Source organism: Grammomys surdaster, unplaced genomic scaffold (genome assembly GCF_004785775.1).
Source record: "Grammomys surdaster isolate TR1022 unplaced genomic scaffold, NIH_TR_1.0 125750, whole genome shotgun sequence".
In the NCBI taxonomy this organism is placed as follows: Eukaryota; Metazoa; Chordata; class Mammalia; order Rodentia; family Muridae; genus Grammomys; species Grammomys surdaster.
The window spans coordinates 2430886-2501560 of NW_021620582.1; the positions used below are offsets into that span (position 1 = coordinate 2430886).

General features: G+C 45.6%; 3 protein-coding genes, 1 non-coding gene and 1 pseudogene across 4 annotated transcripts in view; 3 read left to right on the forward strand and 2 right to left on the reverse strand.

Moving 5' to 3' along the window:
* Window positions 1-2948: 2948 nt before the first annotated feature.
* Rem2 (RRAD and GEM like GTPase 2) lies at window positions 2949-7509 on the forward strand. The gene is made up of 5 exons (XM_028788542.1): window positions 2949-3223; window positions 4309-4653; window positions 4868-4941; window positions 6005-6212; window positions 6516-7509. Exons 1-5 carry the CDS (start codon window positions 3121-3123, stop codon window positions 6809-6811), a joined length of 1026 nt encoding a protein of 341 aa, XP_028644375.1. The 5' UTR covers window positions 2949-3120; the 3' UTR covers window positions 6812-7509.
* A 17267-nt stretch (window positions 7510-24776) lies between these two features.
* On the forward strand, window positions 24777-25337 carry LOC114639787 (annotated as a pseudogene).
* Window positions 25338-37910: 12573 nt separating this feature from the next.
* On the reverse strand, window positions 37911-47740 carry Prmt5 (protein arginine methyltransferase 5). The gene is made up of 17 exons (XM_028788465.1): window positions 47523-47740; window positions 46794-46912; window positions 46396-46481; window positions 45700-45834; window positions 44971-45083; window positions 44792-44841; window positions 43343-43506; window positions 42138-42299; window positions 41673-41750; window positions 41531-41589; window positions 41325-41447; window positions 41064-41239; window positions 40373-40482; window positions 40081-40174; window positions 39816-39932; window positions 39466-39530; window positions 37911-38685 (listed from the first exon to the last, which is right to left on the reverse strand). The coding sequence occupies exons 1-17, from the start codon at window positions 47630-47632 to the stop codon at window positions 38533-38535; spliced, it is 1914 nt and encodes a 637-aa protein (XP_028644298.1). The 5' UTR covers window positions 47633-47740; the 3' UTR covers window positions 37911-38532.
* Window positions 47741-47978: 238 nt separating this feature from the next.
* Trnar-acg lies at window positions 47979-48051 on the forward strand. Its single transcript has one exon. It is a non-coding gene; the product is annotated as a tRNA-Arg (tRNA).
* A 15098-nt stretch (window positions 48052-63149) lies between these two features.
* Window positions 63150-70675, reverse strand: part of Haus4 (HAUS augmin like complex subunit 4) — an 11781-nt gene continuing 4255 nt past the window's right edge. Inside the window, exons 3-10 of the mRNA XM_028788487.1 lie at window position 70675; window positions 70459-70590; window positions 69644-69778; window positions 66726-66822; window positions 65413-65558; window positions 65181-65311; window positions 63706-63774; window positions 63150-63600 (exon numbers count right to left, since the gene is read on the reverse strand). The exon at window position 70675 is cut by the window's right edge and continues 142 nt beyond it. Coding sequence (XP_028644320.1) covers window positions 63417-63600; window positions 63706-63774; window positions 65181-65311; window positions 65413-65558; window positions 66726-66822; window positions 69644-69778; window positions 70459-70590; window position 70675 — 895 coding nt within the window. The 3' untranslated portion in view covers window positions 63150-63416. The remainder of the gene's footprint in view (window positions 63601-63705; window positions 63775-65180; window positions 65312-65412; window positions 65559-66725; window positions 66823-69643; window positions 69779-70458; window positions 70591-70674) is intronic.

The window sequence follows — 70675 nt, forward strand, 5'->3', positions numbered from 1 at the left end:
ACAGGATCTTACTTGATAGGCCAGGCTTGGTCTCTGGACTCCATACTCTGCCTCAGCCTCTAGAACAGCAGTTCTCTGCTGATTGGTTGAGTCCGTGTTTACCACTGAGCTATATTCCCAATCCTGCCTTCCAAATATTTCTAAACAGATTTCAGCTAGTCTCTTTAGGGTGAGTCTTCTGAGATTAGTTATGAGACAGGCTCTTACTAGATAGGGCAGGCCTCCTATCCAGTTCAAACCCTTTGGGGTTCGAACAACCCCTTTCATAGGGGTTACCTAAGACCATAGGAAAATACAGACATTTACATTACAATTAATTCATAACAGCAGCAAAATTACAGGTAAGATGAAGCAGCAATGAAAGTAATTTTATGGTTGGAGGTCAGCACACCATGAGGAACTGTATAAAGCGTTGCAGCATTAGGAAGGTTGAGAACCACTGACCTAGAGTAGAGAGATTACAGATGTGTTACCATCCATGCCTAACTAGGGTTTAAACTTCAAAAACAGAGCTGGAGAAGTATCTCAGTGGTATCAGGCTTATTTCACACGCATAATGTCCTGGATTTGACACCCCTCCCCCAGAACTTTAAAAAATAATAAAATCATAAAAGCTAAAACAGGGCTGGTGAGATGGCTCACTGGGTAAAGGCACTTGTCTGAGTTCAATCGCCACACCCCGTAGAGTGGAAGGAGAGGGGAGCTCCCAAGTTGTCCTCTGACCTCTCTCCACATGAGTGCAGCTGCATGTGTGTGTCCACACACATACACAACAAATAAAGGCAAAAAATAAAAAATCCAAATGTGTCAAACCCCAGAATTCATGAGACTGAGGCAAAAGGATCACCCTGAGTTCAAGGACAGCCTGAGGAACAGAATTGCTAAGGTAAGATTCAGTCACACACACACTCACACATTGAGAGGGGGATGCTGAGAGGTACCTCAGAGGTTAGGAGTCTGGAAAAGTTGCTGCTTTTCCAGAGGACCTGAGTGTGCACTCAGATCCCAACTGCCAATAGCGTAAGATCCACAGGATTTGACACCGTCTCCTGGCCTATGTAGGCACCTACATACATGTGGCTTACACACATGACATACATACAAACCTGAAATATAAAATGTTCCAAATGGTGCTGGGTGGTAATGGCCATGGGGGTGCACATCCTTTAATCTCGGCACTCGGGAGGCAGAGGCAGGCAGCCTGGTCTACAGAGTTCCAGGACAGCCAGGGATTTGCGAAGAAATCCTGTCATGGGGAGGATGGGTGGGGAGAGATGTTCCAAAAGGCTAAGGAATAATCATAGAAACCATGGCTACCAAGTATACATCTATTACAGAATATACTTTGTGTAGCAAACTTATAAATAAAATAAGTATTACATTAGTTTCAGTTGTCAAAGTGACACCCGGGAAGAGGAAACTTGAATCGAGGAATGACTCTGCCAGATTAGTCTACAGCCATGTCTGTGGGGCATTTTCTTGATTGTTAGTTGGTATGAGGTCCTGGCCCAGCATAGGCAGTGCTAGCCTGGGCAAGGGCCCTGAACTACATAAGAAAGTTAGCTGAATAATCCAGAACTCAGCATGAGCCGGGCGGTGGTGGCGCACGCCTTTAATCCCAGCACTTGGGAGGCAGAGGCAGGTGGATTTCTGAGTTCGAGGCCAGCCTGGTCTACAGAGTGAGTTCCAGGAAAGCCAGGGCTACACAGAGAAACCCTGTCTCGAAAAACCAAAAAAAAAAAAAAACAAAAACAGAACTCAGCATGATTTCTGGCCAAGCTCCTTTCTTGTGTTCCTGCCTTGGCTTCCCCTGATGATGCACTGTAACCTGTTAGCCAAAAAATCCTTTTCCTTCCAAGGTTGTTTCTGGGTTTTCTCACAGCAATAGAGAAGCAAAGCAGAAAAATAGACTATGAGTGGAAACTGAGGGGTCTGCAGAGTTAGGTGCATGAGTTCTGTTGGCCCCTTCGGATCCTGCTCAGGGGCTGATCTCCAGATTAAGAGGAACTACACATATTCCCGGGATTACTTGTCGTTCCTTCCATGGGAGAAGTTTGCTGAGAATGGTAAAATATATCACCAATAAAAGAAGGTTTCGGATATCTAAAAGAAAGTGGGCAACTTTGTTTAGAAATGGTGGGTTGTCTTGGCATTGAGGATATAAAGGTGGGAATCATACAAGGCGACACTTTACAGGAGTGCTTTGGGGACAGGCCACCCACCAACCCTTCTAAACCTTAGTCATGAAAAGGAAGAGAGTTAACAGAGGCAGGTACTTGACAAAATAGGGTGAAGCAGAGAGGCACGGGGTATGTAGAAGGAGGCTGATGTGAATGGGAACCTGAGAGAAAAGGAAGCTGGGCAGACAAGGAACAGTCAAAGAGTTGCCGGTCCTGGCTGCCCATAGATTAACGCTGGCTGTGCCCACCCAGCGGAGAGAGCCGGTGACAGCAAATGATGCTGTACGGAGGCTTCCTTCCTCAGACCTCTAAGCCGCTTGCGGACTTTTGTAGCTCTTACTCCAGAAGAGGGAGAGTGACTGACCTAGACAGTAGAGTGGCCATTCCCCAGCTTCGCCATCCCTTGATTCAGTTCTGTCTTTCCAGTCAGCCTTTCGTTAGTCTGTCACACTCTTTAGCCACTGAGCACCCACCCTGAGCTGGACAGTGGGGTGGAGACTGGAAACAACACACAAGGCTTATAGTCTTGGACCCTGGAGCAAAAGTCCTCTGGCTCTCGGGGTCCCTGCCTCCTGCCGCTCTCAACTCCTTTATGCCCAGCCCCCTGCCTCCACACTGCCCTCTGAAACCTTCTCCTCCGTCCCTCTGACTGCTCTGTTCTGCCTGTGTGCCAAGCTGTCCCTATGCAGGGAGTATGCTCCCAGAGGGAAGTGACACAAAGAAAAAGGAGGGAGACAGAAGGAGGGAATCCCGCTTACATCACTGCTCATTAGCATATGTGACCTCATCAGGAGGCGGGACAATTTCCCCAGGTGTCTAGAGCGGGGATGGGGTGGGGGGAGTTGGATGGGGGGGAGTATTTAAAGGGAAAAGCTGACAGTGCTTCTGAGTGAGGAACCGGTGCTCTGAGCTGCCGGGCTGCACTCGCACATGCACGCCGATGCACACGGACCTTGACACCGACATGGACACGGACACAGAAACCGTAGCACTTTGTTCTTCCAGCAGCCGCCAGGCCTCCCCACTAGGGACACCCACACCAGGTGAGGGCTAAGGGGAGTAGGATGTGGCTGAATCTATGGGTGGGGGAGCTGAAGCTTTGGTGGAAAGGTCTGGGCAGGGTCCAACGAAGGGAAGAGCAAATGCGGCAAAAGAGACCCCTGCACTTTTAAGGTCCGGACAGCCAAGGGGGAGGGGGAAAGCTGCCCAGGTGCCCCTCCCCCAACGCTCCTAGGTCTTTGCCAGAGAAACTGGCATTTGGCCCCTAGGTTAACCTCGTTCCTGTTAGGCAGAGAGAGTCAGGAGGGAAGGGGAAAGAAAAGAAGCAGCCCACAAACCAAGGAAACCCCAGCGAGGGGGCTTCCCTGGGGACCTGTTGTAAGGGCTTCTTCTAGCTCCATCTTTGGCTGCCTGCCAAATATTGATCCTGTGCTATTTATAGCCTCGCTCCATCCCCTTTGTTGTGTCTGTTGTTGTTCCTCTAGTTACCCCAACCCTTGAATTGTCCTCCTCCTCACACACACACTCTCCACGGCTACCTCCCCACAAACACAACATTCTCTCCCACTCGCCAGGACAGGCAAGGATCCAGGAGGATTCTCTCTCACACACAAACACACGCCCATGCGATGCTCACCTACCTACAGGGACACAGGAAACAGTGCACTCCCCTTCTCTAGCCCTCCTCCCCCAGACCTAGGAATAAGGCCCCTGTGAAGTTTCTGATTCTGCCCACACCTGCCAGTCTGGGGACTGAAGTGCAATAAGAAATAGGAGGCAGGGCCCATTAGTGGAAAGATATAGCTTCCCAACCCACTAGGCCTAGTATAGGGGTGTGCCTATGACAGTGTGAGGTGTGAGTGGTGTGTAACCCTGTGCACAGGACCTCCCTCAGTGACACAAGTTTTGAACATGTTGTGGCTAGGATCAACATGGGAAACTATCATGTCAGCTCCTTGAAAGTTCATCGCTTTGAGTTTCAGGGGAATTTTAGTACATGAGGCTGGACTAATGATTCTCAGTTCTTTTGGGGTCATGGTCTTTAGCTGGGTATAGCAGCAGCCTGAATTAACTCCTCCTTGGATGTCTGGATATACTTCACCCACGGCTTCCTTTTCTCCCTTTCTAGAAGCAGACACTACACTTCTGAAACAGAAGCCAGAGAAATTGTTGGCAGAGTTGGACCGGAGTGGTCCACCTCCTGCTCCTGGGGTCCCCAGACGGAGAGGAAGTATGCCCGTGCCCTACAAACACCAGCTTCGGCGGGCCCAAGCTGTAGATGAGCTTGACTGGCCACCTCAGGCCTCCTCCTCTGGCTCCTCTGACTCGCTGGGCTCAGGGGAGGCAGCCCTTGCCCAAAAAGATGGCGTCTTTAAGGTCATGCTCGTGGGGGAGAGCGGCGTGGGCAAGAGCACTCTAGCGGGCACTTTCGGAGGTCTCCAGGGAGACAGTGCTCATGAGATGGAGAACTCAGGTATTTGGGGGCACCCTGGAGGGCTCTAGTCAGGTATGAAAGTGTTTGTGTGGTGAACAGTCCCTGGAGGACAGAATCTAAGAGAAACGTCTCCAATGCTTTCTATGAAGTATCAGGCCTGGAGGAGATCCCTAATGTTGGGAGGTGTTCCTGGATACCTGGTCTCACACGTGTTGGGGAACCGCCTCATGTTTTATTCCTTCTTTCCCAACAGAGGACACCTATGAGAGACGGATCATGGTGGACAAAGAAGAAGTGACTTTAATTGTCTATGACATCTGGGAACAGGTGAGGACTAAGATGTGCTGTGACTCTGCAGGGACTGGGGAAGAGCAGTCTGGCTGGAGCTGCTGGCATTACCCATCCTGGCTCCAACCATGGCTAGCAATGACTCTGCAGTACCGAATCTCACCTTGGCATGCCTATCCTGACTCACGGCTGTGAAACCCACCATTTCCCTAGGACCTTTTGGCTCAGACAAAAGTTAGAATCCGAATTTGACAAACCCTTCAGCTTCAAGCCAGGCTAAATACACAGAAACCGACCCATTTATAAATACTTTAGCCTGAAAGTCTGATGTGACAGGACCAGAGGTCTCTATGGTACCAGTGAAGGGAGGAGAGTGAAGGACTTCTGAATGCTTGGACATAATAGAACTATGTAGAAAGAAGAGGCTAAATCCTGTTACTCTTTATTTATATATATCTTTTAGTTCTTTATTTAGGGGAACAGGGCTTCACACTGTAGCCCACAGTGACTTGGAACTCACAACACTCCTCTTTTTTTTGCGGGGGGGGGGGTTGTTTCGAGACAGGGTTTCTCAGTGTAGCCCTGGCTGTCCTGGAACTCACTCTGTAGACCAGGCTGGCCTCGAACTCAGAAATCCACCTGCCTCTGCCTCCCAAGTGCTGGGATTAAAGGCGTGCGCCACCACCACTGCCCGGCACAACACTTCTCTTGCCTTAGCTTGCTGTGTGGGGGATTACAGGCTTACAACATGCTGGGGACAGAACTCAGGCCTTTGTACATACTAGTCAAGTGTTCTACCAATTGTGCTACATCCCCAGCCCCTCCATAGTCCTAACAGCCTTCTAAGTCTAAGAAAGTAGATGGTTAACCTACTATGAGATCCTATTTCTCCAGTTCTCCCACGCAGGATTCACATCACTAACTCCTCCATCCTCCACAAGACCCCTGAGCATTGAAATTCTGCCATTAACTAGCTCCTAGTCCTGAGCAAGTGGCCTCTCTCACACAGTCAGTTCCTGGTCCCTGGTCGGTTGAGATACAGGTTCTAGGCCGTCTCAATGCCTCTAGCCCTAGCATTTCATGGCTCTCTGCTCATCTGCAGGAAGACGCGGGAGGATGGCTACAGGACCACTGCCTTCAGACGGGGGATGCCTTTCTCATCGTCTTCTCAGTCACAGATCGACGAAGCTTCTCCAAAGTTCCAGAGACCCTTCTTCGGCTCCGGGCTGGGAGACCCCACCACGACCTACCTGTCATCCTTGTTGGAAATAAGAGTGACCTGGCCCGCTCCCGGGAAGTATCACTAGAGGGTGTGTATTCTGAACTTATTCTTACTTGAAATCTCCAGGAGGCCTTTTACCTCGACTGGTGCGTGAGTCACTGGTGGGTCAGGAAAGAACCCCACAACCCAGCTTCTGAGGTCCTTCACTAGCTTCACTGTTCCTCCTGGGCACCTTGTCCACCCTTTCGCATCTCTGCCCTAGGATCCCAGCCCAGTTCTGAGTTGGTATTCGGTGGTCCCTTCCCCATTTCCCGCCCCACCTGTGCGAGCCCACCCTAGTCACGGGCAAAGCTGCCCAGCAGGCGCCTGAGCTGCTGCTCCCTTCCTGCAGAGGGTCGCCATCTGGCCGGGACGCTGAGCTGCAAGCACATCGAGACGTCGGCCGCTCTCCACCACAACACTCGAGAGCTCTTCGAGGGCGCTGTGCGTCAGATCAGGCTGCGGCGGGGCCGGGGTCATGCCGGGGGCCAGCGACCCGAACCCAGCACCCCCGACGGCCCCGCGCCACCCACGCGCCGCGAGAGCCTCACCAAGAAAGCTAAGCGCTTCCTCGCCAACCTGGTGCCGCGCAACGCCAAGTTCTTCAAGCAACGCTCCAGGTCGTGTCACGACCTCTCTGTGCTCTGAGCCACGGTCGCCATGGTCACTGCAGTCGCCATGGTCACCGTGCCCTCCGCTCGCCCCCTCACCCCACTCCTGTCCGTCTAGGAAACCAAAAATACCCAGGATGCCCTGGTGTGAGCGGGAGGCGGGGCCGGGTAGCTGGTAGGTACACCACCACCACCTCTCCTGGTCTGAACAGCCGACCACTCACAGCGCCTCAAGACCTGCAAGTCAGGGAAGAAATCCGTGCTGCAAGGTATTTTTTTATTGTTATTATTAACTTGCAAGAAGCCACCTCTCCCGGAAAGAGACTCCAAAAGCTAGAACCGGAAAAGTGCTTTGTAGCCTCCTGGATGGAGTTGACCTCCTTGATACTCTGAACATGCCTTACCTTTAAGCAAGTTTTAAAGGTAAAAACCCAGAGATGACTCTTCCAGAGATAACTGAAAATGTTCTCTTATCCTCTGTCCTGGTCCACTTCGCCCTTAAGAAGTTCTTTTAAAAAAAGGGCTGGAAGTCATTCTTGAAATTGGACTCTGACTTACCATTCTAGTATGGCACGTTTCCTTTAAGGTTATTGAAGTGAAGATGTGGGCAGACTCTCTGCATTTAAGATGCCCTAAGATTGAGCTGAGTGCTGGCGACCCCTTTGGCCAGGGACTAGGAGGTACCAGCAAGGGCCACCCATTCTTTCCAATAAATTTTTTTTCTATTGCACTATGTTTATTTTGGCTTTCTGTTCTGGTGGTGCCCAGAGGAGACGTGAAGGAAAGCTTCTGTTACAGACAGGAGAACTTGGGAGAGCCTGGAAGCAAGGACTGGAAATCTTTAGGAAAGGTCTGGAGCTGGCTTGGTCCTGAAACAGGCCCCTAACAATAGTAAGACAACAGATCTGGAAAGAAACGGACCCAGAGGTGATCTGGCAGAGTCCCAGGCTCCGGGTCCAGGTCTCAACTCTCTATCCTCCTCATCCTGCAGGGACCAGGTGGAGAGTTCCAGGGTCACTCCACTTTGACTTGGGCTAGTTCAAGGTGGAGACTGTGTCCCCCAGGGATGCCCATTAGCTGGGGCATGTTAGGGTGGGCTCTTGCCTTCCCTGGCAGGGCCCCACAGCTCCAGCTGTCACCTGCAAAGCCTGTGTGAGAACTGAAGCTGTCATTGCCTCCCCTGGGGACACCCACGCCTGCTGCTGCCTGAGCCATGAGTTTGAACAAAGAGAGCAGAGGCAGCAGCTCTCCTCACCTCTAGACATTTAGTTCAGCTCCCTGAGTGCTGGAGAGCCAGGCCTTCAACCAACCACATGCAGCGTCCTACAACCTGGTAAAGAGAGGTGAGGTACTTCCTAAGTCCCTGTAGCTAGGGAGTAGGGCTGCCCAGCAGAGGATGGGGTGGGAATGCAAATAAGGGAGTTATCCTTAAGAATAGATTTAACTTTGTTAGTTGCTTAAAGACCTTATAAGGCATTGCTTTCTGCTTTACAGTGGAGGAAACCTTTGCTGTAGCTTGCCTGCAGTTACCCAGTAAACAGCAAGACAGAGATTCTATGCATCACATGCTTTGGTTCTAGCTTTAAACCTGCAATTCAGCACAGAAGAGAGAGAACCATAGCAGAGAAGATGTAGGGATACAGCGGACGGAGCCATGTGCGACGAAAGGCAGGGATGTCACTTGGCAGGAGTCAGTAAGAAGGCCTGTGACTCCTGTGCATACAGCAGTTCAGATTTAAACATGCAGGAAACCACACAGGGCCAGTAAGGGACCAGATGGTTGTGCATTTGGATGGAAACCTCAGGGACACTAAGAGGAGGGTAAGAGAGGAGCACAGGAAAGATTTGGAGCCCAACCACAAAGGACCTTAAATGTCAGCAAAGGAGTTTGTGCCCAACTGCAGGAAGTGAGTCACTGAAGGCCTCTGAATGTGTAACACGTTAGCAATGGTCCTCTGAGACTAGGAGGCTGGTAGAGCTGTCCCTGGACCCGGACAGCAGTGAGTGGTAAGAACCATGGAACTGTGTTTCAGGAGCTAGAAACAGTGACTCACATGGAGGTGATGCTGGGTCACCCTAAGAGGTGGCATTGGAAAGCACAGGAAGCATGGGCTGGAAGGTCAGAACTCATGGACTTGATCCAGCACTCAGGAGACTGAACAGAAGGCTCGTGAGTTCAAACCCAGCCTGAGCTACACGGAGCCAAGGGTTGTCTAGTAACTTAATCTCCTTGCCCCCATCTCTCAAGTGTTTCAATTACAGGTGTTGACCACCGTGCCTAGCTTCATGGGTACTGTGGACTGAACCTAAGGCTTCATGTATGCTAGGCATACCCAGACTTGGTTTTTTGTTTTGTTTTCAATTATGTTTTAAAATTGGAACAGGAGAAATGACTGAGTAGTTAAGAGCACTAGTTGTTCTTCCAGAGGACTTAGGTTTGATTCCTGGGACCCACATGGCAGCTCAAAACTGTAACCAGTTCCAGGGGATTTGACACTTTTGTCTGGTCTCTACGGGCACCAGGCATGTAAGTAGAACACAGATGTGCATGTAGGGAAAAACATCCATACACATAAAATAATAAGTTACTAAAATTTATTTCATTTACTTGTGTGTTGGGTATAAGCAAGCCATGGTGTGCATGTGGAGATAAGAGGACAGCTTGCAGGAGCTGGTTTTCTCCTTCCACCATAAGGGTCTTAGGGATTGTAGCATGTGCCTTTACCCACTGAGCTGTCTCACTCTAGTTTTGCTTTTGGAGACAAGGTCTCCCACTGTACCCCAGGCTGCCCTGTACTGTACTTCCGACAATCCTCTTGTCTCAGTCTCCTAGGACTACAGGTATAAACCACCACATCTGCTTTTTAATATTTTATTCTTATTTTCTGTGTATGGGTGTTTTGCCCAAATATATGTCAGTACATTGTGTGCATGCAATGCTGTGGAGTCCACAAGAGGGCATTGGATGCCCTGGAACTGGAGTCAGAGACCGTTGTAAGCTGCCATGTGGGTGCTAATGACTGGGTGCTCTGCAAGTGTAGCCAGTGCTTTTAACTAGTGAGCTATCTCACCACCCTCCCAGGTTTGGATTCCAACCATGGAAGTTACTGCTTGTTCAGAGACCAAATAAGAATAACACCAGTCATGAAATTACATGCCTGCAGTCTCCGAACTTGAAAGGTATCCCTGTCTCAACAACAACAAATAATAATAATTACGATTTAAAATAAACTGTTAGGTTGGGTATTGTAGTGCATATGTTTAATGCCAGCACTCAGGAAGCAGAGACAGGTGTATTTCTTTAAGTTCAAGTCTAGCCTGCTCTGTGTAGTAAGTTCCAGGTCAGCTAGGGCTACATAGTAAGATCCTGTCTCGGGACTGCAGAAATGACTCAGAGGTTAAGAGGCACAAAAGTGTCTATAACTCAAGTTCCAGGGGCTCTGAGACCCTCATGTAGACATATATGCAGGCAAACACCAGTGCACATGAATAAATAGATAATTTTAAAAAAATCCAGGTGGTGGTGGCACATGCCTTTAATTCCAGGACTCAGGAGGCAGAGGCAGGTAGATCTCTGAGCTCAGGGCTAGCCTGATCTACAGAGCTAGTTCTAGGACAGCCACAGCTACATAGAGACAAAGGAAACACTGTCTAAAAAATGTTTTTTAAATTATTAACTCATATAAAAATTAAATCAATGTTACAGAGAAAGGAGGACCAAGGCGAACCCTGGGCACAGATAGATGAGGAAGTCAGAGAAGCTGTTGCCACAGAGCTAGGACCAACCAAGCTCACAGGGTCAGCACAACAGTAGCTAGAAGTTAAGAAGGATAAGAATCTAGGGTACCATTCAAGCCTTGATGCCCCAAGCATGAACATCACATATTGAAGACGATGGCAGGACCTCCCCCAGGGAGAGAGCCACATTGTACAAACCTCCCTCCCTCCAACTCAGCCAGGCCCATCTGTGTTCCTTTAGCCGCCTACAGGAAAGAGCTCAGAACAGACAGAAGCTAAAGCCAGGCTCCCACCAGACTTGAGAGAGATAAGGTCTTCTTACCTCTGAGAGTCTGACCATCTACCCTCTGCCCAAGGGAAAGTAGAGTTGTTGGCCTGGGCTGAGGTGAGCTGTCAGCAACTAGTCTTAGGGCCTAAGTTACTTGTGGCTCAGTCAGATGCCCACAGAACTCTTAACCACTGTAGTTATGTCTTGAAGTCCATGCTCCCTCAACATCTCCTACCATTCCTGTAACTGTCTACAAGGCTTCCTCAATACCCAGACCTTGTATGCTTTCCCTGAAGGGCCAAAGAAAGAAGACAATTCTTGGTCAAGAATGGTATCTTTCCATTTCAGGCCTTTGCTACAGTTGTGACTTTGGGCTCTGTTATATCTAACCCCCTCTAGAGACTAGAATAGGGGCTCTCCTCTCTGAAAGGGTGCCAGCCTGGTGGGTAGAAGTCCTTTAGGAATTCTAGGAAGCCCACACATGTCTTCTTTGTTAATCTAGCAGTTTTGATCCACACCGATCTTAAGTATATTTTTCTGGGAATTTAATATTTCTACCACAAATATCTGAAGACATTTTGTTCCCTTCTACTAGTAAGCATATGCAGTATGCCAGGCACTGGGCTGGGAAGACAGAGCCATGCGTGACAGAGTCTCAGAACCTCAAGGAACTTCCAATTAAAGCTAGAAAGATGGGTGGGATGGTGACAGTACTGATACAGGTCAAAACCAGCAGCACCAGATCACGGGCTGTGGGCTGTACTTTAGGTATTATTCCAGGCTTAGGCACTGGACCTAAAGGGACCTGCAAGATGTGGGTCTGCATACTGAGTTCCAGGACAACGAGAGCTACATAGTAAGAGCCTGTCTCGAACACACACACACACACACACACACACACACGCACCCAGGCATGCACGCACACAAGAATACAGACATACACATACATACATACATACATACATACATACATACATACATACACCAGATAGATAGATAGATAGATAGATAGATAGATAGATAGATAGATAGTCAAAAGATGGGAAAACATTGGTTGTAAAACAACTTAAGAAAGTGCATGGCAGGCCGGGTGGTGGTGGCGCACGCCTTTAATCCCAGCACTTGGGAGGCAGAGGCAGGTGGATCTCTGAGTTTGAGGCCAGCCTGGTCTACAGAGTGAGTTCCAGGATAGCCAGGGCTACACAGAGAAACCCTGTCTCAAAAAACCAAAAAAAAAAAAAAAAAAAAAAAAGAAAGGGCATGGAGGAGTTCACTTCATCCCTGTGCAGAAGGCAATAACATTTAGGTAGATGGTGGTGCCAGGTTGTCTGGAACCCCAAAATGCAGACAGAGATATCCTCCTTCTCATTTCTTTCTTCCTGACTCACTGATGGATAGTCTCAAGGCCCTTTCCACCTATTTGATTTTTTTTCTTTTGAACATAAGGTCTGAAACATGCCAGGCAAGTACTCTACCACTAATCTGGGCCTCCCTTTTTGTTATTAAAAAAAATAGTTAGGTCGGGTGGTGGTGGCACACGCCTTTAATCCCAGCACTTGGGAGGCAGAGGCAGGAGGATTTCTGAGTTTGAGGCCAGCCTGGTCTACAGAGTGAGTGCCAGGACAGCCAGGGCTACACAGAGAAAACCTGTCTCAAAAAAACGAAAACAAAAAAAAAGTTAAATAATAAAGTTTATTTCTATAATACCAAGGTTTATTTTTAATCACATTGGTTTGTGTGTGTGTGTGTGTGTGTGTGTGTGCATGTATGCATACATGTATCCCACCAGTACATGTGGAAGTCAGAGGATACAGAGGATAACTTGTGAGAGTCTGTTCTCTGTTTTTACCATGTGGTTCCCTGGGATGGAACTCCAGTCATAGGCTTGGCAGCCAATGCCTTACCCACTGGGCCATTTTGCTACCCTCTATGTGTGGGCCTAACTAAATAGCCCAGGGTGGCTTTTCACTCACACTGAAGTCCAGGCAAATGTTGACTTTACAATCATTCTGTCTCATCCTACAATCACGGGGATTATGGGCCTGTACCATCGGGCCTGACTTCATGTATTGGAATCCAGATGTCAAGCATTCATAGCTTGCTGGCTTTGTAAAATTTATGTAAATATGAATTCAGTACTGCCTTGGTGTGCTTTTTGATTAGCACTCAAAGCCTTATACTGGACTTATTCAGAAATATTCAGAAACATTTTATATTGTTATAAGTATGAAATGGTAGTCATGAGAACTATATACACACAGGCAGCTGGGGGAGGTATAGGGAGAGGCAAGGCAAAGGCAGTGGGATTTGCTTGCCACCCTAACCTAACTGGTGAGCTTCAGGCCAGTGAGCAGCCCTGACTCAAAGGTCAAGATGGGGAGACCTGAGAAACAACACCTGAGGTTGACCTCTGACCTCCACATATGTGCACACACATGTGCACGCACACATGTACACACATACACTTGCGCATGTGTGTATACACAGAGAGAGAGAGAGAGAGAGAGAGAGAGAGCTGGGGATATAGCTCAGCTGGTAGAGCACTTATCTAGCATGCATAGGACTGAGCTCCACCCCAGCACTGGGAGGGTAAAAATAAATAAATAAATAATAAATAAATAAATAAAGTACAAGAGTGGAGATCTTTAAAAATCTGTCCAGTGATTCACGGTGGAAGTCCCGACCCCTTCTCTAGGAGCCAAGACACATAAAAGCATAGGACTCCTCTGGAGATACAAATGTGCTTCCCAGCACACACTCCTGGGGGACACATAGGCAACCCAGTAGTGGGGTTGGTGGCTTGAGGGAGTTGCAGGGAAAGGACTAGCAATTGAAGCTTCCGTTTTATTGTTTAAATCATAACTTGTATTTAGACAGAGGACCTGTGTTGGTTTAAAATACTTATTAAAAAGAAATTTGTCAGTGTGGGACCAGGCTCTGGGAAACCACAGGCAGCTGCTATATGATTGTGAGAGGTATAGAGTCTACTAAGAAAAGGATTGTAGCCAAGAGGTGGTGGCACACACCTTTGATCCCAGCACTCGGGAGGAAGAGGCAGGTGAGTTTGAGGCCAGCCTGGTCTATAGAGTAAGTTCCAAGACAGCCAGGGCTACATAGAGAAACTCTGTCTTAGGAAAAAAAAGGGGGGGGGGCTTTATCAGTAACTAGGCTTCTTTCTTCAAGACCAAGCAAAGCTCAGCCACTAGTTGCCTAGGTGGGGCACGCCTTCAATTTTCAAAGCCATCTTTATTGTGATTTGACTGTGCAGGCCTTCAGTCATAGGATGGTCAGGTTAGTGGGATTTGTTTTCCTACCTATGAGGCTGACTGTACACATATAGAACTTGAGGCTTTAACCAGGAACTCATTAATCTTGCATTTCCCGCCCACCCTTCTCCCCTTGTAGTTTTGAACACGTTTAGAAAATGAGAATGAGGCTAGGTGGGAAGTCCACTGAGTAAGCATCCAGAGGAGAGGCAACGACAGGGACAGACTCACAGATTCTAAACTCTTCATTCTTGGCATCTCATTTAACCCTCAGAATACACCGATAAAATAGGGGATACCACCATTTCCTTGTACAGATGGGGAGTTGGAGGTGAATGAAAGGCCTGAGCTTAGTCAGCTACTCGTGATAGCAGGAAGCTGAACCATGTAGTTCCCTGTGCCTGAGGAGCTCCCAAATGCTTAAGCAATGACTTATACTCAGCCTTTCTAGAACACTGGCAAACACTGGACAAGTGTCTGATTTCCAAGGTCATGGTTTCCCCTTTCTAAGCCCAGCACTGACTGGCTCCTTTCCAGACTTCAGGCAGACCCATCCATCTACCCATTGCTCTAAAAACAAACGTGGCTAATGGCTCTGCAGAACCTCAGCCAAGAACAGATCATCTGGAACAGTCTGCAGAGCACCCAACTTCAAAAGTGGTCTTAGATGCCAGGTGGTGGTGATACATGCCTTCAGTCCCAGCACTTGGGAGGCAGAGGCAGGTAGATCTCTGAGTTTGAGGCCAGCCTGGTCTACAGAGTGAGTGCCAGGACAGCCAGGGCTATACAGAGAAACCCTGTCTCGAAAAACCAAAAAAAAAAAAAAAAAGAAAAAAAAGAAAAACCAACAAACAAACAAACAAGTGGTCTTGGAGCTTGTAGCAGATCTTCCTTCACATCCACTTTCCCACATGATGTAAGTCTGCAGTCACCTTCACCTCACAGACTCACAGATTCCTCAGTCAGGAAAAGTCTCAAAAGCAAACCAGCTCTGGATACTCGGTACAAACGCTGCAAGTGAAGAGAAAGGAAGATTGGAGCTAGAAGATCCAGACACACAACTCAGACCAAAATTCCTTCTTGTACCCAGCTCATCCAGCAAGTGCCTTCACCTGGTTGCTATGGAAACATCAGTCTCTGATGGATGGCAAGCAGCACTTTAGAAGTTATCATAGGCTACCATGGTAACACCAAAAACCAGAGATGTATCCTTTCTCCTAGAGGAGAAAGGAATGGTTGAAGCTGCTGGGGGAAGCTAAGCTAGAAGAGAGTTTTTAGAAAGCCTGCCTCTGACTTTAAAGAAGGAATTAATTCAGTAAGCTTCTCCTGTGCGCATGGCAAAAGGCAGAATGAAAAAGATTTGTATGGCTTCACCAGACTAAAAGCATTGAAAAATAATTTGCAAAGAACTCTAAGTGCAGAATCAGCCATGTAATCCCAACACTCAGAGGCTGAGGCAGGACTCCTGCTGCGTGATGGAGGCCAGTCTGGGTTACAGTAAAATCCTACCTTAAAAATCCAAAAGCATCCAGTGAGGCGGCTCAGTGGGAGAAGTCATTTGCCACCACGCCTGACAGAGTTCGATGCCCAGTATTGACATACTGAAAAGAAAGAACTCTCATAAGTTGTATTCTGACTTCCACACATGTGCCTCCTCAACACACAACACCACACAACACACACACACCTCATTACACGCAAACACAAACCGTTGGCTACCAGCCTAGCTCCATGCTCAGTCAGAGATCATATCTCTCTAGAATAAGGTATAGGATGATAGAACAGGACACCCAATGTCATCTTCCAGTACACACACACACACACACACTCACAAAAGAAAAAAACACCAAAAAGGGCTCATGAGGGGAGCTGTAGGTGGTTAATAGTTGCTGGGGAAGGGACAATCTCCTTAGAGGTGTAGCCAATGGTAAGGTACTCATGTTTCTGTAAATAACTCTTCACCCACTCTCTTTTAAGTAACCCTCATTAAACTCATTGGTTCACAAACGAAAACAACAAAACCTACCACCAACAAAATACAGAATGAGACCCATGATTGGACAATACTAGGAAGGAGTATTAACTCCACCTAGGAAAATTATGTTCTCACAAGACTGGGTTTTTGACCAGCAGAAGGAAGAAGGCTCAGAGCTGGGTACAGTTTAGTGGGTATAGTGGCTTGAATAGGTTTGGTCTCCATAGACTCCATGACCATGACCACGACCATGAGCATGACTATGGAAACTCCTATAAAGGACAACATTTAATTGGGACTGGCTTACAGCTTCAGAGGTTCAGTCCATTATGATCATGGCGGGAAGCAGGGCAGTGTCCACACAGACATGGTGCTAGAGGAGGAACTGACATTTCTACATCTTGATCCAAAGGCAGCAGGAGGAGACTGTGTGCCACTGGGTGTAGCTTGAGCATAGGAGACCTCAAAGCCCACTCCCACAGTGGCATAGTTCCTCCAGTAAGTCCACACCTACTTCATCAAGGCTACACTTCCTCAAAGTGCCACCACTCTCCATGGGCCAAGCACTCAACACATGAGGGGCCACACCTATTCAAACCACCAAAATAGCAGATGTAGAATAAGGTGGCACTTTCCCAGGAACTCTAAGGCACCCATAGTGGTGTTGATAGGCAGGTGAGAGTTAATAGAGGATCTTGAAGACAGACAAATTATATTGGAATCAAATTTGCCAACAGATTGTGGGGCAAGTCTCTGTCTGTCTGTCTGTCTCTGTTGATAGATAGATAGATAGATAGATAGATAGATAGATAGATAGATAGATAGATAGAGTGATATATTTAGATAGAGTTATAGATATATGTCTTACTGGTGAAGTTTTTATTAAATCCACAGAATTTTTATTTATTTATTTATTTATTTATTTAATGTACATGAGTTCACTGTAGCTATTTTCAGACACACCATAAGGGGACATCAGATCCCATTACAGATGGTTGTGAGCCACCATGTGGTTGCTGGGAATTGAACTCAGGACCTCTGGAAGAGCAACCAGTGCTCTCAACCATTGAGCCATCTCTCCAGCCCCCAACAGAATTTTTTTAAGTTAATCTCCTCAAATCTGTTTCCTTGTTTACAATGTAGAAAAGACAATTTACCTTACCCAATTTTGTGAAGATTAAACGAATAGACACAGTGATTAGAATTATTCCTTTTAGCAGTGCAAGATGGTGCATATCTTTAATCCCAACACTTGGGAGGCAGAAGCAACTATACTATACCTCTGTAGTTTAAGGCTACCCTGGTCTACGCAGTGAGTGTACATAGGGCAACCTAGACTCAAAAGAAACAAAAAAACATAGCAAGCTGCAAGCCAGATGTGGCAGCAAACAACGGTAATCTCAGCATTTGGGAACTAGCACAGGTCAGTTGCCGCAGATTTAAGGCTAGCCTAAGCTACACAGTGAGTTCTATGCAAGCTAAGGCTACAGTGTGAGGCCCTGTTTACACACACACACACACACACACACACACACACACACACACAAAGTAGAAGCTTGACCTGGTGAACCATACCTGTAATCCCAGAACTCAAGAGGCTGGCTCAGTCATCAAGAGATGACTCAGCAGTTAGGACCACTTGCTGCTCTTGCAAAGGACCCAGGTTTGGTTCCTAACACCCACATGCTGTCTTACAATCACATTTAACTCCAGTTCCAGGGGATCAAATGCCCCCCTCTTCTGACCTGTTCAGGTGCCAGGCTCACACATGGTGCACAGACATACATACACATAAAATAAAAATTTTTAAAAAAATCTATGTGTAAGGCTGAAGCAGAACTAATTGCTATGAGTTTGAGGCTAGCCAAGCTACATAACAAAACAGTGTCTCAAACAAAAGAACATAGCTATTTAAAGATTTAACTTGTGTGTGCGTGTGTGAGCGTGTATGTGTGTGTGCGTGTATGTGTGTGTGCGTGTATGTGTGTGTGTGTGTATTCGTGTGTGTATGTGTGTGTTTGAATGCTATGTGTGTGGGTACCATAGGAGGCCAAAAAAGGGCATCAGATCCCTCGGAACTGGAGTTACAAACACTTGTGAGCTATGAAACATGGTGAGGTATCAAACTCAGGTGCCAGAAAGAACTGAAATTGTTCCTAACCACTCAGTCAACTCTCCAGCTCAGGAAAACAGCAAATCAAAGGAAGGTCTTGTCACTTAGAAAAGACACAAGTATACAGTATGAGACTTCTCTGCTTACTTAGTTTTGTGATCACTTTTCTTCACACCTAGGAAGAGAGAACCTCAACTGAAAAATTTCGTGGAGCACACTGGCCTTTAGTTACATGTCTGTGAAGCATTTTTCTCAGTTGCTAATTTATGTAGGAGCTCAGCCCAATGTAGGTGGTGTCTTCCCTAGGCAAGTGGGCCTGGGCTGTCTAAGAAAGGTTGCTGAGCAAACCTTGGGAAGCAATCCAGTAAGCCGTTCCTCTGTGGTTTCTGTTTCAAGTGCCCACCTTGAATCCCCTCGGTGGTGGGGGACATCACAGATGAAATAAAGCCTTTCCTCCCCAACTTGTTTTTGGATAATGTTTAATCAAAACAATAGGAAACCAACCTACAACAGAGACCAACTCAAGCAAGAAGTCTATTTAGAGCCAAGGGTTAGTTGGATAACGCTAGCTGTGCCGGGAAAGGATTTGGGTCATAGTCTCACCGAATCCCTCCCACCCGTGCTCAGGTGGGAGAACTGGAGGGAGGTTTCTTCTATCTTAGCCTGGACAGAGACTGTTCACTGCCTGCTTCTCTCTACTCTAACCGCCCCCTACGGAGGGATGAGTAACAGCACTGAGTCACACACAGTGACACCAGCTGTTACGTACTAGACACTGCCACCTTATATGGGGTAAAAGTACCACAAAAGTTGTCCTAAATGTTTCCTTACTCCTGTGTTGTCTTTCTCTCCAGTGAAGTAAGAACAGAGTAAGAGGCCGGGCAGTGGTGGCTAATGCTTTTAATCCCAGATTTGGGAGGCAGAGGCAGGCAGATCTCTGAGTTTAAGACCATCCTGGTCTACAGAGTGAGTTCTAGGACAGCCAGGGCTTCACAGACAAAACCTTGTGTTGAAAAATAAAAACAAACAAACAAACAGAATAGAGTAAGAAAAGGCTGAGGTAAAAGACCCAATGTTCAGAAAGGCTAGTTAGTTGGGGATGGGACTATTGAGGAAATCAAACAGAAATAGGGGCCCATCTGAGAAGGGAAGGGAAACATTCTCTGTGAGTATAAAATTTCGAAAGATTCTAAGCCAATGGTGAGGTCGGGTTCACAGCCTCAGGATGACTAAAGAAAAATAGTCCCCCACACCACTCAGATACATTAGCAGCCAAATCAATAACTATAGGGGACTGGGTCATAGCCAGCGGCTCCTGCCTAAAAATAGAGTATCATTCTTTTGTTCCCTTCCCATAGGCCCAAAGAGTAAAGTAAGATAGGACCAAGGGGTGGAAGGGCTGGGGCAGGTAAAATTCTGGCCAAGAGTCAGGAACTAGCCAAGTCCAGTGGCCACCTATGTCACCAGCCAGCCTCCAGTACTTGATTCGGTGTAGAAAGTAAATCCAGAGGCTAACATCCCACAAAACCATCACCCCCACCTAGAAGCCTGAGAGCTGACAAATTAAAACCTAAGGGCAATTATCCATATTTTTAGCATGATAAAGTCTTAGCATTCTGTTGCCATAGAGATCAGTAAAGAATGGAGGATCTCCACAGAGCCCTGCTCCTGAATTCAGGTCCTCTCCTTTAGGTTGGCTTCTAGGCCTGGAGCCACATCTGGCATAGCATAACCCCTGCTGTGCCAAGCATGCAGAAAACAGTGCCCCTCAACAGATCTACTCTTGGAATACTTGATTCTCTGGAATTTACTGGTCTGAAATCTGTTAACTCAAGCAGAGCTATATAAAGTAAGGGTAAAGGGAGCTGGTTAGTAAACAGTTGTAGGGGGCTGGAAAGATAACTAAGAGATTAAGGGCACTTACTGCTCTCCCAGAGGACACACACACACACACACGCACACACACCTTTTTTAAAAGAGAAAAAGTTGTAGACATCAAGTGTGAAGAGCCCTGATGTTCAATGCCCATGCCTTTTGAACTGGGATATTGAACTGGGATTCCCACAATCCCATAGGTCAAAAGCTGGGCCTAAAGGCCGACTGAGTCTCCTCTGGATCACAGAACATCAGATGGCAGTGCTGTCACAGCGCCATCTGGTGGAAAGAAGAGGTTTGTCCTTAGGCACTGAGGAAGACAAAGTGGCCAGAAGGTTCAGAGACAGCTAAGACAATGGAGGGAGCCAGGTGGTTGAGAATGTAACCCAGATACCTATGGGAATTCCCACGAGGGTGTGAGACATTTTCCCACTTTTCCTCCTGAACACAACAAAGAGGATGAAACGACATTACCAAACTTTGAGAGCCCTAAACCATCAAGGTTTTGGCTCAGAAGTTAACATCAGATAGATGTCCCAACTGAGGCCACACACAGGTGAACAACCATCTCAACAGGAGCTTGCCTTTTGTAGAAGCGTATGTATGTATGTATGTATGTATGTATGTATGTATGTATGTATGCACATATCCAGTATAAAATCCAGTGAGATGAGCTCACAGAGAAGAGAGGAGCAGTTTTAACTATGAGGATTGAGACCATAGGAGATGCACACAGCAAGTAATGGAGAGCGGCCCCAACTCGAGGTCAGAGAGCTGGTGAAGAAGGGCAAGTACTCACAGGAAGGGTGATGGGATCCCACCTTCCACCAACTCTGGAAAGTCCCTAAGGCATCCCAACTGCTTGACAGAAAAGACAGCTCTCACACATCCCAGCAAGAAGCTGAGCCTACATCAGGTTTTTCAATACACAAGTTCATGGTGTCTCTCCTGCAGAGAAGGTCTGAATGCACCCCCCATGTTCCCATGTCCTTTCCACTCGGATGTCCTACAGGTTCCTCTTGGGGACTTATAGGATAAAGATTAATTTCTTTAGCGCTGCTCACAGCCTTGCCAATGGGGGAAGAATGGAGCACTCACGAGAGGGTTGGGGAAGGGCAATGACAACTTTGAAGATACATGTAGAGGGACAAACATGTCCAGTGTAGGTATAGATCTCATGCACCTCATACGGACGCTTTGCCAGAGTCCATTCCCAGAGGGCAAGGCAAAAGCTCTTCTTGGTGTCTAAAAGTGGTCCTATGGGACTGGGAGAGATGGCTCAGCAAATAAGACCACAGACTTCTCCTCCAGAGGACATGGGTTCAATTTTCAGCACCACATGGCAGCTTACAACTATCTGTAACTCCAGTCCCCAGAGAGCCAAGGCCCCTTTATAGCCTCTGTGGGTTCTGTGCACATGTGGCATACAGACATATATGTAGGCAAAATACCTATATACATAAAATTAAAATAAACCTAAACACTAAATACATAAAAGTGGCCCCGTTTTTCAGAGTCACCGTCCTTGCACAAGAATGGAAGGAAAGGCAGCAGAAAACAATAAGGAAAGGCCTTGGAGAAACCCAATGGGTCCTTAGAAGGTAGCGTGCTGTGCCCATTTTACCTGTGTTACGGAAAACAGCTAGAAGGGAAATGGAGGGAGAGAGAGAGAGAGACAGAGAGAGACAGAGAGAGAGAGAGGCAGAGAGAGAGAGAGAGAGAGAGAGAGAGAGAGAGAGAGAGAGAGAGAGAGAGAGAGAGAATGAGGACATATGTATGCCACGGCTCATATGTAGAGGTCAGAGAACAACCCTTGGGAGTTAGCTGCACTGTGAGACAGGAATCAGATCATCAATCAGGCTTGTGTGCCAAGTGCTTTTATTGGCTGTGCTATCCTGCTGGCCCTTTTAAAAAGATTGCTTTATGTTATTGTTCACAAATGTGGTGTGTATGAGTGCACATGCATGTATGCATGTGTACATGCATGCACAGTGCTCAGGAAGAGGTCAAAGGTTATCTCTTTTCACCATGAATTCCAGGGACTGAACTCAGGCTGTCAGACTTGTTAGGGCAAGCATTTTTATCCACTGAGTCATCTCATTGGTCCAGACAATGACTCTGTCCAACCTGAGATAATAGCCGGACCATAGAAACTGCTTAACACTGCCTGCCCCCATCCCCTGCATATTCTTAGCACTTCTGCTAGAGCCTTGGGAATGGTTAAAGATCCCAGGTTCCTAGCCTTACCAGCACACTTGACACTTGGTTAAAGCTCTACTTTTAATGGCTAGAAGGGAAGCTGAGGGGGGGGGGGAGAGAGAGAGAGAGAGAGAGAGAGAGAGAGAGAGAGAGAGAGAGAGAGTGTGTGTTTTGGTCTCCACGACTTTCATGTCTGGAGTGTAAAGAGGCTGGAGAGTGGGAACACTGGAAAGGAGTTACCCAATCAGCAAGGTTCAGAGTTGACTCAGAGCTAGAAAAAAAACAGCACACAGCATCCTTTCTAGAAGCCAGTTAGAACCATTTGGGTAAGCTGAGCAAAGTGGCACACACCTTTAATCCCAGTACTCAGGAGGCAGAGACAGGAGCATCTCTATGAGTTGGAGGTCATCCTAGTCTACATAGAGAGTTTCAGGACAGCCAAAGCTACATAGAGACCTATGTCTCAAAATAAAACAAAACAACCCTGGGCTCAAGGCCCCCAAGGGAAATGCTCCACGTAGGCACAAGGCAGCGGCTGGTTTTTTTGTTTTGTTTTGTTTTGGTTTGGTTTGGTTTTTCGAGACAGGGTTTCTCTGTGTAGCCCTGGGTGTCCTGGAACTCACTCTGTAGACCAGGCTGGCCTCGAACTCAGAAATCCGCCTGCCTCTGCCTCCCAAGTGCTGGGATTAAAGGCGTGCGCCACCACTGCCCGCGACTGGGGTTTTAAGTTCCAGTTCTTCATCTACAATTCTCCTCCACATTCTTCACCCGGCAGGGACATTCTTCCTTCTGCCAGTTTGGCCACAAGCTACAAATGTCCACGTGCTGACACCAGATCTGGTCTCTATGGGGAAAAGTGATGTCTGTGGCATCACCCAGACACTCAGTCATACAGCCAACCCTCATAGCTCTTAACGATTGAGTTCAGACAGACCTCCTCACACACAAACACGCACACCAGAGTGGTTCTGCTCTTTAGTCTCTCTTGCAGCAGCCTGGTGTGTCCTGGGACTCCTGCTTGTGTGTCAAGGTTGTTGACCTAAGAGGCAACAGCAGAAGCTTTTCCACATCTGGGTCACACAGAGACTTAGAGACGGCTACTGGCCACTATGGAACCCTTAACCCAACAGATGGCCCTGTTTGCTCTGGCACTGCCTGTTGTAAGGCAGCATGTGGCACTGACAATTCCCAGGGAGAAGGTATGTGTGACTTCCCTTTACCGGATTCGTCTGAGGTAAACAAGTCTTATGATAGCACATAGTGTACCTTGTCTTCCAACCCTTAACCTTGTAAACAACTGTAGGGATATATGTTCTCCAGAGTAAACTTAAAAAATAGATTTAGTGACTGACAACCAGTGCTAAGTGTAGAGTTACATGGGGCTGGAAGACTCAGCTAACAGACACGGAAACAATTCTGTTACGGTGTTGGGGAAGGATGAGATGCATCCAGCACTAGTCTCCCTCCATTGTCTCCCTATCATGCTTTTCAAATGTGTCTGTCTGAGCATGTGCCAGCTGCATGTGGTACCCACAGAGAACAGAAAAGGCATTGAATTCCTAGAACCAGAGTTACAGGTAGTTGTGAGCCACCTAACATGGGTACTGGGAACTGAACTCAGGTCTTCTGAAGAAACTCAAGCTCTCTTAACCACTGAACTCTTGAGCCCCAAAATACACCAATTCTATAAAACTAGAACAGGGTATGGTGGTGGCCACCTTTAATCCCAGCACTTAGGAGGCAGACATGGGCAGATATCTGTGAGTTCAAGACCAGCCTGGTCTATATACTGTGCAGGCCAGCCAAGACTACTTAGTTAGCTCTTGTCTCAAAAATGGAGGAAGGACTGGAGAGATGACTTGGAGGTTAAGAGCACCCACCTCCCTGTTCTAGCTGTGTCTCCAGGGGCCTCAGTTGCCTCTCCCTTTTTTTCAGTCACGCTCACCCCTTTGCTTCCTCCTCAGTGGAGCTCCCACGGGCCCCTTGTCGCTAGTGCTGCTGGGAGTCTCTGTGGACCGCCCTTCATAAGCTCTGGCCTTTTCTGATCATCTGAAGAAGAATGTCAAGGATGTTTCACAAAGTGCAAGGTACTAACCCACGTATCACTGAGCAGAGAACAATGGTGGGCAAGGAAGCAATTTGTGCTCTTTACTATCTAGCCAGTTTTTGAGGAGCTGGATCTCCCAACTAAGTGACTCACAGAAGCAAGAAATCAGCCCCAGAGGAAGAGATCAGCACAGGAGCTCCTGATGTTAGCCATCAGCTGCAGATATCTATTCCATTGACCTTCCTCCCCAGGAGAGGGAAAACTGGCATTAGGTCTGAGGTAAAGTGACTTTCTTTTGTTACCAGGTTACTGACGATACACAGATTACGACCACTACACTATGTGTCCACCTCCCGTTCCCCTCCCATTCTAAAAGCATGGCCCTTCAGTGTATAGGTGCCTGGCAGAATTTACTGAAATGTTGTCTTTTATGAATAGTCACTGGGCTTTTTCAGCTTTCGGCTCGGAGGAGGCAACGGTGCTACTTTCTTCGGTCGTCCCGAATCCGGGTTCATCCAACACCAGCCGCCTCCACCATGCCGCCCAAGTTCGACTCCAACAAGATCAAAGTCGTGTACTTGAGGTGCACCGGAGGTGAGGTCGGCGCCACATCCGCCTTGGCTCCTAAGATCAGTCCTCTGGGTCTGTCTCCAAAAAAAGTTGGTGATGACATTGCCAAGGCTACCGGTGACTGGAAAGGTCTGAGGATTACAGTGAAACTGACCAACCAGAACAGACAAGCCCAGACTGAGGTGGTAGCCTCTGCCTCTGCCCTGATCATCAAAGCCCTCAAGGAGCCTCCAAGAGACAGGAAGAAGCAGAAGAACATTAAACACAGTGGAAACATCACTTTTGATGAGATTGTCAGTATTGCCCGGCAGATGAGACACTGCTCTTTGGCCAGAGAACTTTCCGGGACTATCAAGGAGATCCTGGGTACTGCACAGTCTGTGGGCTGCAATGTGGATGGCCGCCACCCTCATGACATCATAGATGACATCAACAGTGGTGCAGTGGAGTGCCCAGCTAGTTAAGAAGCAACAAGAAAATATTTCAATAAAAGACCATCTGATAAAAAAAAATGAATAGTCACTGGACATAACACATAAGCAGGGAAAAGAAGATTCACAAAACATTCCAACTGCTCTAAAGCCTGATTCTAAGAGGGAGCTGGGAAACGTTATCTTCTCTTTTTGTGTATGTGTGCTTTCCTTGTTTGTTTAAGATTTTCATTTTATGTGCATGGGCGTTTGCTTGCATGCATGTCTATGTACCACTTTATGCAGTGCCAAGGAAATCTGTAACTTTAGTTTTTTCAAATCCTATTTTTAGTGATGGTTCTTAAACGCTTTTAACCTTCCTTGTAGCCCACTACCCACCAGAGGTAGTAGAAAAGAAAGAATATGGGGGAAGTGTTTAGAAAGGTTCTTTGGAGCAACTCCCATCTGTGTTGTCTGGAAATTGGCAGTTCAGTTCACAGGTTAGCAGGCAGCGGCAGCTCAATCCACTTACAAACACGTCACAGATACACCAGCAGTCCAGTTCAGCAGAGTCGGGTTAGCAACAGCGGTGACATTACCTGTCCTTTCATATGCTTGCTTTAGCAGAACATCCTCTCTCCTGTGTCTGCTTCAGTGAAAGGTTCCTTCATGAGTCTGCCTGAACCTTTCACACCTTTGTCCACTTCAGGGAAACACTCCTTCACGTGTGTGCCCCAGCAAGTCACCATCCAACTGACTTTCCAAAGAAGTCTTTTAAGTTTCCACTTCATATCCCCCTTTCTGTTTAAGAATTGTCCTTTTCTCTAAAATTAACAATTTTCAATAAGTGGCTTATGTACAATATAGTCAAACAATAGTCTAACAAAACACCTTAAATTTCTATCAATATACAATGAACAAAGAACCTTTAATTTCTATTAATATACAATAATTAAAGAAAAAAACTTAAATTTCTATCACTATACAACAATTAAACAAAAGCCTTAAACATGTTAGTATAGAATAATTAAACAAAAAACCTTACATTTCTATCATATAGAATACAAAAATTAAAGAAAAATCTTACATTTCTATTAATAAATTTTTGTCACTAAACAACAGTTAAGCAAAACAACCTAAAACTCTAAATAATAACAACCACAACACATCAAGTGACCAAAACTACTCACTCCAACTTAAGGGGCTGGGACAATGGTCTTGTTATATATTTTTGTTTTCTGATGAATTGGGGTAAAGAATTCCTGTTTTGGGGCCCCACAGAAAAAAAATGGTTAGTCTGAGAAAAGCTAGCTGTAGCATTTATTGCCCAGTCTCTGGGTCTATCCAGTCTCGGTGTTGTCTGTTTGGGCCCTAAAGGAAAAAAAATTAGTCCAAGAAAAGCTAGTTGTAGAATTCATTGCCTAGTCTCTCTATTTATCCAGTCTGTGTATTGTCTGTCCAGTATATGTATTGTCTTTGTGATCAACCACTTGGGCTAGCCCTTTTGAAGTTGATTTGCAAGCTTTTTTTTTTTTTTTAAGAAATTAGTAATTGAGCCGGGCGGTGGTGGCGCACGCCTTTAATCCCAGCACTTGGGAGGCAGAGGCAGGTGGATTTCTGAGTTTGAGAGTTCGAGGCCAGCCTGGTCTACAGAGTGAGTTCCAGGACAGCCAGGGCTATACAGAGAAACCCTGTCTCGAAAAAAACAAAAAAAAAAAAAAAAAAAAAAAAAAGAAATTAGTAATTGAAACAGTCTGTAAATTATTTGTGTTATTTATTTTGTAAAGACATCCTTGTCTCAAGTGATAAGAGGTTTTCTTTGGTCAAATATTATTTTTATAAGTTTTATTGGTCAATCAGTCTTTATGTTTTGTTGTTTATCCATATTTTTTCATTCCCTGTAGATATATAATCATAACCACATCCCCATCTTAAAACTATTTTGCAGGTTTCTATTCTAATGTCAACAAAGGAAATCAGAAGGGTGAAGTGGATGAGAATGTAAGGATTCTTTGGAAAGTCAGTTGGATGGTGTTCTGCTGGGACAAACACATGAAGGGGTGTTTAAAGTGGACACAAGTGTGAAAGGCTAAGACAGACTCATGAAGGAACCTTTCACTGAAGCAGACATAGGAGAGAGGATGTTCTGCTAAAGCAAGCACATGAAAGGACATGTGATGAAAGTGTCTTTGCTAACCACACACATGTATTGGTCCACCTTACATTGCATAGTTGAGCTGCATTTGTTGGGACTCAATAGAGAGAAGTGCACCAAAAAACTTCTGGTAGTGTTCTGCAGTTTGTTGTTGCTTCTGAGGACTCAGGCTGATTGAATGCATGTGCCGAGGCCAGGCACGTGGAGGGACACACAATGCGTGGAGGGTATAAATAGGAGTCCACGGAGTGACATAGACAGAGCCTGGCTTGCTGGTACAGCTAGCTGTGCAGCTTGTGGGTCTCTCATCTTCACTCATCTTCACTTCCCTGAATGAGGCACAGTGAGAACGTCTCTTAGTGTTCCTGTTGTCCCTCCTGCTGACTTGAGCCAAGGCTGAGGCCTGGCTGTCTCTGCTAGGTCCTGTCACCACTGTTGTTAACTGGACTCTACCGACCTGGACTGCTGGTGTATCTGTGAAGTGTTTGTGAGTGGATCAAGCTTCTGCTGCCTACTAATCTGTGAACTGAACTGCTGATTTCCAGACAACACAGATGGGAGTTGCCCCAAAGAACCATTTCTAAACAGGTCCACTTCCCCTGTATCCTTTCTTTTCCACTACCTCTGGTGGGTGATGGGTTATAAGAAAGGTTAAAGCGCTGGGCGGTGGTGGTGCACGCCTATAATCCCAGCACTTGGGAGGTAGAGGCAGGCGGATTTCTGAGTTCGAGGCCAGCCTGGTCTACAGAGTGAGTTCCAGGACAGCCAGGGCTACACAGAAAAACCGTGTCTCAAAAAATAAAAAAAATAAAAAGAAAAAGAAAAAAGAAAGGTTAAAGCATTTAAGAACCATCATTAAAAATAGGATTTGAGGGTTGGTGAGATAGTTCTGAGCACTGACAGCTCTTCCAGAGGTCCTGAATTCAATTCCCAGCAACCACATGGTGGCTCACAACCATTTGTAATGGAGTCTGATGCCCTCTTCTGATATGTTTGAAGATGGCTACAGTGAACTCACATACATAAAATAAATCTTTTTAAAAAATAGGATTTGAAAAAATTAAAGTTCCAGAAGGGGGCGTTGGATCCTATAGAACAAGTTATGGACAATCGTGAGCAGCAGCCAATGCTTTTAACAGCTGAGCCATCTCTCCATCCAAGGCACAGGTTTTCCATAAAGGAAAAAAAATACAAGACTAAAGATTAGAATATAGAGCAACCAGGGTGATGTGAATCTGCACTGAGCCCTTCCTCACGTACCATCAACCGTCAGAGGCTCATTGCAATGTTCTGTCTAATAAGACCAGAGTCTAAATAACCCAGAAGTATTGTGGTTAAGGCAGGCTTAACCAATCCTACTGCAAGTCTTTCTATCTGACAGACAGGTGAGATTGGTCAGCTCACCTCAGCTTTTCTATCAGCCACCATCTTCCCTCCAACTGTCTGTCACAGATCTGTCAAGTTAAGAAAAATGAAAGGGGGGCTGGAGAGATGGCACAATGGTTAAGAGCATTGACTGCTCATCCAGAGGTCCTGAATTCAATTCCCAGCAACCACATGGTAGCTCACAACCATCTGTAATGGGATCTGATGCCCTCTTCCAGTGTACTCACATACTTAAAATAAATAAATAAATAAATCTTAAAGAAATATTTGAAAATTGTTAGTCTAGAATTATCAATACATGAAACATAGTTGAATCTCAAATTATGTATACTGAGCTTTAAAAAAAAATTACCAAAATAAGGGTATATGGTTATCTTAGTCACTGTTCTATTGCTGTGAAGACACCAGGACCACAACTCTTATAAAGGAAAGCATTTAGTTGGAACTTGCTTACAGTTTCAGGGGGTTAGTCCAGTGTCATCATGGTGGGGTGTGTGGCACAGGCAGACAGGTATGGCGCTGGAGTAGTAGCTGAGAGCTCATAGCTGATCCCCAAGATTCAGGCTTAGAGCAAGAAATTGGGCCTGTCCTGGGCTTCTGAAACCTCAAGCCCCCTCCCCTCAAATGACCACCTCCTTCAACAGGGCTCCACCTTCTTTTTTTTTTTTTTTTTTTCGGTTTTTTCGAGACAGGGTTTCTCTGTGTAGTCCTGGCTGTCCTGGAACTCACTCTGTAGACCAGGCTGGCCTCGAACTCAGAAATCCGCCTGCCTCTGCCTCCCAAGTGCTGGGATTAAAGGCGTGCGCCACCACCGCCCGGCAAGGGCTCCACCTTCTAATCCTCAAACAGTTCCATTCCCTGAGACGAAGCATGGCCACCATTCCCATTCAAACCACCACACACTAAATGATCCATCAATACAAAACTCTAGAAGATAGTCACAGAAAACAGATGGGTGACTGCCAACATGGCAAGTGGAGAAAAGCTGGAAGAAAAGGGCTTTAAAAGGCCATAAGAAAACCCTCTAAAGAAATGCTTTCATGGGTGTTTATATATATATTAAAATCTATCAAATTGTAGACTTTGACCAGCCTTGGTGGAGCACACCAGCAGGTGGATTTCTATGAATCTGAAATAAGCAAGTTTTGGGCTAGCCAGTGCTACATAGTGAGACCCTGTCTTTAAATAAATAAGTAAATAAATAAATAAATAGAATTAAAAATAGATAATAGACTTTAATGTAGACAGTTCAATGTCATTACATATAGCTCAATGACACTGGGGTTTGGGGGGTGACCAGGTTTGGTGGGCATGCCTATAATCCAGGCACTAAGGAGGCTGAAGCAGGGGGATAGAAAGTTTGAGACCAGTCCGAGCTACATAGTAAGGCCTATACTCCAAAAATAAGGCTGGTCTTGGTGGTGTGAGCATGTGATCCCAACACTTGAGAGGTAAGGCAGGGGGACTAGGAGTTCAAAGTCACCTTCAGCTGAATAAAGAATCTGACACTAGCCTGGACTACAATGAGATCCTATCTCAAAAAAAAAAAAAGTAAACAGGATTGATAAGCTGGTCCATCCAGTGACTGTGCTTGACAATTCAGCCTGACAACCTGAGTTTGATCACTGGGACCCACAGAGGAAAGAAAGCTGTCCTCCTCTGTCTGCAGGTGCATGCATTGTGGCAGATGTGTCCATATCCATGTACACACACGGGATGTGTGTGTGTGTGTGAGGGAGGGAGAGGGAGATAGAGAAGGACAGAGAAAGGGGGAGAGAGAGAAAGAGAGAGAGAGAGAGAGAGAGAGAGAGAGAGAGAGAGAGAGAGAGAGTATTCTGGTTCCTTTAAAAAAAAAAAAAACACAGGAATAGGAATGTGCTTTCATTTTAGTCCAGGTGTGAGGACATGGGGCAGCTTGAGACTGATCTGCCTCGTGCTCTAGCAGAAATGTGGTTTGGGCAGCTGCAGATAGTTTCTATGATTGTGTGACATTTGGAATTCTGGGGACTTTTAAGAGTGTATATATATGCTAGGGCTCAGAGAGGTAGGGTGGTTTGTTGGTTGGTTGTTGGATGTTTGCTGGGTGATAGCTGGTTGCTGTTAGTCGTGGTTTGTTAAGTTGTTGTGTATAAAGAAGAAGCAAGAAGAAATTAGATATCCTGAGGGAGGTGAAGATCAAACTTGCTCCCAAGGAACTCGATGCCCCAATCAGCAGGAAATAGTCTAATGACAACGTCACCCCCTTTCCTTTCTATCCTTTTTTCTCTCCTATCTAGTGTTAAAGGATTGAAAAGGTGGAAGAAAGAAGAACCCACAAAGTAGCTAAAGACCAGCTACACACACACACACACACACACACACACACACACACACACACACACACTAAAAATAAAGGAGGCCCAAAGTGATGTGTCTTCAGGCTAAGGTAGAAGGCTCTCGAGTCAGCTGATTTGGCCTGCAGCAGCTTGTCCTTCTAGAGGTCATTTCCTTCACTTGTGGGAAGAAAACATACTTTCTGTGTCATAGTGTGATGGTTTGTATATGCTCGGCCCAGGGAGTGGCATTATTAGAAGGTATGGCCTTGTTGGAGTAACTGTGTGTCACTGTGGGTATGGGCTTTAAGACCTTCATCCTAGCTGGGCAGTGGTGGTATACGCCTTTAATCCCAGCACTTGGGAGGCAGAGGCAGGTGGATTTCTGAGTTCGAGGCTAGCCTGGTCTACATAGTGAGTTCCAGGACAGCCTGGGCTATACAGAGAAACCCTGTCTCGAAAAACTAACAAAAAACAAAACAAAACAAAAAACAAAAACAAAACATTGATTGGTTGTGTATGTGTGTACAGATGTGCCTGCATGTGGGTTGAAGGGGCCTACTCATCCCATTTTGTCTCCACTCAGAAACGAGCCCATACACCTCTGTTCCAGCAGCAGACCCAAAATTCCAGGAACAAGACAATAAAATCCCCCACTCAAGGAACAGCCTGAAGATAACCACATGAATGGGAGATACCTTATCTCAGGATTGGCCATCTGTGCTGAGCAGCCCATCCTGTGGTTAATCATTCATGACACAGGAATGCCCATCTGGGGCATCCCAGCACCCATCAATGAAGTTTTAGATTACCTAACTTTTAATGATATAATAAAATGTTAAGTTACTTTGCTTCTGTAGCAGATCTGCCTGTCTGAGTTATTCTGAGGCTAGAAGCTGCAGTTCTGGGTTTGGGTTTAGCACCTCATAGTATAACGGTAGTGGAGGGGTGGGGAGAGAGGGCTGGGATTAGGTAAAGTAGCTTTTGTTCTACCTCTGTAGTAACTGGGCTGATCTAAGTTGAAGAAGAAAAAGGGGAGGGAGACCTGTCTCTGCTCTCTGTTCTCAGCACTTGTACCTCTTTCAGAGTCCATGATCACATGGAAAAATTTTCACTACAAGTTTGTACATAAATTTAGGTCATAAATTGAAATTGAGGTTTACTCGAGAGAATGTTTACACGCATATCCTCTAAAAGTAATTATCTAGGTAAACATTCATCATTTGTTACTAGCTCTACAGGTTCAGGTAGAGTTAAAGACCATAACTAAGTTATCCTTGAAGTTTTGTATAGATAAATCGAGTCAATATTTTATCTTCTGTCCTTGCACCTATAGTAAATTCTTAGTTCCCTTTCCATGAGCTTTGGTTAATGGCTTTAAATGTGCTCTAGGTTTTAGATGCCTGTTTGCTCTCTCAGAAGCAGTTAACTCATGACACTTGAAGACTGGCAAAGTTCTCATCGCAGTTTGACATCAGAAAAGATTTAATAGCAGTCCTATTATAAAAGAGGCTCAAATGTCTTTGTCTGTTTCACCATTTTCAAGTGGTGGTAACCCCTGCACACTGGTTGTTTCTGCAGAATAAATGCTCTTTGTTTTTGCATACAATTTGAGTCTGGGGTCTTCCTTCAGCGATCCTCAAACTCTAACAGTATCTGTGTACCACATGTGTGTTGTGCTCTCCAAGTGGTGCTGGGAATCAAATCCAGTTCCTCTGGAATAACAGCCAGTCCTCTCCCACCCCCACCCCCAAGACAGGGTCTCTCTACTTAGCCCTGACTGTCCTGGTGTTAGCTATATAGACCAGACTGGTTTCAAACTCCCAGAGTTCTGCCCACCTCTGGCTCCTGAGTGCTGAGATTAAGGAGGAATGCCACAGTTCAACCACCATTGCTCCAGCCCAATTTAAAAAAAAGAAAGAAAGAAAGAACCTCCTCAATTACAGAGAGAGTTCAAGGTCATAAGATCCTGTCCAAAACAAACAAACAAAAAACAAAAACAAGAAACAAACAAAAAAAAAAAACTAAGGGTGATAGTGAGGCTGCTCAGTGGGTAAGAGGGTTTGCTTTGCAAGCATGGGGACCTGCGTTCAAATCTCCAGCACCTGCTACACTCTCCTGTGGCTTTCTCATTGGGGGAATAGAGACAGACAGGTCCTGAGAACCCAACGGCCAGCCCACAAGCCTAGCTGACACAATGAACTTCCAGTTTAACAAGAGACCCTGTCATGAAGCAATAAGGTAGAGAGCAGTAAAAAAACAGCTAGGAGATCTTGCTTGGTGCATATACCACACAGGTCATACAAAACAAAACAAACTTACCTTTTTCTCTAAATAAAATACTTATGACTTCAAGAAAATATTTATGACTTTAGCCAGGCATGGTGACTCATACCTATAATCCTAGCACTCTGGAGGCTGAAGCAAGACTGACAGAGTTTGAAGGTAGCCTGGGCTACGGCATGAGTCTTAACACATGCACAAGGCTTTGGATTAAAGGAGCTAAAAGCTGGGGCTAGAGATGTGGCCTAGCAGGCAAACAGGAAGCCCTAGGTTCTATCCCCATCCCTGAGGAAAATTGGACACCATGTCCCACGGAATCAAGGACTCAATAGGTAGAAGCAGGAGAATCATAAGTTCAAGTCATGGCCAGCTACATACCAAGTTCAAAGCTAGCTTGGGCTATATGAGACTCTGTCTGAAAATGAAGGAGCTAGGGGTGTATTTCAGTGTGTATACAGTATACATAAGGATCTGGAAGCAATTCTCCCAAGAACATAAAAATCTTTCATTGAAGCCGGGTGGTGGTGGCGCACGCCTTTAATCCCAGCACTTGGGAGGCAGAGGCAGGCGGATTTCTGAGTTCGAGGCCAGCCTAGTCTACAGAGTGAGTTCCAGGACAGGCAGGACTACACAGAGAAACCTTGTCTCGAAAAACAAAAAAACAAAAAACAAAGAAAAAAAAATCTTTCATTGAAATTGATAATCCTATACAAACAAACTGTATATGACATTTCCATTCAAGGCATTTTAAGCATAGACATAGTACAGTCATGCACATGACATTTCTGTCAAACATGGATAATATACATGTGAGTGACCCCAGATTACGTTGTCTAATAGTTATTATAAATAAATACACTATAATGTTCCAATGAGTAGGAACTCTTTTGCTGCTAATTTGAATAAACTGGCATGTTGGAAAGGGTGGTGCCCGCCTTTAATCCCAGCACTTGAGAGGCAGAGGCAGGTGGATTTCTGAATTCAAGACCAGCCTGGTCTACATAGTAAGTTCCTCAAAAACCAAGGCTACATAGGGTAACCCTCTTTGAAAAACAAACTCATAGTTTTTTGTTGTTTTGGCTTTGGGTTCTTTTGTTTAGTTTTGTTTTGGGGTTTGTTTGTGTGGTTGGTTGGTTAGTCGGTCTTTGGTTTTGTCTTTGTTCTGAGGAGATAGTGTCTTCTTACTATGTTGTCCAGGCTGGGGTATAGTGTCTATTTACAGGCACAACCCCACTACTAATCAGAAAGTAAATTCTGAACCATTTTAGTTACTTTTCTATTACATGCCAAAACACCATGACAACTAATAAAAGAAAGAGTTTATTGTGGCTTACAGTTTCAGAGAGTGAGTCCATGACTGTCAAGGTGGGGAGCACAGTAGAGGAGCAGGAAGGCAGGCATGGCGGTAGAGCAGTAGCTGAGAGCTTTACTTCCCGATCCACAGGTTGGAGACAGAGAGCTAGCTGGGAATGGCATGAGCTTTTGAAAGCTCAAAGCTCACCCACAGGGGCTGGAGAGATGGCTCCTCCCGCCCCTTCCTCCCAAGTGCTGGGATTAAAGGTGTGCACCACCACTGCCCAGCTAAATAAATATTTAAAAAAAAAAAAAAAGCTCACCCCAAAGACATCCCTCCTCCAATGAAGCCACACCCGCTAATCCTTTTCAAGCAGTTCCACCTACTGGGGCCTAAGTATTCAAATATGAGCCTTTTGAGGCCATTTTCATTCAAACCACTACTGACTCAGCTCCATTACTGACATTGTCTCTCCTTAGGCAATTTTAGTGGTCTTTCACTCCCAGGAAGTCATCACATTGATGCTGAGAACTTAGTGTGGTTATCAGTGGTATAATGTATTGTAACCTTGAACTCCAGAACTCAACTGATCCTTCTCCCTCAGCCTCACCCTACCTGGCCTGACAATCTCACTGGGTTTAGTTAGGTTTTTCTGTAAGTCCTAAAAGCAGTAAAAAAAAAAAAAAAAAAAAAAAAAAAAAAAAAAAAAAAAAAAAAAGGGCTGGAGAGATGGCTCAGCGGTTAAGAGCACTGACTGCTCTTCCAGAGGTCCTGAGTTCAAATCCCAGCAACCACATGGTGGCTCACAACCATCCGTAATGAGATTGGATCCCCTCTTCTGGTGTGTCTGAAGACAGCTACAGTGTACTCATAAATAAAATAAAAAATAAATCTAAAAAAAAAATAAATAAAAATAAAAAAAAGAAAAAAAGAAAAAAATATATATATATATAATTTTTAAGGTGGTAATTGTCAAGATCACTCAGCGTCCTAACTTACGAGTCAAAATCTCTTAATTATAGAGTAGGGGTGTTTTGGCTGCATGTCTGTGCAGTATGTATGAGCCTACTGCCTATGGAGCTCAGAAGATGGCAACATATCCCCTGAAACAGGAGCTATGGAAGGCTGTGAACACCATGTGGATGCTGGAAACTCAGGTCCCCTAAAAACTCAAGGGCCAGTATTCTTAACCAATGACCCATCTCTCTGGCCCTTCAAGGGGCATTAAGTCCCATCCACAATGCATGGCAGGCTAGTCTTCCATCCTTGCTTCAAAAATCACACTGGCCACCCAGTCATAGCAATGCCTGGATTTTGTCATATGAGGCCACATTGCCAATGGGGCAGAGGAATGCTTAAAAACCAGTCAGCCACTTTGGGGAGAATTTATCAAATGTTAGAGTTTGAGGGACAATGGCAGCACCATCTCCTGGGTGAAGTCACTGACCTGGGCAAAACACCTCTAAGGCAACATGATTAAGAAGTAGAAATACTGCCTTAGAGACTGCAGTGTTGTGTAATGAGCCAAGACTATTCTTCAAAAATAGTCCACAGCTGCCAAACTTAGTGACCCAAACCTTTAATCTCAGAAGTCTAAGATGCAGAAGCAGGTAGCTCTCGAATCCCAGGCCAGCAGAGCTACACACACCATGTCTTAGTAACAAAAATTAAATTTAAAAATTAACTTGCATGTTGGTACCATCTCTACAAATCCTGTCCCAATGCTCCTCTCTGTGGCCTCAGGGATGGAATGTGTAGTGAAAGTTAAAAGTCCAGGGAAGCAAAAAACAAAAACAGACACAACAACAACAAAGCTAACATAATAACATATGTTAATAAACATAATAATAATATAATAAACATAAACTTTCCAGTGACTGAGAATTGAGGAAGAATTCCCAATCCCTTTCTACCAGATTGACAGCAAGACTGGCTCCCTCCTGTTAGGCAAACTTCTCAGGCAGTAGACCTGGGACCATATCAATCCCTCGATATATATTGTCAGACAGAGTGGCAGTGGGTACCCAGCCCTACAGTTTCTCACCAACTCTGATTCCAAAGGTTCTCTCTGTTCCTTCAGGATTATGGGGGTCCCAAAGCTCCACTATCCCCTATATTCTCGACACAGTACCATGACAGCTAGACTCCTCTTTCCAGATCATGGCATGCACTACGAGATCTGTCAGAACAAAGGCTCAAGATACAACTTCCATTGGCTGAAGCCCTACATAGGAGCCAAAATCAAATGTTTCTTAGTAACCTCCAAGAGATGGGCTAACCTCTTCAGGACTCAAGCAAAGGCACCTTTGGGAGATGCTAACCACCAACTCCCTGGTTAAATGACTTACAGAAGGAAAGCAAACAGATGGAGAGAAGATTCACTTGTTCTCTCCAGATATAGATGCCAACAGGCACCTGATTCAACATGTTAGGCAGAACCCACAGAGGTCAACCTTGACCATACCTACTGACTTGAGGGTAGTTTGTTTTCTTGGATATGGTTTTGTAGGGCCCCATACCTCCATCCTGGGTAGGCAGCTACCCACCCTCCGGACTGCCACTCCTGACCTCACTCCCTAGGACCTGAGTATTGCTACATACTCCTCCACTACACTGTTGTTCACTTCAGATCCCACATGGCCCACTATTGCAAATGTAAACAGATAATTTCTCAATTGCTGACATGGGTACTGCAGTATTCTGCTCTAAAAAGAACTGATGGAGCCAACCCTCACTTTCATAGGTTTTCTAAAGCTCCTAGAGACTTCAGCTGCCCAATCCCTGCACTACCCCCAAAAGTTACTGGCTGTTAGAGATATGTTTGGATAGGTAGCAATACTTCACTGTACCGACTTCAAATTTTCCTTCTGCAAAATGGACAATTGGACTAATTACTCTGATTTTACTGGAGATGCCTAGCAATCCATCTAAGGAAGGCAGAAGCTAGTGAGCTCTAGTCACGTCTAGAGACATTTGTCTAGAGAAATAGGCAAATGAACCTAACGGATCATACAGAGAAAGCACACATCCAGAGGTCTTGGGGTGGGGGTGGGGGGCTTGACACATGGGGACAGAACACAACATGAGCACAACTCAGAACCTCACGTTAGCACTGAGTACTTTGTGCTCTACTACTGACCATTCCAGGCTTCTTAGGTCTCCTTGGGTCTTAGGTAAGGCAAGAGACTGACCTCAACATGCTGGGATTTAAGTGAAGTGTAGGAAACAGGCAGGCAGCAGCGGAGTAAAGCATCAGAGGCCATAACTTCACTTTATTTGTTTCCTTCTGACATAAAACCATCCAAACAACAACAGAGTAAGGCAAGGAGAAGGCTGCAAGTCAAGTGTCCATGCTCACATTCCCAGGGCTCTCCCACAAGCCTTTGCTTTTTCTCTTGACCCCTGGGAAGCCCTGGAGGCTGAGCACCTGCTGAAGCCGCTTCATCCAGTGCCACTGAGTCCTCATGCCCTAGCCAGAGGCTTTTGAAGATTTCTGCTGGCTTATGTCCTGTAATTCTTTTTTTTTTCCCCCTTTTTTTCTTTTTCTTTTTGGAGACAGGGTCTCACTATTGTAGCCCTAGGTGGCCTGAAACTTGCTAGGTAAACCAGGCTAGTCTTGAACTTAAAGAGATCCAACTGCCTCTGCCTCTAGAGTGCTGGGATAAAAAGTATGCACCACCATACTTGGCAGTCCTGGAACACCTACCCCTTGGCCACCATGACACAAGGTAGGAAAGCAGACTGAATTGTTCCTCATTGGTAGGTAAGGGTCTCAAAGATGAACTGAACCAGTAGATGCTTTGCACCTTCTGTGCTGTAGGAAGAGAACTCAGAGCTGCTTCCAGAGCTCCAACATTGTGTGCAGGGCTAGAGGCCAATGGTATAGGAGCGGCCGGTAGGGTTGTGAATAGAAGAACAGACTGGGGCTGTCACCGCCCACTCATACCACACCTTCTTAGAATTGCTGCATCGCCAGAAACGCACACAGATGTTCTGGCCTTCGTGCACCGTGATGGGCTGCTGTAATAGGAAAGACACAGAGGTTGGGGTTGAACTGAGGAACTATACTTGGCAATGTTGGTAGGACAGACAGAGATTAGATAATAAACAGCCAAGTGTGGGGTACAAACCTATAATGCAAACACTCAGGAGGCTGAGGCAAGAGGATCAGGAATTCAAAGCCAACATGAGCTAGAATTCCAAACCTTTTCTCAAAACTAAACAACAAAAGATAAATACAACAAAATATTCTGACCCTCATAAAACTTACCTACCCTGTCAAAATATAGAAGCCCCAGACAGTGAACAAGGACACAGTAAATACTGTGAGCATGTCCAGGGAGCCATGAAAGAACTAGGAAGAAGCCAGCCTACTTTAGGTCGGGAAAATGGCCTGGTGGTAGAGATGTTCCAGGAAACCTAGGTCAGTTAGCAGGGTGGAGACATGAGCAAAGAACCTCACAGGCAAAGCGGAGAGGACATCACCTGGGAGGCAGGAAAGTCCACCAAGGCAACTCTTACAACATGGTTCCAGATTCTTACCTGAGGGCAGTGTGAAGGCACTGAGGGGCTTAGAAAGGCAAACTCAAATTAAGTGGTAAAATTCAGCCCTCTTCCAGGTAAAGACTGGACAAGAGTGATTGGAGATGTGGGGAGTCCAGGTAGCTTACTTGGGTAACCCCAACAGGACCCCAGAGCAAGTGACAGAACATGGGTCACAACCAACTAGCTGAGGGACAGGAACAGAACACCACTGGCAAAAGTTATTCCTCAGCCTACCGTCTTAGAGGTGACTCCTACCTTAATGGGGAAGAAGATGGGAAACCATGAGAACATCCCAGGAGAGTGAGTCTCTGGGCGGATACCTGTGAAGACAAAGTAATGGAAACCTTGAGGTCTCCACTTTCCTTACATTCAGAAGAGTCTCTTCTGTGGTCATAAAAATGAAGAATCAAAGACCTCTGTTCCTGGACTCTGGGCTCCCTACTAAATTACTGTGCTGGACTGGCAGTAACCTCAACTAGTATTCAGCTAACAAGCTCCATGGAGGAGCCAGAGAGTAAGCTTTGTGGAGCAGCCCCCAAGAACATACAGACTGAAACAGAGTCACCAATGCTATAATACATTCATACACTGTCCCAGACACTCACTCAGAGTGATGTCCTGGTAAAGCACAGTCTCAAAGTAGCCTGCAAAGCCATGAAGCACCGTGTTCACCTCCACAGGAAACTCCAAGGTACAGTAGCGGTTGTTGTCAATCATAGGATCTGTCAGGAAAGATGTGGATGGATGACAAAGGGCCAAAACCCCTAAAGGACTTAGCAAACTTGAATAAACTCTAGCACTCTAGGAGCAGAGACGCAGACCCGGGAAGGCCACGCCTGCCTCAGTCAGAACAGCCACGCACGAACTTACCTCGGTTGGGATGGCTGAAGGTAAAGCAGGGCTGAGGAGCAGAGAGCTGGTGGAAGTTGTGCAGCCGAACCACATAAGGCATCTCAAACTGCGCCTGTCCAGGGAGAGAAAGCAACATCAGGAGCTAGACCGAGAAAGCTGGACCTCCAGCACCAAAGAAACAAATAAAAACACTGCTTCACTTCAACCACTTTCTTCAATCCCAGCTTCTCTTTCACCTTCATCATCTTTGGAGGAAGACAGTAGAGAAGATTAAAGAACAGTCCCTCCTTCTAGAAAAGCAGCTCTTTACCTCAGGGTCACGGTCCTTTTCCCGACAGGCACGGACCTCGTTGTACAACTTAGAGGAAGAAATGGGAGCCAGGAAGGAGGTGTATTCTCCAGGGATGCTCACACCAGCATCTGCACAGCAACAGGGTCAAATGAGTTCCCACAAGGTGGGGAAACAGTGTTTTTGCAGCAGCTGAAGGCTCAAACAACAGAACAAGCCGAGGCAGCTATGGACACGGCAGGAGGACAGGCTTTTGGTCATAGGAATTCTACTCTTACTAAGTCAGAGCCATAGAGTAAAGGTAAGAAAAACCCAACACTGAGCCACTCTGGGCTATTAGAGACCAGCTACACAAAAATGACAGTCCTTACACAAACTACGATGACTACGAGGTCCTCGCTGACACAATCCTGTGGGAACACATCCCATACACAGCCCGCTGCTACTGAATATCACCAGGCAAGGTCTGACTGCACTCTAACCTGGTGGGGATCACAACACCCCAGAAAAGTTCCCAGCGAACATTAAGCCCAAGGTACTTTTTCCACCCATGGTAGAGATCACACCCAGAGCCTCATTTCAGATAAATGTTCCACAGCTACACTCAGAGCCCACAGACCTTAGGGAAAGACTCTCTAGTCCACCCACTTGTACAGCTTACTCTAGCAAGCAGCACTTGGCAGCCATATCATTTCCCCCAACCTGGACAAACCTTTCAGGAAGTGCTGTGCACCATCCAGACACTCAGGTGACAGCTCGTTGTCGGCAAAGGAGCCCAGAAGCTCACTGACAATGATGTCTGCTTTCTCTGGAGCCACCCATTCCCGCATGTCTGATGAGACAACTGTCACCTGGCTCCCCCATTCTTCAAACTGCCAGTTCTCTAGCCTGAAATCAGAGGTGACAGAATAAGGAAGAGTTTGGCTAGAAACTGGGACCCAGGACAAACTGCCCAGCAAGCAGGGCTACTCACGTTACCACAGCATTGGGGTTCTTCTCCACGGCATACAGTCTTATCCGCCGCTCAGCCTGTTTGGCTGCCCGTAGAGAAGCATTCACTAGAGGACCCCGGCCTGCACCCAGCACCATAAGTACCCTAAGAAAAGGGGAAAGTCAAGCCGACTGAGCAGATGGAGAAGTAGGCATACAACTCCCTAGGAACAAAAGGAAAGTACTCACTGGACATTGGTCTCCTTTTCTTCTTCTGGTACTCGGTCTAGCAAACATTTATAGATAGCCTGAGGGGAAAGACAGAAAAATTCATAGCTGTACCCCTTCTTTACTGACCCTGTGCTCTGCCACCCTGAAGCCAACACCATACCTGCTGATATTGAGAGTATTTGATGGGGTCCTTTTCAAACACTTCGTATGTCTGAGATTCCAGGTTGTCCATCAGAGGCTGACAAATGAGATGGAAGAATAAGTTGGCCAGTATTTGGCAAATGGCCAAGACATCAAAAATTTCCCATTGCTTCCTGAATCCGGCTGGACCATCTACTCTTAAGAGAGATTTCTTGCCCCTATCTCTGGCTATTATTACAATTATTATTGTGTCTTTTTCAATTAAAAATATGTATGTGCATGGATATTCTGCCTGTATGTATGTCTGTGCACATGTAGGCAGTGCCTGAGGAAAAGGCACTGAGAGTACCTGGTCCTCTGGAACGGGAGCCACCATGTGAGTGCTAGGAACCAAATTCAGGTCCTCAGGAAGAGAAGCCCGTGCTCTGAACTCTGAATCATCTCTGTGGTCCCTACTCTCACCTTCAGTGCTCTCCAAACCTACCTGAAGTGGGGACTGCAGATAGTCTTCATAGCCTTTGGCAAAGAGCTCATAAGCATTGGGTGGAGGCCGATTTTGGCTTAAGTATTCCAAATACTGGAGGTAGGAGCAGAACTCCTTCTCTGAGTGGTGGTTGGTTCCCGTGATGATAAACTGCACTTCCAACTGTGAGAAAAGTCAGACCATGAGAGCCTGCCCACAAACCACAATTCTCAGATTTTATGGTTTATAACCAAAAGCCCCAACATAAAATAAAACCCATACCAACAGTTGTCCAGCATCTGTCCCAGTACCAAAAAAAAGTAGGGCTTTCATAAATTTATAAAGTCCTCATAAGCAGACTCAAAGGACCACAGGTGAGGGGAGTCCTTGCAGGTGTCACGGGAGCAAGAAACAATCCACGACAAGGTGAGAATGAGAACTCAGTTCATCCTGACCTAGACTGGACTAAACTTGAGAGTCTGATGCCAGGCAATTTATTGCCAGCATGTTTAAACACAGTACAATTTAGTAGGAAGTTCCCTGGTATAATACAATCCCCAGTGCACAAGGAAGCATAATTGCATTGAAACTCAACTCAAGGTACATGTTATTTCTTCCAAGAAGATGGGTTTTAGAGACAGGCTACAAGTATCAGCTTAAGGATCAGTGTGGTCTTGGTCATACAAAGAACAGAGAGGTCATTTGGGCTAATAGCCACCTCTAGTCCTGGATGTGGGAGCTTGATATGACCCAGGTAATATAGATTAGCAGGCTGTTAATCACCAATTCTCAGCTTTCTGGATGAAAAAACAGGTTATACTTCCTTCCCTTTGAAAAAAAAAAAAAAAAAAAACTCCTGCATGCTTAACATTCCTGGTTTCTCTGGTGATACCTGGACACAAGGACCTTTAACTTATCTGTTTTGAGATAAACAAGCCCTGGCTGGCCTGAACAACCAGGCTGACTTGGAACCCAAAGATCTGCCTGCCTCTACCTCCTGGTGCTGGGATGAAAGCTGTGTGTCCCCACATCCAGTCTCTTACTTTAACTATATAAGAACAAATTTCTTGTGACGTTTGGTTTTTTCCTCCAGAAATCAGAGAAGTTCTGGAGAAGGAACCAGAAAGAAAACAATCACCTGCCCCTCTCCCAAAGAGGGACAAGTCATCTAAGTGATTAAGTCAGGAGATGCCATCGGGCCACCCCAAAACCCTATGGCTACCCACCTTGAGGAGCCTGAAGATCAGCCTCTGCTGCACCTTAGAAAGAACAGGAAATCCCTTCTTGTTGGTTAGGAAAATGCTGGTGGGGAGAATGGCTGCTTTGATGGGCTCTCCAAGCCAACGGTCAATGACGTGGTTAGACGGGAGGTCAGCTCCAATTTCAAGAGCTGCACAGAGTAAGAAAAAGACCACCTATTACTGAGCAGGGAGCCTGTCTTACTGGGTGCAATTTCTTTCCCTTCTGTTGAGCACAGGGAAAGCAGCCAAAACACCCAGAACTCATACATGGAACTGAGTTCGTTCTCCTTCTCTCAGACAGATTCTCACTGTATAGTCTTGGATGGCGTGGAAGTCACAGAGACCCACCTTCCTCTGTGTTCCATGTTCGGGGACTAATGGTACATGAAAACAGAATGACCAGCACTGGCTCTACTTTCAAAGTGGGTCTCATGTAACCCAATGTAGTACTGAACTTTCTGTGAACTTCTGACCCTTCTGCCTCTCCCTCCTCCTCTGTGCTGGAATTGCAGGCACATACCATTACATGTATGTGTACTGTGGCTCTTACTAAGGGGCTTCATGCATCTAGACAAGCAAGTGTTCTACAACTGAGTTACACCCCCAGCCTCATGAAATTGTTCCTTTTCTTAGACTTACTTTCATTTTTATTCATGTGTGTGTGTTGTGTACATGTACATATATCACATGTGTGCCATGTGTATGCAGGTGCCCAGGGAGGCCAGAGAGGACACCAGATCCCCTGGAGCTAGAGTTAATATGCAGTTGTGAGCAACCCAATGTGGGTCTGGGTATCTCAATTTTGGTCCTCAAAATTAGAGCAAACAACCATTCTTAAACACTGAGCCATCTCTCCAGCCCCGAAATTGCTGATTTTTTTTTTTTTTTTTTTTTTTTTGAGACAGGGTTTCTCTGTGTAGCCCTGACTGTCCTGGAACTCACTCTGTAGACCAGGCTAGCCTTCGAACTCAGAGATCCGCCTGCCTCTGCCTCTCAAGTGCTGGAATTAAAGACGTGCACCACTACTGCCCGGCGTCCTAGAACTTTCTAAACTGCTGATTCTTACTTTTGTTTGAGGCAAGGTCTCTCTGTATAGGCTTAACTGCCCTGGAACTTAATCTGTAGAACAGGCTGGCCTCAAACTTACAGAGACTTGCCTGCCTATACCTCCTAAGTGCAGGAACTAAAGGCATGCACCACCACTGCTTGGCTTTTTTTTTTTTTTTTTTTTTAAAAAAAAAGACAGGGTCTATCTACATAGTCTTGGCTATCCTGGAACTCACTATATAGACCAGGCTAGCTTTAATTACACCCACAGAGCTCTGCCTACCTCCAATTCCCAAGTTCTGGAATGAGAGGTGGTGGGCTACCATGCCCAGCCTGCTGAGTCTCATTCCTAGAGGCCACTCATATCTCAGAACCCTGTGGACTTACCTACTGCAATTCTCTTGCTATAGTCACACAGAGTCCGGAAGTTATGCCACCTGCCCAGAATCAGAAACAAAGAAAGATCCTGTCAAAGGCATATGGCTTATAACTCAGGAACGCTCCCCACCAGTTCCTCATAGTGCTCACCCCATGCTAAGCAGGTAAAGCAGCAAAAGGAGACATACCACATCCATGTCTTCTCTTCTCCACTGTACTCCTGTGTGTGTGTAGCTGGTGCATTTTCAATTACATCATCTCTCAGGTCCTCTGGGGCCACCAAGGGTACCCTCATCCAGAACTGCATATGAACAGGTACCCTGTTAAAATGCTGTTTCCAACCAACGGGTCCAGAAAGGTTCCCTCAAAAGATCTTGATCCAGATCACAAGTTAATCTCTTTATCTGCTTTTTAAAATGTGATTACATATTTAATATCTTATACATATCCTTATGCAAATACCTAGCTTGTTTTTTATTTATTTATTTATTTATTTTCGAGACACGGTTTCTCTGTATAGCCCTGACTGTCCTGGAACTCACTCTGTAGACCAGGCTGGCCTTGAACTCAGAAATTCACCTGCCTCTGCCTCCCAAGTGCTGGGATTAAAGGTGTGTGCCACCACCGCCCGGCGTTGTCTTTTATTTTAAATAGAAATAATTAAGTATTTTCTTTATCTTTTGTTTTATAATGCCAAGACTCAAACCCAGAGGCTCACATGTGTTAGGCAGGTGATCCACCACTGAGCTGCCTCTCTTGCCCCACACAGACTGTTCTCAAACTCTTTGCACACCACTTTTCTACGGGGCTGGGGATGAACAGTACTGACACTTCAATTCTGCCAAGTGCACTGGGAGCATAACTAGACAAAAGGTACAGCTATCATGAAACACAGCAGGAGAGCACCTCAGTCATACCATGGAAGAGTGGTGGCCAGTATGGATGTGGTTGGTCAGAACTCTGGCCAGATTTGTGTTATCTTCCTGATTAAGAGGCAATAGAAAAGCTGGAAGACCCAGATATGCCCCAAAATTCAGCTCCTGTAACATAGCCTGAAACACAGGACAAGAGAAAAACATTAAAAGCTAAGAAACAAATACGTAAGGAGGTAAGGAGCAGTAGAAACTGGCTCTGACATTGTGGCCCAGACTTCTGGAATTCTCTACAAAACTCAGCTTGACTTTGAATCTGAGGCAGTCCTCATTCATTCTCCTGAGTGCTAGGATTATAGCTGTAAGCTGCCATACTCAGCCAGAGCCAGACTCTTTCTCTTTTGAAACAGGGTCTTAGAGTGTAGCCCTAACTGGCCTGGACCTCGGCAGTTTGCTGAGTTGGAGATGTACCTCTGCTGAGATTATAGATGCGGAACCATCACACACAGCTCCAGCCCTTTTACTGTACTCTGATTCACCAGGTTACTCTCCTTATCTAGTTTAGTGACAGAACTAACTTATTTCCTTTTCTTCTCCTGGCATGAAAGTTTCAATCTTCCCTCATTATCTTCCTGATGTGGGAAAAGCTTCCCAAATGCTTGAGATTCCAGATAGATGCCACAATACCCAGGTCAGGCCTAACCTTTAAAGGGATCCCACGTAGAAATTAAACTGCCTTACCGCCTCTGAGTTCCTTCGGATCTTCTCCACTTTTGAGTCTGGATGAATCCATGGAGAAAGCTTTCCCACAATTAGCGTATTCCAGTCTGCACTCCCCCACCCAAGAAAAGACAAAGACTCAATGGGGATTGGCATTTTCTTGTTCAATTTCTAGTTCTCAGCAGAGAATAAAGAATAGAGATGAAAAACAAGACTTTTTCTCTCTGATATAGGAATAGCCTGATGATGAATGGGGGACTGCGACTTTTAGAAAGAAAAAAAGGGGGAAAAAAAGAGTTATCTATGTCATAGGGGCTAATCAATATATAACCAAGTCAGAGGAGGAGGAGAATTAAGTCCTATAAAGCACAAGATATTCCTGCCTCTAATAATTAAGGGGCACAGGGGATGGTCCCTACCCCTTCCTGACAGCAGTAGGTCTGATCGTGTCTGGGGGCCAGGCCGATTCTTAGCAGGTTCCTGAATGAACTCCCTCTTGAAACGCGGGTGGAAGACAGGCATGCAGAGGAAATCAAACCTACAACCGCGACAGACCCAGAATCATCAGGTAAAGTGACGGCCCAGAGATCCAACCAACTGGGTTTAATATCTTGATTCTGCACAGTTCCATAAAGCCATCAGTCACCTCACGGGTACTGAATTCAGCCCATCTTGGGGTACATCACTTTTACTACACTGTGCATCAATTTCTTCCCAAAACACAATCATGAAAAAATGAACGAGAAATGGACATCCAAGCCAAGTAGCTTTCTTTCTTCCCTGACTTCACTGGCTTTCCAGGACTGTCAAAGTTAGACTTGGCCCAATACTGCCCATGCCTCCCCAAACCAGATTAACATCTTCTCTCGATTGCCTTACACTTCTATTTTCGGATAATCTCAGTCTCTAAGGCCCTAGAAGGAATGACTGTGCGTCCCTTTTAAAATTTACCCTATAACTCCCCTGATTTTTTAACTCGGTGACCACATGCCCCCCCAGAGTTTCATCCTTTCGTTCTTAGGGCCGAAGTCTTTCCCACTCAAGGAGTAATGGTGTCTCAAGCCCTCATCCCCTGCAGAAGAATAGTCTGCCCTCCTTGTTCCCCAAATTTGGATCCCGCTTTCCTCTGGCGGAAGTCCGGCCCTCACCCCTGCTTGGCCACAGCACCCAGTGTGTCAGCTATTTCGGGGACGCAATTCAGGTCCCTCCCGCTGGACACGCGGCTGCCACCAGCACCTCCGACTGCCATCGCCGCCATCTTTTCCCTCGCGCGGCCCACGCCGGGATTCCTTGATACTAGAGGCCAATCACAGAGCGGAGAACAGTCCCCAGGAGGAGGGACAAGTCGCCTTAACAACCAGAGCGTCTTTACAGCTCCAGAGCAGAGGCGGAGGGACCAAGCCGCTGCTCCCGCCAATCTGCAGTCCGCAGAGTGACGTGGGCGTGGCTCCCCTGCTCTACCAATGACAGGCTCTCATTGGTGACGCTCTGCAGTCTCCCAGAATGCCCGGTCCGTCTGTAGCGCTCTGCTGAAACTACAGGTCCCATGCAGCCCTGCAGGATAAGCCTGAAGTGCCATTTTTGGGCCGCACTGTAATGTCTGCGGGCCAGTGGCGCAATGGATAACGCGTCTGACTACGGATCAGAAGATTCCAGGTTCGACTCCTGGCTGGCTCGTTGGGACTGGTACTCCTTTATTTGCATCCCTTGCTAATCTAATGTCTCCCAATGTTGCTATTTGAAAACGTTTTTTCCTTGTCCCTCAACCAGTTTATATCCTCTGCTATCCCTTAACGCTGTAGCTTTCAGGTCCTAACTTGGTTCTATTTTGCACCCCATCTAATGCTGGTCTTTCTCATTCCTCTATTCAAAGCTGTTTCTTGTATAATCAAGTTATTCTGAGCATGAAAATTTTGGCGAATGGACTATTAAACTGAGCTTTGTCTCATTGCTATGCTACACTTAAAAATAGACTGTAGTAAGTCACCCACTAATTCCTAGTGATTCTATCTCAAACACAAACGTAAATAAACATCTTCGCGCGCGCACACACCTGTCAGAGAAAGGAAATTCACGAGAAATTACAGTGCCCAGGAACCATGAAACTGTCTGGCGGAGGCCGACGAGAATCTATGTTTCCCCCTCTTAACAGCTGCTCAACACGAGGAAAAGGAAATGGCAGAGGCAAGGAAAGACTGGGGAAGGGAAATGGGAAACACATCCCTAAAGGCAACAAGCCCACAGATATTGAGGGCCCTCCAGCCAATCTGATGGAGTTATTTTCTCACCTGAAGTTCCCTCTTCTCAAATGATTCGCCTTGTATCAGACTGATTTAAAAACGCAAAATCACCAGATACAGAGAAACCCTGTCTCGAAAAACAAAACAAAAAACAACAACAACAGCAAAACCGCAAAATCAAAAAAACAAACAACACAACAAAACCTAATCAGGATAACCATGACAGGAGACATTGACAGAATTCAGGAACTAACTAGCATGGAGACAGGAGAAAATAATAATAATAATAACAATAATAGGGACGACATCCGTTGTTTTGTCCTTGCAGTGGAAGAGTCAGGGAGAATTGGATTTGGGGACTGGATATGCTAAACATCTAGAGAATGCTGTGTGATAGAGGGTTGTATGAACCAAATTACCTGAACCAGACAATATTTAGACATTTCTAGAAGAGAAGTCTTGACTAGTGAGATCAGGAGGACAGTGCTTTTAGCAATACAGAAATGATGTGCATAGGATACGCTCTAAGAAGTCAGGAAACCAGAGAACTAAGAAGTTGTACCATGAGGGTGTTGAGGATGCTTTTGTACCACCTCCCCCTCCCCTCCTCCCTCCCCCTCCCTCCCCAACCCTCACCTCCACCCCCACCCCCTTCCTTTTGCTGCTCCAGGACCTTAAGCAGTGCACATATTACATTTAGTTGCACGTATCCTTCAGCTCCTATGGACTGAGACTATTTCTCAGATGATCTTCATTTTTTATGATTGATAATTTTGATGAGTGCTTGTCGGCATATTGTAAGATGCCCTTCCATTAGAACTTGTCTCTAGTTCATGGTTTTCTCATAATCATGAGAAAGACAGTAAGAGATGGGCTGCAGGCGCTGCTGTTTTCTCTCTCCCTCCTCCCCTCCCTTCCTTGGTTCCTCTGTCCCTTCCTCTTTTTTCCTTCTCTTCCTCTCTCTCCCCCTCCCTCTGCTTTCCTCTCTCTCTCCCTCTCCCTTGCCCCTCCCATTTTTCTCTGTTCTTGGATTTTTTCTGAAACAGGGTTTCCCTCTGTAGCTGAGGCTGGCTTGGAATTCACGGTATAATGCAGGCTGGCTCAAACTTTAGACAATCATTCTGCCTCCTACCATTGTTATCACATAGTGTCAAGGGTACATTCTATCAGCGTGCCTTACAGCTATGACTTCCATCATCCTGTGGAAGGGATTTCTCAGGCTTCTCCATAACACACTAATTCTCCCTCCGCGTGTAGCTGTATGCCTATAGTCTCTGCTACTTGGAAAACTCAGTCTTGAAGATCTCTTGAAACCAGCACAGATACACATGCACATTCATTCTCTCTCTCTCTCTCTCTCTCTCTCTCTCACACACACACACACACACACACACACACACACACACAATGTATGCTCTCTTTCCTTCTTTGTCCACCAATGACAATTTTCCATAGTATACATCAGGAAGTCCCTCTATATGGCCCATGTCCATACCTCAGGAATGGAGGGCTACAGTTCCTATCCCACAGGAGAGCCTGTCTGAATAATTTACTTGCAGTTCCTCCTTGCAGATCTTTCAGTGGGTGGTTGTCTGTTTGAAGTGAGTTCCCTGCCTACAATCTAAGTGATAAAAAATTTGTTAAGGAGGCTTGCTTTTTCTCTGCCTCTGTTGTGCCCAGCAAACTACACCCACAGAAAGCCTGTTAGGTGTATTCTCTTGAGAAGCTAATTGTCCGGGTTGTGAACCATCTGTTCCTGGGGTCCCACTCCTGGTAGCGAGGGGTGGTTGTTCCATTGTCTGTTAAAAGTCCATGGATGAGAGGGAAAGAAGAAAAAGAAATCTGCGAAATACTGTATTTCCTTTTTTGTTTTTTTGGGTTTTTTTTGTTTTTTTTTTTTGTTGTTGTTCTTTGTTTTTTGTTTTTTGAGACAGGGTTTCTCTGTATAGCCCTGGCTGTCTTGAAACTCACTCTGTAGACCAGGATGGCCTCGAACTCAGAAATCTGCCTGTCTCTGCCTCCCAAGTGCTGGGATTAAAGGCGTGCGCCACCACCTTCCAGCGAAATACTGTATTTCCACTAGTTAAAATAATTTTCTAGAGTATGTGTCTTTAAAGGAACTTCTGATTTCTGGACATTTGTGGGACTGAATTTCTTCCATCTGGGTTGTCTTTGCTCTCCATTAAAAATGGCTTTGTCTACCTACCTCATCCAGCACAATGTTCAGCAGGTCCTAGGAATTCTGGCTCCCTCATTCCTGCTCTACCCTACAAACTTCTCATAGCCACTGGGGAACAAACAAACAAGCACAAACATCATGTAACTACTGGTCTGCGTAGAGCAAGAAAAAAAGGGCTGAACTAGAGGGCCTAGGCCAGTGAGGAGGCTCATGGGTAAAGCACTCATCACAAAGAACCTGGTGACCCAGAACACTTATCAAAGAGGAAGAAAAGAACTGACTCCCAAAAGTTATCCCCTGACTTCAGAAGCTTGCAGGTGTCAGCTATGAGCTAGGATGGGTGCCTTTGCTGGGGTGAAGACAGACACGAAAGATGGCCAAATAATCTAGGTAAGAAATAAGGTTACTTTTCCAGTAGATGTTAATGACAACAGAGCAGAACATTAGGGACTTTCCTTTCTGGAAGGAAAGGGGAAGGAGAAGAAGAAGGGGAAGAAGGGGAAGGGGAGAGAGGAGAGGAGGGGAGCAGAAGGGGAAGGGAGGGCAGGGGAGGGAAGGGAAGAGGTGCCCACTCCCAGATAACCCTCCCTCCCTGCTGCCCCCATTCCGTCTCCAGGCTGTTTTACTTGTCTGAGTTGACTGTCTTTGTTTAAACACCTCCTGTCAGTCTTAACTGCTCTTTTTTGTTGTACTGGCCTTGAGGAGAGGCCCACCTTCACTCACCTCTGTGCAGCCTGGCCAGCAGCACTCTCTCAACACCTCCATAATGGCTCACTTGACCCTCCCACTGCTCCAAATTGCTTCTTTACAATCACAGCTTTCCTCTGGCTATGAAAGTGGCAGAGTTACTGAGGCAAAATAATCTGTGCCGATTTGCATTTTCCTCCTTGTCATCTCTATTATATGGTATTAATCTGCCAAGACAAATAGAAAGCAGGGACTGCGCTAAACATAGAAAAGACGGAAAGCGCCTCAATTTATGTATGAAGCAGGAACACATCCAATATCAAAGTCTGTCAAAAGCAGCACCCATAAAAACTCTAGAGCAGTTCTATCTTATGGATATAAAACTCCTGAAGTATTTAGAATAAATAAAAATCCATATATTGCTATAGTGATTATATAACACAACCAACTTATTCCAAAAATTAAAATAAGATTTGGCATTAGGAGATATATATATATATATATATATATATATATATATATATATATATATATGTTCATACACATTAATCATATATTAGTCCTGTATGAGGACACACACACACATATATATATCCTAATGCATATATTGAATATATGTATGTCATGTTGTTGTTGAGACAGGGTACTGGGAAAGTGCTCAGGAACATAAGGCAGGAGGATTGCTTTGAGATTAAGGGTATCCTGGGCTACATTATAGACCCTGTCACTCTGTCTCGGTCTCTGTCTCTGTCTCTCTCTCTCTCTCTCTCTCTCTCTCACACACACACACACACACACACACACACGTATATATGATGAAAAGGGGCCAGGATGTTTGTACAGAACTTTCCTAGCATGGACAAAGCCTCAGGTTCTGTTTGTATGGCATGAACAGGGGGCATGGCAGTCTGTACATGTAATCTCAGCACTCAGGAGGCAGATGCTGGAGGATCAGAAGTTCTAGGTCATTCTTTACTACAAAGCAAATTTGAGAGCAACCTGAGATATATGAGATACTGTCTCTGCCGGGCAGTGGTGGCGCACGCCTTTAATCCCAGCACTTGGGAGGCAGAGACAGGAGGATTTCTGAGTTCGAGGCCAGCCTGGTCTACGGAGTGAGTTCCAGGACAGCCAGGGCTACACAGAGAAACCCTGTCTCGAAAAACCGAAAAAAAAAAGAAAGAAAGAAAGAAAAAAGAGATACAGTCTCAAAAAATAAAAACACTGTGGTGTGGGCACACATGTGTGTGCGCACGTGCACGAGTGTGTGGAGCCCAGAGCCTGGTGTTGTCTGTCTTCCTCAGTCACTTCTTACTTTATGTATTGAGACACAGATGTTTGCTGAAGTGTGGTTGTTGCAGGGGTTTCCTGTCTCTGGTTACAGGGCTAGGGTTACAGACAGGCTGTTGTACCCCCAGCTTTTGTGTGGGTGCTGAGGATCTGAACTCTGAACTCTGTTCCTTACACTTGCAGGACAAATGCCCTGTCTGCCCAGCCGGGTCCTCAGCCCTCAATCACAATCCTAATGGAGTTTTTTGTTAGCTGATTTTTTAAAGGTTTTGTCATACAAGCCTGAGGTGATGAATTTGATCCCAAGTAGGAGAGAATCTATAAGTTGTCCTCTGACTGCCATCCGTGTGACTGAACACTGACACACATAAATGTTTTAAAATATGATGAGATCAACAAATCGTATTTATTAAGTGTTGTGTTTTGGTTTGTTTTGGTTTCTGAGACAGAGTTTCTCCAACTTCTGGAGATGCCCCTGCCTCATCCTCCAGCATGCTAGAATCTCAGGTGTGAGCTACTATGTCAGCTTTAAGCTATGTTTTTGTGTGTCAAGTTCTATGGAAATTACTATATATTCACAAGAGCTGTGACACAGGAAGTATGTGGTCTTCCCACAAGTGAAGGAAATGACGTCTAGAAGGGTGAGCTGCATCAGACCAAGGTCAGCTGACTCCAGAGCCTTCTACCTTAACCTTAAGACATCATCTGGCCAAGTGTGATGGCCTATGCCTTCAGAAGTACATGGATCTCGGCAAGTTCCAGGACAGACTGACCTACATAGTGAATTCCAGGGTAGTCAGGGCCTAATCATGAACACACACACATGGCAACCTTTTTCCTAGCTCTAGCCCAATAGTCTTTCTCTTCTCCAAGCAGCTGTCCTCTCAGATGACTTCAAATGTATGAGCCTACCATATCCAAACCACCACACATATTGCCTATAAATTACTTCTAGAAAGCAGCCTCAGTGGTCTTCCCACACTAGCATAAAAGATCAACCGAGAAAAATGCTTAGTGATGGCTTAAAAAAAAAAAAAGACCTACTTATTTATGTATATGGATGTTTTGTCTCCATGTACCTCTGCACACCAGAAGAGAGCGCTGGATCTCATGGTACCACAGGAGCCATCTCTCCAGGCCCTCATTTAAAGGCTTTTTTAAAACCACAAAGCGAGTTAGATAATGGAGAGTGCCATGGTTAAGTAAATCATCCATGCAGCAAGGTCTTATGCAGCCATTAAAGTCAATGTTGCCAAAGAAAATTGACTAATGTAGGGAAGGGCTCATCATATCACCATTAAGTGACACAGATTACAAACGGAACGTGCAGAATGACCTCAACTGTGTGGATAAAACAATGGTTTCCGACTTTTCAATGATGAGCATGTTTATATTACATTGACAACATTCTTTAAACAAATATGTACAAACACAGGCTTAGGTCCTGGTCTGTCTGCCTCACTTACCTCATTTTTCTGTAGGTGTCTGTAGCTGGCTAACCTCCGCCCTTACTCCTACCTCGTAGGAATTACACAATCACACACACACACACACATACACACACACATCAGCCAGATATTTATTAACCATTGCCATGTGTCAGACTTTTTACAAAGTATCAGTCTGCTAGGTATAACTGTAAGGTAAGAGTCAATAATGTCCATTTTACAGGCAAGAACACAGAGGTAAGTGTATCTTGGGTAAACTGATGCCTAACTGTGGAAAAGCCCAATGGGAAAGGGTCTAGTTTTCAGATTCCAAGGTCCTTCCTTCCTTACATTTACAATAGCATTTGTCAAAAACATGATCCAGGAGAGGAGCAGTATTAGCACACACCTTTATTCCTAGCATTTAGGAGGCAGAGGTAGGTAGATCTCTGAGTTCGAGGCCAGCCTGGTCTACTGAGAGAGTTCCAGAACAGCCAGGATTATACAGAGAAACCCTATCTCAGATTTAAAAAAAAATCTTTAATCCCACGCCTTTAATCCCAGCACTTGGGAGGCAGAGACAGGTGGATTTTTGAGTTCGAGGCCAGCCTGGTCTACCGAGTGAGTTCCACGACAGCCAGGACTACACAGAGAAACCCTGTCTCGAAAAAAAAAAAAAAAAAAAAAAAACCAAACAAACAAAAAAGATTTTCAGCACATCAGCAGCACTCTTGACATCCTGGATGATGTAGACCAAGAACTTCTAGAAGCTTCAGTCAGTGTGTGCTTTGTTCTCTGTCTCTCCTGTAACAGTGTCAGGCATCAGGCTCTGGTCCATGCCCTGTCATCAGTGACTCTGGTGTTTACCAGTTATGGGTCTAACTGGTGCCATGTGAACTTCTTAGTTCTTCTGTTGGCAATCTCAGGCTTCACAAGAGGTCTCAGGACAACCATCATGCCAAGATGGGAGGCAGGCAGCCATCCCTCTAGGTAACAAAAGGAAGAAGGTAGAGGAGACTTTTAAAAAGAAATGAGTTGCCGGGCGGTGGTGGTACACGCCTTTAATCCCAGCACTTGGGAGGCAGAGACACGTGGATTTCTGAGTTCGAGAATTCGAGGCTAGCCTGGTCTACAGAGTGAGTTCCAGGACAGCCAGAACTACACAGAGAAACTTTGTCTCGAAAAAACAAAACAACAACAACAACAAAAAACAAAGGAAAGAATGAAATGAATAGGGGGCTGGAGAGATGGCTCAGTGGTTAAGAGCAGCTTTTACAGAGGACCCAGGGTCTGCACCCACATGGCAGCTCACTGTCTGTACCTCAGCTTTTGAGGGTCAGTCAGGTGCATCTGATGCCCTCATCTGACCTCCTCCAGCACCTCATGCACCTGGTACAAAGGTGTACAGGCAGACAAAATACCCATACATATAAAATAAATATATGCAAATAGAAATGATTTAATAAGTTTTAGTTATTTGTTTTTAAGCCAGGATCTTGCTAGGTAGCCCAGGCTGGCCTAAAACTGACTATATAATTCAAGTTGGCCTTTGACTCATGACGATCCTGCCTCTGCCTCCCAAATGCTGAGATTACAGGTATGTGTCTTGCTTGTTTGAATTGGGATCACAACTGTGTAATCCAGGCTTTCTCGCTCTCTGGGGTGCTAGAGGTATGCCGGGATCAGTTTTCTGGGTTTTGAGAGTTTTTTTTTAAAAAAGATTTATTTATTTAATGTATGTGAGTACACTGTCTTCAGACACACCAGAAGAGGGCATTGGATCCCATTACAAATGGATGTGGGCCACCATGTTGTTGCTGAGAAGTGAACTCAGGATCTCTGAAACAGGCCATCTCTCCAGCTCCCAGGTTCACTTTTAATGTGGGAAATGTCTACCACTAAAATGTACAAGATGGGCAGAGTGACTCGTGCCTATAATCCCAGAATTTAATAGGCAGAAGCAAGAAGATTTCCTACAACTTCAAAACCAGCTTGGATTATACCGAAAGACACTATTTTAAACAAAAATAAAGTGTATCTGCAACCTAGTAAACTTTCAAAACACTGGGCTTTTTGTTTGCTAGGTTTATCTACTTTATGTGTGTAAGTGCTTTCTTTGCTTGTATGTATGTATGTGTGTATGTATGTATGATGTATGTGTGTGTGTATATATGTATGTGTACCATGTGTGTGCCTAGTACCCTCAAAAGCCAGAAAGGGGCATCAGATCCTAGAGAACTGGAGTTACAGACAATTGGGAGCTCCCATGTGGGTTCTGGGAATTGAACCCAGATCTCCCATGTGGGTTCTGGGAATTGAACCCAGATCTTCTGCAAAAGCAAGCAGTGCCCTTAACTGCTGAGCCATGTCTCCAGCCCCTTAAAGCCTGTTCTATGGAAAGGGGTTACAACCAAGGCTTGATCCTACCCCTAGTATAGTCATAGCTCCTTTTCCCAGTGACCCTAGCTTCCTATACCTTTCAAACTTAGGGCTGAATGAATACCAGAACCTGCGTGACAACATGTTTAATATGTTGATTTGGTTAACCTATAACTTAAAAGCGTACAGATTTAGCAATGCACAAGTGCAGCCTGCTTCCTTTTCTCCCCTCCTTTACTTTTTTTTTTATGTTTTAAATGTATTCTATGACATTTTGATATGTTCCTACAGTATGCCTTGATCATATCCAACTCTTATCCTCCCTCCCAATCTCCCTGGACCACCGAAAGCACTTCCCTCCCACTTTCCTGTCTTATTTTAAAATAACCCATCAAACCAAGCAGTGGTGGTACATGCCTTTAATCCCAGCACTCAGGAGACAGAGGCAATCAGTTCTGTCTGAGTTTGAGGCCAGCCTGGTTGACAGAGTGAGTTCCAGGACAGCCAGGGCTATGCAGAGAAACCCTGTCTTGGAAAACAAAAACAAAACAACAATAAATAAATAACAATAAAAAAATAACCCATTAAATCCAATTAGTGCCTCCTGCATGCACATGGGTGTGGGACCATCCATTACAGTATGGGTAATGTACTGGCCCACATCCCCAAAGAAAAATGACTCACTTCTGCAGCAGCCATCGGTTGACAACAGCTCCTCAGCTAGGGGTGAAGCTCTTCCCCGTGCTGGAATATCAGCTGGCTCCACCTTGGACGGCTCCTGTGCAGGAGCCTTAGCTGCCATGAGTTCCTTAGTGCAACAGCCACGTCCTTTCCAGAGGACAGCATTTCACAGTACTCCTCCATCTTATTTCTGACCCTCTCCCTCAGTGTACCCTGACCCTGTGGGGGCTGGGGGAGCGATGGCTGAGCTCTGGGCAGTCATTTATCTCAGCACTTTGATCCTCAGGAGTCTGCGTTAACTCCTGCAGAAAGAGGCTTCTCTGTGCTAAAGGCAGCACTTATGGACTGGATAGCTGTGCGGTAATGAAATTCCTCAGTCCCTCTGGCTCTAGCGGGCTCCATGGTTATGGTGAGGTGGAGCAGCCTGGTCTCTATAGCCTTTGCTCCCTGGGGTTCAGACCTCAGTCCTCCTGATACAGTAAGTGGGGAGCAGACCTTCCCTGACCAGTTCTACTGCCCCTCCCCCAGCTTAATTTTGCCATTTGGTGCTGATTCTAGAAGGCTTTCTGTTCTGCTTTCCAGTCTCCCTCTTTCTTTCCCTCCTTCCTTTCCTCAACCTTCTTCCCACCTCTCGTTTCCTGCTTCTCCTCTCCTTCCCTTCCTTTTTTTCCCTTCTTTTTATGTGCCTCTCTATATAGCCTGTGTTAGCTTCAAACTCGTCATCCTCCTGTCTTAGCCTCTCAAACGCTAGGCTTACAGCATGAGCCACCCAGCCTGGCATTTGCAGCTGCTTGAATCCTGGCTACCATACTAACTCCAGAGCTAGTCTCTGTGGTTTCCAAGCAAACTCTATAAACAGCAAAGCTTTTAGAGTGGCGTGCGGAACTGTGTCCAGATAACCGGGTACTTTCTAGCTAGAATGAAACCCCTGTTGTCTTACCCACTAAAAATGCCTCTCCTACTTAAATTGTGAAAATCCGGTTCTCTTGGTGCAGGAACCACCACTTTCATCGCTAAACACACAGATTGTATTTCGTGCAATTCTGTATCTTTCCTGCACTGTATAAGGAAACCTTGTTTCCATTTCCGCTGAGGTCCCTCAGGATAGATGAAACAACAGGATAGGTGAGGGGCAAGCTCTGATTACTGGACCCCAGAGATTCCGCTCTCCGTCGAAGATGACCAGGCTGGCCTCTAGGGGGCGATGTTTTCCTACCTTTGGAGTCCGGGACTCCTGCAGGGCTGAGCTTCAAATTCAACCTTCCTTGAGAACACAGTTTATTTTTCTAAGAGGCCCAGAATTTTCTTGCCAGTGTGATTTTACTCCACTTTCTGGGAATGAGTCTCTTCACTTATCACAATCACTGAGACTTTTCAGACAGGCAGGGGGCAAGTAAAGTGAGGAGCTAGAACCACTCAAGAGCGGAGGTAAAATAGTACGTTTCTGAAAGGTGTGAGGAGAGATTAGTCAGGCGCCAAGATACCAAACCTCAGCCGTCCACTGCCTGCCAAGCCCTTTCCATCTAGTCCGCCGCCGCAGTACCACAGGCCAGTTTCTGTCTTCAGTAGGGCAAAGCATGGAAGGACATAGCAGTACTTGCTTGGGAGCAGGGACACCTTTTGTCCCTTTTCCCTCTTCTTTTCTGAAAGATTTGTTGTTGTTTTCCTACAAAACTGAATTCATGTCTGGCATGGTCTCTCTGTCTCTCTGTCTCTGTCTCTCTCTCTCTCTCTCACACACACACACACACACACACACAATCAAAAAGCAACAATATTCATATATTCATATACCCAGTAATAATTTTTTCATAAAATAGATGAGCACATTAATTTGTAATACCAGCAAAAGGCAGAGGAGCTTGGGAAAGAACAGCCAGTAAGACCACTTCCTGTACAAACACATGTGTACAAATTTTAAGCACCCAAATCAAAAAGCTGGATTTAGGGCTGGAGAGACCTAATGGTTGTAAGCATGGACAGTTCTTCCAGAGGACCAGAGTTCGATTCTTAGCCCCATGTCAGGCAGTTCATGATTACCTGTAACTCTGGTTTCCTGGGTTGGGTTCCCTCTGCTGACCTCCATGGCTATCAGGCACATCCGTGTTATTAGGCATGTATGCAAATAAAGCATTCACACATATAAGATAAAATAAATAAATCTTTAAAAATCTTTTTAAAAGAATAAATAAAGCAAGACAATAAATCAGGCAAGATACATATGAAAAGATATTCAACAAAACATTTCTTAGTAGGGTAAACTGGAAGCAACCTAAATATCTGTTGTGTATCTGTTAATGTTTGTCTTCCAAGCATGATATATTTTTTGAGGTAATCTTACTATGTAGCACAGACTGACCCTAAATGATTCTGGATGGCCTCAACTCAAGATCCTCCTGTCTGTACCTCCCTAGTGCTGGGATTACAAGCTTGTTCTACTAGGTCCCAGCTTTTTTTTTTTTATTTTTATTTGTGTGTGTTTGTGTGTCTAAGTCTATGCCATGTGTATTTGTGTACCCAGGGGAGTGAGAAGAGGGCACTAGATGCCCTACATCTGGAGTTACAGGCAGTTGTGAGTTTCCCAGTGCAAATGCTGGGAACCCCCGAGCGCAGCAAGCCCTCTCACCCACTGAAGCATCTCTTTAGCACACCCGTTTCTTTTTAAAGTTATCATCCTATCACTTCAAATATCAAAATCTAGTTTGATTCAGGATAACATCTAATTAGATAAGGAAGCTGCTTGCTGTCAGAAATAGCAGGAAGAACTATCATGTGATTTCCAGATCTACTAATTACCAAGAGAAAGTATGTCTCTTTTGAAGATTTACTTTTATTTTTTATTTATACGCATGTGTGCTTGTATCTGCATGTGCCCTAAGAGACCAAAAAAAAAGGGTGTCAGAGCTGGAGCTGGAGTTAGAGAATTCCAGTCCTCTAGAAGAGGATGCCCAGTTTTCCATCCCCCCCAAAAAAAGCATGCAGCCAAAACAATATACATATAAATTAAAAAAAAAAAAGTAGGAGTCTCCCTGTGAGCTCAAGGCCAGCCTGGCTCAGCCCGGTCTATGTAGTAAGTGAGACCTTGTCTCAAAATCAAAAAGAAGCAAAGGCAGGATTGCTGTAAGTTCAAGGCCAGCCTGACCATAATGAGGCTTATCTCAGTAACAACAAAGGAGGCTACAGTGATGGCTCAGCAGTTAAGAGCACTCGCTGCTCTTCTAAAAGACCCGGATTCTGTTCCCAGCACTCACATGGCTGCTCATACCCATCTGTAACTCAAGTTCCAGGGGATCTGACACCCTCTTCTGGCCTCCTCAGGTATAAAGTCAACAAAATAAAAATAAGCCTCTGCCCCCTCCACCAAAGAACACACACACACACACACACAACCAGTTAAAAAGCTAGTTGTAGCTCAGTGATAGCATGCACAAGATTCTTGAGTTCATTCCCCAATGGGGAGGAGTGGGAGGAAAATGTAAGGAAAAAGACAAGGAAAAAAAAGTCAACCAGGAAGTACACACCTGTGATTCCAGCACATTCGAGCAGAGGCAGGAGGACTGAATTGAAGGTTGCCTTGGGCTAAGACCTTATTACATTAAAGAAATATATGAACAATATGCACATGCACACAACCCAGCACCAGGAGCCTGAGGTAGAAAGACCATGAATTTGAAACCAGCCTTGGCCGCTTATCAATGCTATTTAAAAAAAGAAAAAGACACTTGGGAGGCAGAGGCAGGCAGATTTCTGAGTTCGAGGCCAGCCTGGTCTACAGAGTAAGTTCCAGGACAGCCAGGGCTACACAGAGAAACCCTGTCTCGAAAAGCAAAAAAAAAAAAAAAAAAAAAAAAAAAGACATTTTATTTTATTGGGCCTGAGATCAGGAAAAGAAATTTGATGACCTGGATAATAGTCATTAGAGAATTATTAACATTTATGAATAATAATTGTATTAGTTATACAGAAGAATGCCCTAAGTTTTAATAGTTGCCTCCTGGAATCTGTAACTTACTGTAAAGTGGTTCAGGGAAATGTATGTTGTAGAAGTAATCTGGCTTTTCTATGCATGCCCTAGCTCTCAAAGAAAGATACAAACACTTATTTATATATGACTTAGGGCCTTAGCTCAGATTTGCTCCCCAACTAGCTCTTAACATATATTAACCTGTTTATACTAGTCTATGTCTGCCACGTGGTTGGTCATCTCTCCTCAGTCTCATACGACTGACTTCCTCAGAGTGTGGATGGCGAATCTTCCTGCACCTGACTCTGTCCCAGAGTTCCCCTCTCTCTCCCAAATGTTCTCCCTCAGATTTTAATTGACAGGTGATGCTTCCTCACAGATTATCCATACAGTATATATTTATACCGGATTCTTTAAGAAAGGGAGCCAGACAGATGGATCAGTGGTAAAGAACACTGGCTGCTCTCCCAGAGGACCTAGGTTCAATTCCCAGCACCTACATGGTTGCTCACAGCTGTCTGTAAGTCCAGTTCCAGGGGTTCCAGTCTCTTCTGGCCTCTGCTTGCACCAGGTATGCACATGATATACATCCAAACATGCAGGCAAAACAGTCATATATAGAAGATAATAGGAATAGTTTTAAAGGGAAAGAAGGAAAGGAGAGACAGAAAAAAAGAACAAAGTATTGTCAATATTGAATATAGATTAAAAATATATTGGTATTCATCCCGTTATTTTTAAGTTTTCTTTTACAGATAAACTTTTCTCTAAATAACTTGGGAAATTGCTTCCTGTGGACCAACATTTACATACAGATAGTAGTTGGTGCCATTTACAGAAAGGTTTTAATGTAAAATGAGAGACCTTAGTTCTTCTTATGCAGCCGACCTTCGTTTGACCTCAGAAGGCTCCCACTGGCTGGTTTCTCTGGACCACGGTTGAGTAGCTTCTGAGTGAGAAGCCTATTCTGCTCCTGAGCCGACACTGGCCAGACCCTGCCTCGCCTCAGCTAAGCGGACTGTAGAATTTTGCTGTCAAATGTACCCCGCTCTGCTTTGGGAGCGGCATTAGGTCCTTATGTCACAGGGATGTAAGTGGCTGTGTGCTAAGCCGAGCTGCGTGCCTGGCAGCTTTATTATAACATTTTCACTGCTAGCCACAGTGACAAAATGGTTTCCAATCAGCCAGAGCACCCAGCACTCCTCGGGGGTGTGTAGACAAGCCCAGATTTAATCCACTTCCCCTCTCCTGGATGAAGCCTCGAGGAGTCCAGGGCTGGCTGGTAAAGTTCAGATCTGCCTCAGGACCCACTGAGCTCTTCTGCCTTACCCACTGTCTCAGTCACTGTCTACTGCTATGAAGAGACCATGACCACAGCAATTCAAAGAAGCATTTAAGGGGCTGGAGAGATGGCTCAGTGGTTAAGAGCACTGACTGCACTTCCAGAGGTCCTGAGTTCAAATCCCAGCAACCACATGGTGGCTCACAACCATCTGTAATGGGATCTGATGCCCTCTTCTGGTGTGTCTGAAGACAGCGACAGTGTACTTATATATTTAAAATAAATGGATAAATCTTTAAAAAAAAAAAAAAAAAAAAAGAAGCATTTAACTGGGGGCTTGCCTAGACTCAGAGGGTTAATCCATTATCATCGTGGCAGGCAGGTACTGGATAGTAGCTGAGAGCTACATCCTGCTCCATAAGCAGAACCTGGGTCTGAGGAGGGTTTTTAAAACTTCAGAGTCCCAGTGACCCAGTACTTCCAAGGCTATGCCTCCTGATGCTTCTAATCCTATCAGAGTTCCACTCCCTGATGACAAAGGATTCAAATGTAGTGGCCTAAGGGGGCTAGCCTTATTCAAATCACCACACCTACATACACTTCAATATTTTTTTTTTATAGTTTTGCCCAAGGAAAATGACTAAAATTCTAAGGCATAATACTACAACTTTATTCAGGAAATTATTACACAGGGCTGATGCAAAACAGATATCCACAGAGTTTTATAAATCTGATAGCTACACTTCCAGAAGAGACGCAGTCATTGCAAACAAGGAATCGACAACAGAGGGGTTGTGAAGGCTGCAGTGTGTTGAGCAAGCTTCCCCATTGTCTGTGGTGGAGGTGGTCCACTGAGCAGGAGGAGAAGGTGGCCACGGAGAATCCATGCTTCCTGGTTCTGCCTACATTCAGCTCAGTGGTAGGCCTTGCTAAATTCCTGGAGGGCCCAGCGTTTGTTCTCGGCTGCCAGTCTAAGCTGAGTGTACTCCTTCACCAGGTTCTCAAAGTCTTCACCCAGGACCTCATAGGTGTGCAGGACCAGTCTCGACTTCTCCAAGTCCTGCTCTTGGAGGTGAATGGCTCCCTCCAAACGGTCCCTAAGAGCCCCAGCAGAGAAAGTTCAATAGAAGGATGTAAGTCCTCAAAAAACAGACCTGAACAAGTCTGAAGAACAGCTGGGTCCAGCTCTTGGGGGTTCTTACCTAATTAGGCGATGGACTTCCACTTTCTCAGCGCTATAAGTGTCAGACAAGATCTTCAACTCTTCCATCCTGACAGAGAGAGAAAGAAATGGAACATGGAAGATCCCAAACCAAGGAAGAGTTCAGGGGCTGGCAAGATGGCTGAGTGGGAAAAGGGCTTGCTGCTCTAGCCTAATGATTTGAGTGCAATCCCTGGAACCCACATAAAGGTAGAAGATGAGACCTGGATCCACAGAGTTGTCCTCTGACCTCTATATGCACTGTGGAGCATGTGCGTGCTCGCGGCACACACACACACACACACACACACACGCATGCCCACACACGCACACAAACGCACTCCTTAGTGCTCTCTCAAAGTAAATAGGAATACCTAAGAAGTTGGGTGCTGGAAAAATGGCTCAGTGGTTAAAAGCATTTATCACTCTTGCAGAAGATACAGGTTCAGCTTCTGGCATCCACAAGGCAGCTCATAATTGCCTGTGACTCCAGTTCTAAGGAATCTAATACCCTCTCTTTATAATTTATTTATTTTTATACTCATTGGAGTTCTGCCTACAAGTATGTCTGTGTGAAGGTATCAGATCCCCTGGAACTGAAGTTACAGACTTCATTGAGCTGCCATGTGGGTGCTGGGAATTGAACCAGGGTTGTTTGGAAGAACAGCTCATGCTCTTAATCTCTGAGCCATCTTTCCAGACCATGACACCCTCTTCTACCTCTGTGGCCACCAGAGGTCATACATGCAATCCTAGATATAGAAGGAGGAGGAAGAAGAAGGAGAGGAGGAAGAGAAATCAAAACAGAACTTTCAAAAAAGGAACTGCTAACTCTGTTACAGAGGCACACACCTTTAACCCCAGCACTCAATTGACAGAGACAGGTGGATCTCTCAGTTCAAAGTTAGCCTGGCCTATAAAATGAGTTTCAGGTCAACCAGTTTCTTTTTTTGTTTTTGTTTTTGTTTTTCGTTTTTTGTTTTTTTCCGAGACAGGGTTTCTCTTTATAGCCCGGGCTGTCCTGGAACTCACTCTGTAGACTAGGCTGGCCCTGAACTCAGAAATCTGCTTGCCTCTGCCTCCCAAGTGCTGGGATTAAAGGCGTGCGCCACCACCACCCGGTCCAGGTCAACCAGTTAGCCAGGACTACATAGTAAGACCCTATTGCTGGGAAAAAACAAACAAACAAACAAACAAACCCACAGTCAAGGTACAAGGATAGAGAGAAAAATCACTGTGAATCCCCAAGCAACTGACCTTACAGTAAAACACCCATTTCACAAGGCTATAAAATAAATAAATACTTAACAGTGTCACAAGTTTTTAGAGTAACATCAAGAAAGGCTAACTATACTACTGTGGGACACTTGCTGGGACACACCGGTACTAGGCGTGGTGAAGAGAGTGATGAGGAACAGGGCTGGAGAAGTGGCATGAAGAAGAGAGTCCCTTTGATCCACCAGGCTCACAGCTCACCTCAACTTAAGGATCATAGCGTTGCATTTGATCTCCAGGTACTGGGCATTGATGCGGTCTAGCTCAGACTGAGTTTTCAGCCGGTGCTCCTGAAGAAGCCTCTGCAGCAAACTGAGGCAGCGGAGAAGCACCTGAACCCCCAAGATAAGAACAAGCAAGGTGTAAGAGAAGAACGCCCTTAGCCGAAGGAGTCCTGAGTCAGATAAAGGGGAGCAGGCCACACCCAGCACACCTGGGAGTAGGTGGCCCTCTTCTTCTCCAGAAGTACCAGCTGCTCCTTCTGCTGGCCCTTGGCCTCCAGGCACTGCTGCTTCTCCCTTACCAGGACCTTGGTCAGTGTCCACACCTTCGCTGCTTTCAGCTTGTCTCCATCAGAATCTAGGCACAGAGAAAGGGTCAGGGAAACTTCCAATGGACACCGCTCTGCAGGGGCCTTTGCCATCCTACATCCAAGTCATGCTTCTCCCCTGCGTTTCTAACAGTGTCTGCATCTTATAGTTAGGTTCTCACTGTATGGTCCAGGCTGTCCAAGGAATTCAAAGGAATATGCCTGCTGAAGCCTCGGAGTACTAGGTAACCCTTCGGTTTGGCTTGGTTGTTATTGATGATGTTGTTGTTGTTGAAAAAGGGTCTCTCTGTGCAGCCTGGCTGGCCTGGAACTCCATATGCAGAACAGTCTTGGCCTCAAACTCAGAGGTCCATCTGCTTCTGTGTCCCAGAGTGTTATGGTTAAAGGCATGCGCCATCATATCCAGCTTATTTGGATTTATTCTGAGTTATGTAATTGTGGGGGGAAGATCTGTGCATGTGAGCGCATGCAGAGGCTAGGTTTTCAGTCCTCCTACAACTGGAGGTACTGGCAGTTGTGAAGTGTGGGTGCTGGGAATGTCTTCTACAAGAGCCTCTTAACTAATCAGTCAATTCTCCAGCCCAAACTTTGAATTCCTTTCTGTACATGGTTTTTATGTGTTTATGGCAATGTAGACACATGAGTCCAGAAGAGGGCTCCAGATCTCATGAAACTGAGTTACAAGCACTTGTGAGCATCCTGACAAGGGAGCTAAAATCAAACTCAGGTCTTCTGGAACAGCAGGAGCCTCTTAGCCACTGAGTACCTCTACAGCCTGCAGTCCTACATTCTTAAACCACAAAATAAAGGTAAGAGGGACACGGATATGCTGAACTTCTCTCTTTGCCATTCTGACCCTTCTGAGGAAACAATTCATCTTTTCCTGAAGCGAGAGATCATTCAGCAAAGGAATCTTGACAAAAGTCTGTTCTAATCCCACTACCAAGGAAATAAACATTTCCGATTCTAAAGTCTCAGAGTAGTCTAAACTAGGCATGGTAGGTCATGCCAATAATCCCAACATTTGGGAGACTGAGGCAGGATTGCCAAGGTTTGAGACCAACTTGGGTAACACAGTAAGTTCCTGGCTAGACAGTCTAGAATACAGAGTAAGACCTGTTTAACACCCACATCAAACTGAAAAAGCTGGCTAGCCAGGGAACTGGGGGCACTGAGGAGGCCAGAGTGGCTCGCACCTGAACTGGGGTCATGGTAGCACAGCAGAGTGAAGCATTTCCTCTTGAGCTGTTCCTCCACCTCCAGCTGGAGCCGAGCCTTCATCCACACAAAATCCTAGAGGCACACAGACCATTAGCACAAGGAAGACCTTCTCAGCGAGTATGAGAACACAGCCTCACAAATAATCAAAGAAACGGCATCAAGAGAGCCGGGAATGACGGTACACTAATCCTAACATTTGGGAGACTGAGGCAGGACAGGGAATTTAAGGTCAGAGACTATATGAGACCCTGTCTCAAAAACACAAATTGATAACACTAAGCCAGCCAATTATGTTATATCCATATAGAGGAAGCCTACCAGGAGTTGTTTATCCTTGCCATACTGGGGATTGAAACAAGGACCCTGTGCATGCTGGGTACGGGGCTAGCTCCGGGGCTAGCTCCGGGGCTAGCTCCGTATCCTGGAAGTGCTTTAAGCTGATACAATAAAGCTATCAGTCACCCAGTGCCTACACACTGTTCACAGTGCTAATGGAGGTATCCTTCTATTTCTTTATATTTATTATTGTTTTTTTGGGGGGAGTTGTTTGTGGTGGTTTTTTGTTTGTTTGCTTGAGACAGGGTTTTTCTACATAGTCCTGGCTATCCTGGAACTCATGCAGACCAGACTGGCCTCAAACTTACAGAGATCTGCCTGCCTCTGCCTCCAAGTGTTAGGATTTCTTGTTAAAAGATTTATGTTTATGTCTGTTTGGGGGAATGTTCACACCTCAGTGTAGGTGCCCATGGAGTCCAGAAGTAGGTGGACCCCGGAGCTGGAATTATAAGCAGTTATGTCCTACCCCAGGTTGGTCCTGTGTAAGAGCAGTATGTGTTTGTACTCATAGTGACTGAGCGTCTCTGCAGCCTTAGCCTCTACTCTTCAACTACCTATGCTGATTTGAGTCCTTTTGTTTTTTTAAAAGGCAGTCTCATGTAGCCCAAGCTGCCCTTAACTGAGTAGCCAAGGATGATGTTGAACTTGTGGGTCATGAGTTTGAGGCCAGTCTGGCCTACAGTGATACCCTGTCTAAAACAAACAAACAAACAAACAAACAAACAAAGGGATGGGCCAAGGCTGCCCGAGCATGTCTTTGTTCACAGTGCCCACTCAGGAGGCAGAGGCAGGTGGATCTCTCTGAGTTCAAGGTCAGCCTGATCTACACAGAGAGTTCGTCCAGCCACAAGGACAGAGTTAGGCCTGTCACCCAAAAGAGTTTTTAAAAGGGGGAAGACTGCAGAGATGGCTCAGTGGTTGAGAACACTGACTGTTCTTCCAAAGGACCCAGGTTTGTGTCCAACTTTACAACAGCTGTAGCTTGTTCCAGGGCATCCAGCCCCTTTGTCTAGCCTCTGCAGGTATGCGGTGCACAGACATACACACAGGCAAAACATTCACATATATTTAAAAACTGAGACAGCAGAGAGTAGAATACCATTGGCATTGTTTATAACATTGCGTTTCACTTTCAGTCTCCGGCTGAGAGGCAGAGCAAGAGGACAGTGGGGACTTTGTCCCTGCTTGGAAGTATCTCAGAGAGACGCACATTGTGTGGCCATGGTAGCTGAGGCTTGTCACCTTTACAAGTCAGCCTGGTGCAACAGGACTACCTCAAGTAAGTGGGGCACGCCAGCTGACAGAAACACTACAGGGGCTGGGCAAATCATCTAAAATTGTCTGTCACAGACTCAGATGTGGACTCCATGAAGGAACACCAGCTAACCTAAAGAGGGCAGTGATGCAGTACCCAGCTTACCCCGTCTGTGGTGGTTTGTATATGCTTGGCCCAGGGTGTGGCCTTTGTTAGGTGTAGCCCACTATGGGGGTGGGCTTTAAGACCCTCCTCGTAGCTGCCTGAGGACACCAGTTTTCTGGTTGTCTTCAGAACAAAATGTAGAACTCTCAGTTCCTCTAGCACCATACCTGCCTGGATGTTGCCATGTTTTCAGCCTTGATGATAATGGACTGAACCTCTGAACCTGTAAGCCAGCCCCAATTAAATATTGTCCTTTATAAGAGTTGCCTTGGTCATAGTGTCTCTTCACAGCAATGGAAACCCTAACTAAGACATGGTTACCACATACTCTTGTTTCAAACAAGATGAAATGCAATTCTAGACGTAGTATTTCAGACCTTCTTGTCTTCTGTGTAATGTCTTCCTTGAGTCTGACCATATGATATGTAGCATTTTCAGAAAAACAGTAAAGCTTAATAAGAAAATTTTAGGGGGTGGAGAGATGGCTCAGCAGTTAAGAGCACTAGCTGCTCTTCCGGAGAACCCTCATTCAAGTCTGGCACCTACATGGAACTCCAGTTCCAGGAAATCGGATGCCCTCTTCTGGTTTCTACGTGCACTCCACACATGAAGTGCATAGACAATTAGGCAAAACACACATAAACTGATGATGATGATGATGATGATGATGATGATAATTTTTTTAAAAAGGAAAAAACAGAAGAAATGTTAGCTCACAGAAGCCTTGGGTTTGATCCCCTAGCACCTCATAAATCAAGCATGGTTGTGCACACTTGTAATCCCAGCACTTGGGAGGTGTAGGCAAGGAGGATCCAAAGTTCAAAGCCAGCCTGAAATAAATAAATGAGGTCCTAACAAAAAAGAAAAGAGAGCCGGGCGGTGGTGGCGCACACCTTTAATCTCAGCACTTGGGAAGCAGAGGCAGGTGGATTTCTGAGTTCGAGGCCATCCTGGTCTACAGAATGAGTTCCAGGACAGCCAGGGCTATACAGAGAAACCCTGTCTCGAAAAACCAAAAAAAAAAAAAAAAAAGAAAGAAAGAAAGAAAGAAAAAAGAAATAAAAGAGAAGAGAGACAGACAGACAGATACTTACTACACAAGAACTTAACACATTTGACCCAGTATCTATTTCCCACCTGCGAGGGTGGCATGAGCTCCAGAAGGTCAGCCTTCTCCAGCCCTAGCAGTGGGGGCCTCTCCGTCTCCTGCCCAGGACCTGAGAGTTGTGTCAGCTCAGTTACAAGCAGCCGTTGTTCAAGGGTCTCATGAAACTGAAAATAAAAACAAAGCAAGAAAAAAAAAAAACAAAACTATAAGACTTTTGACTTAACCAGAAAGTGGTGTCACATAGCACTTGAGATTCAGAGGCAGGGGGATCTCTGTGAGTTCCAGGCCAGCCTGGTCTACAAAGCGAGTTCCAGGGCAGCCACACAGAGAAACTCTGTCTTGAAATAAAAACAAACAAACAAAAAAACTTTCAACTTGGCCTTTAATCTCAGTAATCAGGAGGCAGAGGCAGGCAGATCTTTGTGAGGTTGAGGATAGCCTGGTCTACAAAGCCAGTTCCAGGCCAGCCAGGGCTATACCCTCTCAAAAGAACAAAGGAGAACTCCATCCCCGAGTCTTCCATCCCGATCATCTCTTCTCACACACTTCATGGTCCTCGAGTCAATAGCCACCGCAGAGAACTGAATTCAGTGAGCTGAATTACTAGGGTTCCCTCTACCTCCCTCTCCCCCTGTCCAGTCTTCATTTCTTTCCTCCTTCCCTCTCTCCTTTTCCCTCTTCCTACAGGGGCTCACTGTGTTGCCCAGGTTAGCCCCAAATTTCTACATTCTAGCTCTTTCCACAGCCACACAAGCCCTGGGTAACGATCATATGCTGCCATAACCGGCTAGCCAAGTTGTTCTCATCCCTGGACCTAATGCCTACCTTGTTTCTCCGGCCTCACCTTTTTGTCTTTGGAGGTTAGGTTTGTGTCTTTGGCCTTTACGTAGTAGTCCACGAGCAGCTCTTGGATAACTCTCTGTAAGATCTCATACCTCAGCCATTCTGTCTTACGAAGCCGAACTTCACTCCACGCCTCAAAACAAAACAGAACCCGTCTAAGACCGTCTTTCTCTAAGACTTTCCCTCTTCCTGCCATCCTTCCTCCCAGGGGCCTTACC

Bases quoted from the DNA above. Each gene is read 5' to 3' on its own strand.
- Prmt5 (XM_028788465.1), bottom strand. From the start codon at position 47,632: ATGGCGGCGATGGCAGTCGGAGGTGCTGGTGGCAGCCGCGTGTCCAGC. The intron at 43,507-44,791 runs GTAAGTCCACAG...TACTCTGTGCAG, and splicing joins TAGCAAGAGAATTGCAGTAG to CTCTTGAAATTGGAGCTGAC. The intron at 41,448-41,530 runs GTGAGTACTTTC...CCCTTTTCTTAG, and splicing joins GAAAAGGAGACCAATGTCCA to GGTACTTATGGTGCTGGGTG.
- Rem2 (XM_028788542.1), top strand. From the start codon at position 3,121: ATGCACACGGACCTTGACACCGACATGGACACGGACACAGAAACCGTA. The intron at 4,942-6,004 runs GTGAGGACTAAG...GCTCATCTGCAG, and splicing joins TCTATGACATCTGGGAACAG to GAAGACGCGGGAGGATGGCT. The intron at 6,213-6,515 runs GTGTGTATTCTG...CCCTTCCTGCAG, and splicing joins CCGGGAAGTATCACTAGAGG to AGGGTCGCCATCTGGCCGGG.